We start from the raw sequence: 72,089 nt of genomic DNA, 5'->3' as shown, positions 1-72,089 counted from the left end.
GAAGATATGTCCTTGACCTGTAAGGAGTCCTCATCGGGTGAAACGTGTATGATTTGTTCAGGGTGCAGCTTCGGCTATCACCCGGGGAAATGCTCAGGAATAGGCAAAGCGGTACTGAAGAAAATGGCTGAAGAAACGGGAGAATGTCAAACTGCAAAAAAAAAAAAAAAAAGCTTTCTTTCTTTCTTTCTTTCTTCATTTCTTTCTTTCCGGATTGACCGGGAGGTGGACAGAGACTAAAGGCGTGATGCCTGACGAGGTCTCTGTCCCCTTTACAGTTCTAACACAGCAGTGCGGGGTACATAGATTTTTGAACACGAAAATTAGAGAAAAGAACCTATAAAATTCTATACAACTCAGAAACAATAAAAAACAGGATCGATCAAATATCCCACGATAATTTTTTTTCAGCAAAGAAGGATAAAAACAAATTGGTCAGAAACATGTTTTAACAATTCAAAAGTGAAATATGGACATGAAATATGGACAAAGCCACTGCCTAGTTCAGGAAAAGCTTTACGAAGCGAGAAAGTCCGAGAGACAAATGGCTCAGATGATAATAAAAATAGACACCCTTCTTGCTATGAAGGCAACCGTAGATATGATAGAGCAGTCAAGGCAGCACATGTTAGATAAGTACGATAAAGTACTTGCAGAAATGAAAAAAAAATCAAGATATTAGAGGACTGAAGGAACGCGTGGAAAAGATCGAAACCAGCGGGACACAAAGCGAAATAGAAGAACTGAGGCAACAAGTGAACGAGTAGCTCGTTCACTTGTTGCCTCAGTTCTTCTATTTCGCTTTGTGTCCCGCTGGTTTCGATCTTTTCGATCTAGCAGTACAGTCGGAGGCAGAACCTTGAAGTGCATGGTATCCCATGCCTGTCAATTGAAAACCTGTTGGACAGAGTAGATGAGGTAGAAAAGCTGCCAGACGCTGCTGAGCTCACAGAGAGAGACAATGATTTTATCCATAGACTCCCCGGGAAACCAGATAAGGTGTCCCCAGTTCTTATCCGTTTTTCATCTAGAATGACTCGAGACCGCTGGTTCGAAAATAGGGTGTTGCTTAAGTAGAACAAATCTGATGCTTGGTCGATGGAGAAAGTAACCGCTCGAACCAAAAGACTACTCTGGCTTGCAAGAACCAAAGACACCGAAATGCGTTATCAGTTTACATGGCAAAGCGGTGGAAAGGTTTTTGTTAGAAAGAAGTCAGGTGGCCGACCTACCAGCATCAAAAATGAGAGCGATCTCACCAAAATTATTTAAGGGTATTATGCTCGTCTAAAAGTGTCTGGAATGTAAAATTAGCCATGCCGTTTCAGGGCATGAAGATTGCTCACTATGACGTGATGTCTCTCCGAAGCTGTATAAAAAAAACTTCCCGAATTGTAACATCCTTAAACTGCTTCACCTAAATGCACGTAGTCCGCGTAATAAATTTGATGATGTGTATCTACATCTGGAATCGCTTTGTTGTACTTTCGGTATCCTAGCTTTCACTGAGACATGGTTTTCTGGCGAAAAAGATAGTGTTCAATTTCATGTTACAAGTGTAAGAGACTTGTCGCAATTTTCGTCGCAGGGGCGAAGTTTCCTTGTATTTCCAGAGTAAAATGACGTATCGTGTACTATCTCAATATACTTGTCTAAACGAGGATTTCGAATCTTTGGTTGCAGTGTGTGGAAGTGTCATAAGTGCTGTAATTCATCGTCCATCACCTGGCTTGTTAAATGTTTTTTAAAACATTTTTAGAAGAGTTACTAGAATATGTTACCTCAACAAATATGCAAATATAATTACCAGGTGACCTAAATATTGATCTGCTAGGGAACGAAATATTAACAAATTAAATTTTTAGAATTTGTTCAATTAAATGAATACGAGAATATGATCAATCTCCCAACTCGTATAACCGAATGTACGGAGACCTTGATCAATATCTGCATTACAAACTGTCAAAGCTCCGATGATTTCGCTGGAGTACTAACTACAGATGTGAGTGACCATTTGCCCATCTTTTGTTCTCTTCCAAGAAAACAATTCAGAAGATAATTGCTCCACCACCAATAATATAGTATTTTGTAGGAATATAAATCAAAATACTTTAGAAAGCTTCTACAGCCTCGTCTCCTTAGAAACATATGGAATGACATATCGAATGATCTAAATCCAGGGAGAGCATACGATTCTTTCATAACAAAATTACAAGAGTACTACGAAAAAGCCTTTCCATTACTTGAAGTAAGAACCCACAAAAAATCAAGAGGGCCTTAGGTTATACGCGAACTCTACAAACGAATAGCCGCGCGCGATAAATTGTTTGCCAAATTCATCAAAACTAAGGATAAGAATTTACTAAGCGAGTATAAAAAATATATGAACAAACTTGCACTGGATATTAAAAAAACAAAAATAACATTTTATCAAATAAATTTTCATAAATTTGTAGGACCTTACTAAAATTTGGAACGCTATTAAAAAATCAATGTCAATAAATTATGTTGCTATACCAGAAGAGTAAGAAGTTGACGTTTATACATGCGCTGGAAGCTTGTTGGCGAACAAGTTTAATGAATATTTTTTGTCGTCTGGTGCCAACAAATTGCCGGAAGAATTTTCGAATTATCATTGCACCGACCAGCCGCATGTGACAAACTCCTTTTTTCTTCATCCCACTGATGAATTAGAAATACGTAGCATAACAATGTCGTTTAAGAATAGTTGTGCGTGCGGTAATGACGGTATTCAGGTTATCCCAAATAAGGTTATAATAGACTTTGTGTACCCCCTTTAGTTTATATCTGTAATCAGATTATTGTTTCGGATATTTTTCCAGATAAAATGAGAATTGGAAAAGTGCATTATACACAAAGGTAGTACATATGAAACTCTCAATAGCTACAGACCTAAATCTGTATTGCCTCTCTTTTCAAAAGTTGCGGAAAAAGTTATTAGCTCAACTACTGTGCAAGCAATAAACTGATAACTGATCACCAGTTTGATATTCAGAAGAAAAAATCAACTGAATCTGCCCTGATACAGATTAAAGACAAAATAATTTCAAATATAGAAAACAATGATTACCAATTCTATTACGAAAATCGCAGTCATTTGGAATCAGAGGGAATGCGCTGGAAATAATTCGTAGTTATTTATCTTCCCGATTTCAATATACAACACTACATGGTTTTAAGTCAGAGTTGGAACCCATTAGATTAGGTGTTCCACTTGGGCCTTTATTATTTGTTTCATATAGAAACGACATTGTGACTATATCAAATACGCGATATTATTTTATATGCTGATGATGCGAACGTCTTTTTTTCAAGTAGAGACCTGCTTCACATCGAACAAGTCTCCAATAACTGGCTACAAAATTTATCTGTGTGGTTAAAATATAATCAATTGCTTCTAAACGCTAGTAAAACAGAATATATTATTTTAGATCAAAAAATAAACCAGTTTCATACGACTTAAGTATTTGGTTTGAAGGATTAAAAATTGAGCGCGTAAAAACACACAAATGTTTCGGTGTCTTGTTTGAAGAAACCGTCAGTTGGACTCTCCATATTGAGAAAATGAGAATCTATATCAAGAGCAATAGGATCAATAAATGAACTCCGGAAATATTTACCTAAGTGGTTAAAGTTACAACTGTATTGTACACTTATTTAATCACTACTGCAATATTGTATATTAGTACGGGTACAGCTACAAAAACAAATATAAGCAAATTACTGATATTGCAAAAAAAAGACCGCTCGATTTATTGAAAACCTTCAGAAATATGATCTCTCGATCCCTCTTTTTTCGGGAGTATAAGATAATGACTGAAGAGCAAATTATGATCCTAAAGATATCAATCAATATTTTTAATGAGATCAGACAGAATCAATTACTGTTTTTAACCCATACCCCCCAAACAAAAATGGAAACTGCAGTCTATGATGTAGCCATTATGTAAAAGCAAAGCTTGTACAAATTATGGCTTCCAGCAACTTTCATATATGATTCCACACACATATTGAATACACACCCTACCATAGCTCAAATGGTGCAAAACAATGGTTCCTTTCGGACATTCAAAGATAACATTGTAGCAGATATTTTAAGTCTCCCATGATCTGCAGTTCGTATCCCGGCTTTTGAGCTGCATTCATTATTTTCTACATAGGCCCCTAGCAATATAATTGATGTCAGTGTTTCCTTTTATTTTCTGCTGAGTGTTGTAGAAGAATAAGGGGCTGGGGTTCCGTCAGAAGATAAGTTTGTCTTCTTTTATTCCAGCCCCCCAGATTTCTCTGTCGCCTGAAATAAAGACTACATACATACATACATGTCCTACTTGATACCGAACAATAATATAAATATTCAGATTAAGTTACAAGGTATTCACATCTTATTTCAACCATTAAGTCAAACAAATATCGTTCTCCTTCCGACGAGATGGTATTCCTTGCGACATCCGAGCGTGAAAGAAAGCATATAATTTTTCTTTCCTTCCCGATTCCCTCTTGCCAGACCTCGCTGAATTCGGCAATGGAGTGAAGAATGCGAAGGTACACTTTTGCATCTCATCGCGTGACCACAGCTCAGTCGTTTCTGGGTTAAACTTTGAAATGAGCAAATATCCAAATTTAACGAAAGTATGCAAGTGAGCTTCTGTTGCGAGCTCTTGTCCTTGTCGACCGGTGAATGGTCGGAGGGGGCGGCGGAAGTGCGTTTTTCTTATTGGTTCACGTAGCCTTGACGGGGTATTCAATTATCTTGTCGGGTAGCTTGGTGGTGTGGTGTCTGGGTGCAGGTCAGTCAGTCTGGCTCGGTTTCGCCAACTTTGCGGTGGTATGTCTTTTTGTTTTCCTCGTTTATCTTTGTCAGGGTGGCAATAAATTTTTGTTTCCTTGTGAATAAACTCAGCTGCGTTATGAATGTGTGTCGTCTTTGCCGTTATTTTATTTCTCCTTTTATCAAGGTTTGCGATTTAAACTATTTAAGGTGGCTCAAGGCACTTTCCAAACATCTACTCAAAAATAAGAATGCTGTGATTTGCAGAGTTAAGGTACGAAACGCACGTAAACATAACTTATTGCACACAAGCATGTTTCTCCTGGCCTGCCTGTCTATTTCCCCGCGCACGGCGCCTCCTTTGCAAGAGCGCAGTGAACTATGCAAACTGAACTGTAGAAGAAATTTAGTTTCATAAATATATCCAAATATTTATACATTACCGTGGAAACTTTGTGTGGCGAAATATGCGTCTAGTGCTAGAAAAGAGGTACTTCAAATTTGTTATGAAAGGGGATGACGATTTCTCTTTTTTTACTAATTGAGACGCTTCGTTGCTGATTGTCTGCGTATAAAAAAGCGAACGCCTTTGTGATTTCGATACTCCCTCCCTCCCTTCTGACAAGTATATGCCTCCTTCGCCCCCACAGCGGAATACGTGTACAGTTACCTTTTTCCCCAGAAGTGTGAAACTTGATTAAATCCCGATACTCCAGCGACACGCCAACGACAGTGCGCTTGCTCTAGTCTTGTTTTAGGAAGAAATGCAAGCCGGCTAGCGGTGCGGTCTCACCCTAAATGTTGTTATCACCTCAGGAGTGAGCCTAACATAGTTTCTTAAAATCGTCCGAGTGCAGTAGCTCAGGTAAGAAGGAAAGGGAAGAAGGTGAAACATGTGATCTCAAAACGCAATGAATGAGACAGTTTCTGCTGTTGGCGCTCTTACAAAATACGGTGGTGTTTTTTTTTTTTCAAATTCTGTTTAAAAAAGTTACCAGAGGTTCTGAAGTGTTATCAGGTTTTCACCTAATATTTTTTAGCTTTTTTCGTGATTTTCTTTTGAATATTGTCTCAGTTTTCAAAAGAAAGTCAACAGAAATTGTTTCGCCACCAAGATACTTTTTCTCTAGCTTTTCAATTGCAGCTACAGCTTTTCAGTTGAAAAGTAATTCCCGTTTAAAAAGTGAAAGACGTTTACAAATTCCTGTAATGCGAAACTAGACAACACCATCTAGATCTTAAGGCCATAACTCTTCCCTCTCTTCCTTCAAGAAGCATCTCTATGAGTGAGCTGAACTGGTAGTGCGCTTCTTTGCAAGGCTCCCCTTGACAGTTGGCTTTTTTGAAATGTACGTTCTATTTTACTGTCCCTCTCCCTCTACAGCGGAAACGGCACGAAACAAAAAAAAAAAAAAAAAAAAAAAAAAAAAAGGTACCGCCACGGTGTTGCGTTTTTTTTTTTTCTTTTTTTCTTTTTAACGGTCATCAGTCGCGTGCGCTTCTTCGGGGGCTTTCTTGAGCTACTCCTGCGGGTTGGGTGACGTGACAATGAGGCCAGCTGTAGTTTGAACTGTAGTATGGAGTGCACGCAAGCCGGAATATGGTTCATTGACCAGTTTACATATACAAATAAAAGAGGCATATACTAAATATTTAGCTAAAGCCCCATCATGCTCCCCAGGTAATCCCACCACACGCTACGTAGCTTTATAGAATATATTATTATTATTATTATTTTGTCGCATGTAAATGTGTTTTTTCCTCCAGAAAAGGTAATAATTTCGAAAGTGCGTGTCGTTTAGAGCGGGTTAACTTCAACACTTTTGATCGACTAATTAAAGAATACGATTGGAATGAATTCCTATCCTCGATTAACAGCATGAAGCTGTACTCAATGTTTGTAGACATCATTAGAAATTTCCGGGAGTTATTGATGACCGTTGTATATGTTAAAAAACGCAAACTCTCACTGCCCTGGCTCACCCCAGAAATTCTTGAAGCTATAAGTCATAAGTCACAAAGAAAAACTGTGGAAGAAGTTTAGGAGGTTTCCCAACAATGTATCTCACGAACTAGAATGTAAGATGCAAAGAAATTAAGCCAATGCCCTCATTCGGTCAACGAAGCGAACCTATTTCGCTAAAAAAAATCGGACGCTCGTTCGGACTCCAGGAAAACTTGGACTGTCGTCAATGAGCTTCGTGGCCATCTAAAAAAGACCGTAACTGAGACATTACGCAAACATTTTGGGACTGATATGGCGACTACTGTCAACGCGTTTAATATTTTTTTCGCTAACTCTATTACTGTGCCAATTGATAGCCCGGTGGATTCGACACCCGGAACTCCGTTTCACTCTGAGTCTGCTTTCCTTCCTTCTCTGTCAGAAGCTGAGTTGCGGTCCTACCTGTCTGGATTTAAGCGATTGAGGTCGGCGGGTGTAGACGGCCTTACAGTAAGAGACTTGTGTCGGAACTTTGACTCTTTAAAAAGCGTGCTCCTCGTTCTTGTAAATAATGTTATAGAAACTGGTAATGTGCCTGATGACTGAAAACAAGCCATAGTTGTTCTTTTTTTCAAAGGTGTCGCACAAAACCAAGTGTCATCCTACAGGCCAATCTCAATACTCCCTTGCATTTCACAGATATTAGAAAAACATATTTTTATTGTTCTGTCCGGTTTTCTAGACAAAAACAATTTAATCTCGCCAAGTCAATACGGGTTTGTTGCTGGTCGTAGTACAACTAATCTCCTTGAGAAATTCTCAGATATCCTGCACTCTTCCTTCGGCGATAACATGTGTGTGTGTGCCCTCTTCGTTGATGTAGCCAAAGCGTACCGTAAACCACAACATCCTCTTAGACAAACTCTATAGAATCTGCTTTCGGGGACCATTTCATACATTGCTCAAGAGTTTCTTTTTTTCAAATCGTACACAGGTTGTTTCAATAGACAATGTCCGCAGCTCTCAAGTTTTCCTTACTTCTGGAGTTCCCCAGGGCTCCATTCTTTCTCCTTTACTATTCAACCTCTACGTAAATTATATTTCTGTGGTAACGACAAATTCAACGATTTTTCAATATGCGGACGACACTTTTGTTTTCTGGGCACCTATTCTACCAGCGTGCTATGGAAATGCTTCAGGCAGACGCAACTAAAATTATTGACTGGTTTTCGCCAAACAAGCTACGTGTAAATGCTTCGAAAACAAAACTGATCTGCTTCCGTAATCTTTTAAAAAATGTCAGTTTGACTTTTCCACTATTCCTTCACAACTCCAGTTGTCCATGTTGTAAGTGCAGACCTGTCGAATATGTTAGTTCAGTAAAGTACTTAGGTCTTCACTTTGATTGTGATCTTACATGGGACACTCACATGTCTTACCTATGTCAACCGTTGAGGAGCGTGTCGTGCATGATGTACCAAATTAAAGGTTTTATACCATTGTCAGTTAGAAGGAACATAAAGCACGCCTTAGCTTACAGCGTACCAAGATACGACATAACTTTCTTTTTTCAGTTGTTCACTTTCCTGGCATTTAAGAATTGACCGAGTTTTGAGGAATTCTAACAGCGACTTCTCATCCAATGCTAACCTCTTCGCTTCACTTGAGTTGCCGTCTTTTTACTCGGTTTTCCTTCGAACTATCGTTTGGCGGCATTTCTGGGAAAGAGATTTCAAACTCGCGTCTACCTCATCTCGTGAACTCAGATCTGTTCCACGTTTCGTCACTCCTAGGATGAGAACTCACTATGGTGAAAGTCTGCGCACATTTTATGTCCCGAAAGTTTTTAATGGTCTTCCAGAATCACTGCTTTCCATTAACTCAAACAAAACGTTGAAAAAACGCCTGAGAAGCATGTTCTCGGATGTTCTGAAACAGTGCATCCATCTTCTTTTTTCAACCTTAGTTTTATAAGGTAATCTTTTCAGTTCACTTTTTTTTTTACCCGTTTTGAGCTATCATTGGAAGCGTGATTGGTAGAAATATTTTGTACATTACTAGGAATATATTTTTATCTCGATGAAAATTAAAACAAAAATTGTTTTTTTATGAAAGTAATCGTGTAAGTAATTTTAGGAGTAACTGTGACTGCGCATATCTTTCATTCTTTTCTTTTTTTAAAGTATAAGAAGCTTCTTTTTCCTTAAGAAAAGGAAATGTACAAAAATGCGCGCGCGTCTTTTTTTTTTTTGAGGAAGTAAGTTGACCTTGGCAGTTCGCTCCTGCTTCCGATACGACTACGGTCTTAATTTTAATCTCGGGCTACTGCACGTGCGTATGTGTGCGTTTCTTTTTCTGATGAGACTACGTGTTTTTCTGATCTTTTTCAAGACCAACAGAAATGTGAACCTGCGCCCTGAGCAAAAGATATCATCGGTGTGTGATTTGTGTTTGTTCGTGTGTGTATGTCAGTGTGTGTACGTGACAATGTAAACATTTTCAATAAGCTTGCTGCAACTGCTGGGTCTAGTCCCACAAGCCCTTATTGAGCATTCGGCCCATCAAATTTCAATATAATTTTGATGTTCCTGATCCAAAATGGCAGATCAAAACAATGCCAATGTTTTCTCTGAAATAAGAACCCACTGCAGCTGCCCTTTGAAGAACAGCATTCGCCTTTTTATATAACCATTTTCGGTTACATTACCTTTCTTTGGATTAAATATATTTTCCCCCTTATTCGTTTTCTTTCCTGCAGAAGCGGTCAGATACACATCCCAGATAGGCTGCTTTGATGAACTCCATCTACTGTACGGCCTCCATGGGCAAGCTGAAAACTGACAGCTCAGAAGATCGTTTACGATTGTATAGCAACTGGCTGGCTTCTAACATTACATGTCTACAAGGAACATTTACGAAGGTGAAAGCAAAATACTGCTGAGGAGCACGCTGTCAACGACCACTAGCAAGAATGGAAGCTGGCAAGATCTTCACTAGCGAGCGGATACTTGACGCCTTACCTGCGACGCGATACACCTGCAATGTGGCGCTGGGCTGTAAAAAATAAGACACACACTGTCGGCCCTGGGCTATGTGGCCGGCCGTGCAGTCAACACCACTTTGAAGAACCTGAGGGGCGAAAACTGCAAGGCCGCATCGACAACACGAAATAAGTTGGCTACAGTTTGCACGCACAGGAAGACTATGCGCTTGCAGTGAAACTCGTTATAGGAGGGCTTTTTTTGTGTAAATGCTGTAGAAGCGAACTATGTTGTTCACGAATCGGTGACGCCCAGCTAGCGCCTACTTGCTACATATCTCATAAGAGAACTACTCGCCAAAAAGGAGACTTCTGATTTCGACGCCTGTGAAAATGAACATACGAGGGAGCTCATTTTTAAATACGTGTTGTCACAAGAAAACACACAAGCGTTTTTTGTAACATGCTTTCAGCAAGATGACTGTTTCGACTAATGACAAGACAAGAATGCCAAACAAAAGAAACGGAAAGCTGAAACTCTGCAATCAAAGACAATCGCTGCCAATCGTCACTGATGTCAAGCAGCGAACTCAAACCAAGGGGCATAATGACGCCTGCGATGATGACACCATTGTGAGTTCGAGCTGAAGCAAGTGTTGGACTGAAGTGAACAAATACAACCGAGAAACCAGTGTTACAAAATGACAGCTATATTGTGCGTGCCAGTGCAACATCTAAAAAAAAGAAGCTAAAGGATCAAGGCTAAGTGACTTACATCCATTACGGCCAGCAAGGGGCTTGCGCTTGGTCCTCATTCAAAGGCAACTGCTCTATTCATATTAAATAATTCCAGCACGATTGAACCATTTCGGTGCCGTACTAACACTTTCTCCTTTTCTTCCCTAGTACTTTGCCTCATTGACTGGAGCAAATTACCCAACCATATTGTAACTGAGCTTAATCCCATTAATTTAAAGCACGTCCATCAATTTGTGTAACTGTACACCTTGGTTTGTAAAACTCAATCATAACAATACCATGCTAATAAATGTCTATTTTTGTGTGTGATTTTTACTTCTTGGTGTTTATTTCTTATGTCCAATTAATTTGGTCCTTTATTTTTGAATCCCCCCTCATGTAATGCGTCTTCGGATGCCTTTGAGGTGAATAAAACGTAATGAAATGAATGCCTCTACATCAGTTACCCGATTGTTACTGTGGTTCATATGAAGCGGTCCCACTACTTCGATTATTGACATTTCATAGGGATTCTCTTTTATATACAACTCACAGATCGTTCAGAGATAATTACACCACCCAGTTTATCGCTTTAAATTAACACATCTGTCTCAATATATCATTTTCTTGTATTTCACCACAATCATTGTAGGTTATAATAATTCTCGTGAGTTCTAAAATTTGTCCTTTAGATCACTTGGCGGTCGCAGCTCTCATGTTAGGTGAGAAAAAATAAATAGCGCGAAAATCCGAGTTTTTCCGAAGTAAAAGCTATGCGCGAAGCCTTCGGCTCAGTGCAATAGAACGGCGCACGTCAGCCTGCTGCCGTGACGTCACTGGAGGCGTGTTCTCGCCTTCTCTTCTAGGAGGTTTTGAACTAGAGCGCAGCTCTTGAGGAGGGGTAGGGGAGGTATACGGAAAGGAGGGTATGCCTTCCTCCTCCTTCGTACCTTCCACTCCTCCTCTTCTCATTTCCTCCTTCTCTCCCCTGCTTCTCTCCTCCTCATCTTCCCCCCTCATCTTCCCCTCCTCCTCCCTCTTCTTCCCTCCGCCTCCTCCTTTCCTGCTCCTCTCCTCCGGCTGCTGAATTCGTACACGGATGACGTGACAGGAAGACGTGGCGTCAGTTTCCCCACTAAATTTAGCGGGAAAACTGAATTGGTGTTGAGGGCACGTGACGTCAATTGCCCTGCTAAATTTAACGGGGAAATTCCCCACTAAATATAGTGGAAAGTTTCCCGCTAAATTTAGTGGAAATATTTTCCCGCTCAATTGATCGACAATGTTTCCCCGCTAAATTTAGCGGAAAAATGTCAAAGCTAACTTTAGCAGGCGAACGTCCCATAATGCAACGCGTGGTTACGCATGCGCCGACACTTACGCCGTTCAACCCGGAAACAAGCGCCTAAGAGCTTCGCTCTAAAGGAAAAAAAATGCTTTACAATTTAGCTGGTGATTCAAGAAAGTTTTGGAGGCTTCCCTTACAGAAATGTCATATATGACCCAGATATATTTGATATAGGGCCGTATATGGGCATATAAGTAGACATATACGGTCATATATTGCCATACAAGGGCTGAAATCAGGGCAGATATGGTAAGGTGACACCATATATGACGACATATATTGCCAGATAAAGCCATATATGGTGCCAGTGGCTGCCATATATAACAGTATAGGATGCCTGATACTCCTGTATATGGCACTATATGGTGCCAGTCAACATGTAGATGCAGGTAGCACTCCGCGTCGGCCGGCATCGGGTGTTTGCTGTCTTTGCTGAGTAGTCTTTCCATGGAGGTTCCAGTAACTGGCCGGCATCGGTATTTTGCTGTTTTTTATGGGCTGTATTTATATGGAAGTTCAGTGACTGGCCGGCATCGGCGCTTTGCTGTTCGCAGGCTGGCGAGCCCCGGGAACTTCCGTTTACTAACCGGCATCGTTCTAATTTTTTTTTGCCTTCTTTAGAAAACTATGCAGTCACGTCATTGAGATTCTGACGAACTGCGGCGATTCATATGTAGCGAGTGGAAATGTTTGCGTTGATCAATCTTTCGGAAATGACTGCAGACGCTGGCGTATTTGAAAAGGCTGACGTGTTTTATCGCGAAAACGCGAAAAAAACAACGAAAAAACAATGCCGTGAGGAATATTTCCAGTTCAGGATCTGAGAATCTGACCCCTTACGCCACGAAAATTAAATTTTACAACGCCGAACGATACTTTTTTCAGGAAGTTAGTTTAATATGATGTACTATACTTAAGGTCTGGCGTTATACGCACGTGTTTGGCTCTGATAAAAAAATAAAAGCGGTATAGCGGAGCCTCGAATGAAAAAAGAAAAAAAAGACGTGGCATGATTGAGCACGCGCTTTGAGCTACAAAAACAATAATAAACATTACTTTCCAGAAACTAGAAAAGTAAGAGATCTGCTTATTGCTTATGACGCTACGAGAGGTACATAAATCTCCTGAGAGATAATTTTATTGGTGATTTTAATCTAGTGTGAAAATATGCTATTTCAGGCAGGAATCGACTGTTTTCTGTGGTAGTTACGATCATCTAAGAGAAATATTTTAAATGTTCACATAGCCAAACGATATCTGTCTCTTTAATAGCTTATGTTATACGACGTACCGTACCAGAGGAACGCGAATATAAAAACTTCTTTTCTTTACTCAAAAAAGCGAGAAACACCAATGCGTTGTGGATGTACACACTGCTGCGTTTGTGAATGACACTACGAAAAATAAATGTCACAATGCCGAACGATAGGATTTCTGAAAGCTAGTTTATATATCCGCGCTGTACTTGAATTTCAGGAATAAAAAAGTGTTTAGGCCTATACAATAAGTAATACTGCGGAGCGCAACCTGTATAAGTAAGACCTGGCGGCACGCGAGGGATAGCGCTGATCTACCAGGAAAAAATTAAATACTACTTTCCGCAAGTCAGAAATTAAGAGATGTGGTTATGAGCTATGAGCTCAACTAAATTACTGCCTTAAAATGGCGGTATTTTTCTTTCAATAGTGGGTGAAGATGACCGCTTCCATGACAAACTTAGGCTTCATCACTGCGGCAGTTTTACCACTTACATTTTCGCATTTTGCTCTAAATGTACCCATTCTTATTAATTTTATTTCTTCGTTGAAAGGACTTGCGCTGTTTGCCTACTACACTGACCCACCTATTAGCACAGAGGGAGCGAATCATCCCGGAAAAAAAGAGGGCCAGGGTTTCTGAATTGCATCAATTCAAATGTGGGCTCGCACTTTTTATTTTCACCTTCTGCGTGATTGTTACCCTGAAGAACGGTGCCGACGACAGCATAAACATAGAAAATATTTAAAATAATACAAACTAATACACGAAGTGAGAAAACTTTTAAAATAATAAAAACGAATTCAAAAAGGTGAGAGAAAAATATTTAAAATAATAAAAAGTAATACAAAAAGATGACAAAAATATTTAAAATAAAAACTAATACAAAGAGGTGAGAAAACATATTTAAAATAATACGAAATAATACGAAATAATACAAAAAATACAAAATAAAACAAAATAAAACAAAATAATACAAAATAATACAAAATAATACAAAATAAAACAAAATAAAACAAAATAAAACAGAAAGGTGATAAAAAAAATTAAATAAAAACGAATACAAAAAAAAAAGTGGGAAAAAATATTTAAAGGAATAAAAACGAATACATAAAGGTGAAAAAAAAAACATTCAAAATAAAAAAGTAGGAAAACAAATACCGCCTACCGCGATTCGAACCAACGACCACAAGCTCAACAAACCAGAGCGTTAACACATTGGGCGCGTTAAGTTAACGCGCTCGAGCGCGCTCCAGCGGTCAGAGTGCACTCGAGCTAAACTAAACGACATCACCTCACTTCCGGTGCACGGTGGCGGAGCGCGCTCCGCGAGCTCCGTCGTCGGAGGTGGTGCGCGAGAGCTCGAACAGGTTGGTTTCCGGTGTGATGACGACGTTTCCGCTCTCGCGGCCAGTCTCGCGTCTACTCGAGGTGGTTTCACGCGGTGGTCTCGCACGAGACGGAAGAAACATCAAAACCCCAAGCGTTTTGGGCTCCGGGCCGGGCCGCCGGGACACTCTGGACCAGAGGCGTCGGGTGTGTGCAATCCCCGGCGAGCGACTTTGCTCCCGAACGCTCCGAGGATGCCACCGCGCTCGCCTCGTCAAACCTCGCCGACCGCGACCGCGCCAACTGAACCCCGCGGCCGAAAGGCTCCGGCCTAGCCAGGAACGGCACCGAGGTAGGCCTGGTCGTGGGTAGGAGCTGCTCGTTCTGCGCTACCATGCAGTGCTCGGAGCTCTCGGCGTCGTTCGTGCTTGCGCCGAAGCCTTTAAGGACTCCCTCGAACGTGCAAGTCGCGACTGCTTGGATGCGTGGATACTTCGACGGCGATCGCTTGGCAGCTCGTGCAAACGTTCCGTCATCGTGGACAATACAAAAATAAAAAAAAAAACATGTTGCTGGTGTAGAAAGGTATGCGTACATCCTTCAAATGCTTGTCGAAGTACTTCATGTACACCTTACCGCAATTTCAGGATCAAGCGAGCCAATGAATTCGGCCATTCAGCCGTCATTCTTTAAGGCTTTTGGGAATTCAGGGGGCGTTCGGCGTACCTTTAATCACCGCACCAACAGCGTGCAGCACAAATACAAGCACTTGCTGTTGCCGCCGTCTCTGCGCACTTATTTCATCGAACTCGTCGTCGAAGAAACACTTTTTCGATGTTTCGATATACTGCAGTTTCGACGAGACGGGAGCCATGTTTACGCGCGCCAGAAAACCGGAACCGGAAACGTGAAAAAATGGGCGTCAGATGGCGCCTCGGTACTAAAGTGCGCCGTTAAGCTACGCTCCGAACCGGCGCGCTCGAGCGCAGATGTCCGGAGTCTGGAGCTCACTAACTTAACGCGCCCATTGCGCTACCGCCGCATGGATGTCCTTCGCTCTCTTTGTAGAAGGTTAAATGTCGGCTAAATTGTTGTTCATGGTTTTCACCATTGCAGGCTTAGTTTCGTATTTATTATTTTGCAACATGTTCAGGACTTATTCATAATATTTTAGCGAAATTGATGTGCGCAATAATTTATTATTGGTGTGTATTTAATGAGTTTTATAATGCGGTTTGCTGATCGTTTTATTTCAAACGTATTGAAGATACGAATACAGTCTTATCGAAGCAACGGCCAATGTTTCGCACGTTTTGCCCGCCGTGTGCGTTTGAATGCCTGTGTTGACGGCCGGCTAACGGTCCAATTACCCGATTAGTGGTGATGCGTGGAGTTTGCCTTAGTTTCAAACGTGTCCGACAAAGACGGAAGCGACTGTGGGACGTGGAACTACGTCAAATCTGCTCAACAGCCAAGATCATGGAACGGGATCGAAGTAAGTTCGTGTTTTGTTCGTTTGGGGCTAGATTATTTCCTGCGTTCAAAAGGCTTGTTATTGTCTGCAGATCGCTTGCTTTTACCAGTACTACTAATTGTGCGCGAATGGTGTTATGCGAGGCTGTTTTTCTTTTTTCCCCGATGCAGAGGCCGTCTACTCGCTTAAGGTCGATCAGTTGCGGCGGAACTCTTTGGGAGACGGACTGAATGGTGTGTGTGAGGGGGGGCGGCAAAGGCGGACGCCTTTGCCGCCCCTGGTCCCTGTCCCTGCCCGTTTCGATCTGGATGAACATCGTACCGGCGTGCGGTTGTGTATCACTACTGCGTGGTGCGCGTTAAAGACCCCAGGCTAGCAGTTGTACCGCGCTGGCTAAATTACTCTACAGCTGAGACAGCAGACGCCCACTGAGGCAAGCTAACTTCCGACTGTATAAACATACACACAAATTTTTTTTTTTTCAGAAGGAGTGGGATTATGTAGAGAAGCTAGTGGGTTTTTCTATGGGTACGAAGCTGTCGGAAGTAAGGTCAGAATGGAAAAAGCACCACGAAGTTCCGCCTGGTCCCAAACAGCCACAATAATGAAAACGGAATTCAGAAGAATAGTAATACGAAGGACTTACGCAGGCAGCCACACTTTCTGAGTTCGCAATGACATTTGATTATGATCACAAATATTCCTGCTTTGCTCAAGGTGGCCTAGTTTACACACCATATTGGTGATCTTTAGTGCAGCAACAATATTTTTTCTCAGAATTAAACGTCGTTGTTAACTGAACAAATGTAGCTGTTTGTGTAAGTCCTTCGTGTTTTTATTCTTTTTACTTCTGTGTTCATTATTTCATTTCTTTTTCATGATTTAGTCCTTTTGTTTTTGTTTCTTATGTGTTCATTATTTTATTTTTTATTTTTATGAGATTTTAGTTAAAAATATGCCCTCGTCATTTCCTAGTCCGGGAAACAGTGGTGACCTCGTCGTGTTCAAGGAGCAGTAACGACCTTTTCATCTTGTATAGCTTCCGCGGCAAACAACGGTGTCTGTGTGCGTGTGTGATGTGTTAATCACACGGGAATATTTCACGACCGAACGGAAAAACAAGGCCAGCGAGGAGCGACTGGGGGCTTTGAACATCACACGGTGCAAGGAAGGACTTCAACGACGAGGCTAGCAAGCAAGCCCTTGTCAAAACTGCTGTGCTCGACCGGAGAGTTGAATCAGGACTGTGACTCTGTGAGTAAGAATCAACGACTTTGGAACTTCCTATAGTTTACAGCTTAATTGTTGCCTTCTGTTTGTTTTATTTTAATAGGTGTCTGTGTGCTGATACATTTTTAGTTTATTTTAATGGTTGTCTGTGTGATATTACAGTTTTGTTCCTTATAATTTTTTTCTTGAACAGGGAAGTGCTTGTTTGGAGTTTTCACGCATTCATGTATAAAACTTCTTTTGCAAACCATACTCTCGGTCTGCTCTCTCGACAACCAATCCCGCCAAAGGGCTGTGACTTTCCGACGTCGAATGATATGTTACAATGTTTTCTAACTAGCGATCGCCTACATTCTATCTTTGTAGCATACATATTTGTTGAATGACAAATTCCGAACCAGGCCAATAAAGATTGGTCAGTGGACTATTATGTAGATATATCTACGTGAACACACGTTTGGGGCAGTGTGGGGTAGCAGTACGATGTATATTTTGTGGATACTCATAGAAATGCGTTACATGATCCCATGTCTGGACCTGGAAAGTATGGTAACTGTCCCTTGGCAATAATTTTCATGTGATGCCAGAAGGAGCATCACATGAAAATTGCTTTATATGGGGTGGGTACCCTATCTACCAGACCCGAACACGGGATCATATAAAGCAGTCTATATATGGTATATAAGGAATTGGGCAGATATGGGTATATAAGGAATTGGGCAGATATGGCTATATCCATCCAGATATGGCCTGATTGTGCATATCTGGCCATATCTGCCCAATTCCTTATATATCCATATCTGTATTTTTAAATATAAGTCCAGATATGACATTTTTGTATTACGGATATTCACTCTGCTACGAATAAGCTGCCGCAAGATCACGCGATAAAACACGCAATTTTTTAATTTATTTTATTTTGAATTTTGTGAGGGTATTCTGTGCCTGTGCAATTTGAACGCACTACATACATATCACAAAAGCACTCAAGAAACGAACGCAAACACAAGCACCATGCAGCACTCAACACATTAATCAAACTCCCATAGACTGCTCCAGAGCCTTACGATAGCCTACTTATTAAAGGTAATCATTTGGTCCGTGACCGCCGCAGCATTCATTAAGGTTCGAAGTAACCGAACTCCTTCTCAATATTCTGTCCAAAAGAAAACAAAGTTTCGAAGTCCGTGGACTTCATCTCTTTAAAAAAAAAACTTTGCTACAAATAAAATTATTTCGGCACAGTCGCCAAAACATATTCCGCAAAACGGCGCCTAAAATGAATATTATTGCTTGTCTGCGTATCACCAGTTTGGGTGACGCGAGTCAAGGCTGCTGCTATCCTTTAAAATCGTTATTTTGATTTTCTTTACATGCAATCGAAATTAGTATTATTATTATTATTTACTAGTTTACTATAGTCGGTTGAAAGTCAAGAATGAAGGAGAAGCTCCTCCCACAAGCGTGATGCGCCCGTTTGAAATCCCTCCACAGTCGAAAGAAGAGTTACGGGAAGCGCTCCTTTTTCCGCCTCAATAGATAGATATTGGCCACGGAGTGATGCCAACTTGTGTCCGATCCCACATTTTAAGAAAGCGACCTTTGTATTCATCCGAGGGGCAACCGAGCCCCTGAAAGCAGCCTTTGTATTCATGGGAGGGAGAACCTAATCCCCGAAAGGTCGTATTTGTTTCCATCGGAGGGGGGAAAACTCTAATCTCATCCCCTGGCTTCCACAATGCTAAGTCCAGTGATAGGCAAAATACATGCAAATATGTATCGAAATACAAATACAAAATACTTCGTCAAAAATGTATTTAATTACAAATCTAAATTCATTGCCAAAAAAGCATTTAAGTACAAGATACAAATACAACCAAATGTATTTGGTTTCCTCCAAATACGTTTCCAAATACATTCCTCAAAATTTGCGCCAGCGACCTCAGGGCACCTGCAACGGGTTTCTGGGTATCTCATTTTAATTTTTCAAAGCACACTCGGGAGTTAGTATGCGAGGCTCTAGTAACGTAATAGAAATATAATCAAAAAAATGTAATCAGCTTGGACGTAATAGGTGAAAAAAGTACAGAGCTGCAAGCAGCTTTTTTTGTCAATTACATTTTGGTATAGACCAACAAAGAACCGAGCCGACCAAGACGCTCAGCACTAGCCAGAGAATTGTTTATTGTTGCAACTCGCACCAGTTACGAAAATCTGGACGACCCGCGCAGCATCCGTCTTTTAGGACTCCACATCCAGCGTGATGGCGGTGGCTCAACCACGGTTAATCATCTCCTCAAACAAGGCGAGCAGGTTCTGAACCTGCTCCGCCGCGTCTCCACTTCCTCTCGCGGACTTAAAGAAAGGAGTATGGTGAGGCTCTGTGACGCTTTACTGATATCCCGCCTCCGGTACCACCTCCCGTACACTAAACTCACACAAAGACAAAAAATAAAACTGGATGCTCTCATTCGTAAAGGCATCAAGCTCGCCATGGGCCTACCCATCACCACTAGCACCCACCGCCTCCTCGATATGGGCTATCACAATACCGTAGATGAGCTCGTTGCTATTCACAAACGCCGTCAGGAAATCCGACTCCTTCTCACCCCTCAGGGAAGACACATACTCACTAACTGGGCCATAATGTCCCATCCTCACGAATTCCTCCGAAAGAAGCAGCTCTCTCCACCACCACCCGTTCACATCTTATCATAGCACCACTCCCTCGACACATGCACCCGATGCTGAATTTAGCACGACGCGCTCAACGTATTGCCTTTTTCACACGTTACACCGCCCACACTCCTCATCGCACATACCTCTACACAGATGCCAGTACGACTGATACTCGCACGGCAATAGCGGTCACATATCATCATTTCACTACAATACACACCGCCGTTCTTTCTCCCATGGACCCATGCTTGGCGGAACTACACGCCATTGCAGCGGCTATCACATATACCTCCTCAGGCTCTTTTACCTCGTCTATTCCCATCATCTTCACCGACTCTATGGCCGCCTGACGGCGACTCATACACAACTCGCTTCCACTTGCCATCGCAGAACAATTAGAACGCGACCTACTACCACCCGTTGAGGTTGTTTGGATACCAGGTCATGGGGGCATGCCGGGCAACGAGAAAGCACACTTGCTCGCCCGCGAAACACTTCACCGGGCACCCGACATCCCCAGATTTGCCCAAACGTTTCCCGTGGTCTTACCTTCCCTCGAGTCATATAGACGAGCCCGTCGAGCTTTCCCCCCCTTCACACTCACCTCACACGCTACCAAGGCACCATCCTGCGCAACGTCCAAAGTAACACTCTTCCCACCCCAACCCGCATCCACCTTCTACGAGGTCTACTTCCTGAGGATCCTCCCCCCTGCATCCACTGTGGCGACCGCCCAAATACAGATCACATCTTATGGATCTGCCATCCCCTGCCTCCACCCCTCCCTAACCCCACCTCCCTGTCCTCTCCCCCCCCCCCCCCTAACCCCGAGTGGCTGACTACGGCCACCACATTATCGGACCAAATTTACCTGGCTGCGTACATCCAGTCCTCTCTGGAGTACGCCACCAGAGGGGGCCTGGACTGAGGCCCCCTGCTCATATTCTTTGGGCATAATAAAGTTTCATCTCTCTCTCTCTCTTCCTGCTCTGGACAGTAACAATAAAATTGAGGGATGTATTTTCACCCAAAAAACTGTATTCAATTACAATTGTATTTCAAATACCCAGGCTTTAGTATTTAAATACACACGTCAAATACATTACCCAATCTGCGATTAAATACAAATGCAAAATACACAAAGTATATGAAATACGTATTTCAAATACTTGTATTTGAAATACTGCCTATCCCTGGCTAAGTCAAAGTCGAAAGATAAAGCAAACATGTACAGGAAGGCAAGGCCCTCCTCGCGCGTTGGCTGCGACGTCCCGGAAACCACCGGGCGCTATTCGATGCGGAGGTGGCGGAAGAACATCTGATTTCCTTTGAGGGCAATTCGCCGCTACCTTCTTGACTTGTAACTTACTATAGTTTAACTGCGCCAATAAAGGCACTGTAATCACCAATTGCGAACGGCAGGGCTTGCCTCTCGAATGCCTGAACTTCAGCACGCGCTGCATGCTTTCCGCCGTGCTTTCACTCTGACTGCGCGCTGGAGGTGCGCGAACTGCCGAAGCATTTTCAAGAGCAGGAGGCTCGAGGCGGGACAACTGAAGCACCTCCCTACCGTTCTCACCTTGTCAGAGACTAATTAAAAGTTAGTGACTTTTAACACGGATTGAATGTGTATTATATTCAATAAAAAGACAACAGAAAGTTTGTAGCTTTTCTACTTTACTGGCTAGAGTAAGTCAACTTAATGTTCCCAACACGAAGTAAACAAAATGTTTGCACCCTTTTCGGTGACACTGTCAGTGGGAAGTCAGCAGTTCAAGTAAACGTATAGTTAATGGAAAGTCAACAGATTTTTTTTTCCCAGGCTGAAGAAAATCACCACAAATATTTCAACACAAAATCAGAAACGTTTTGTTGACCATGTCAACAGGAAGTAAAATAAAAAAAAGTACTCAAAGTCCACGAGTCAACACATTTTCAATAAAAATTTTAAAATATTTTTATAGGGGCGCTAAAATGGTCCAAACATCAAAATATTGAATGTGGCTCTGAAAGATTTTGCTACTTCTCGACGCAAAAAAAAACAAAAAAACAGTTTGTTTGTTTTGCTTTTTGTGTTTAAACTGGTGAGCAAATGTGATTGTCATAATGAAGAAAAACCAAATAGGCAGGAAACGTTACGTTCAAACATCAATATTGCATGATTTGAAGTATTCAAAAAGGCAAGGTTAAGATTATACTAAACAGTCGTATCAGAAAGTGATGAAGATATACTTCATCATTTTAGAGGGGAAACTGACTCGCTGGTCACGTCATGGGACAAGAGTTTCCCCGCCATATTTACCACGGAAACTTGAGTTGTGTATATATCCGTGACGTCAATTTCCCTACATTTCTTAGCGAGGAAACTGACTTCATGAATAGGTCACGTGACATCATTTGTTTTGCTGCATTTAGCGGGCAAACTGGATTGGTGTAAAGAGCTCGTGACAGGTCACGTGACATGAAAAGTGACGTGATTGGTCGGAGTCATTTTGGAGCACCTCTTGGAGCAGCTGAAAGTTCATTTTGAATCAGCAAAGATAAATTTTTGGAGCAGAAGCACACAGTTTATTTTAAATATAACGGCTGTAAAATATTGTGTTAAAATTCATGTATTCTTTTGTGAAGAAACAAAAAAGTCTATTTCGCTTTTTTTTAGTTTTGTAAAACCTTTTTTTTGCATCGGTTGCCGGACAGGACATAGGACAAGCTACTTAGTTGTGCGTAGGAGCACCGAACACTGCCACAAGATGCTGACTGATGAAAGACAGAATGAACTGCAGTGCATAGTTTTTTTTCGGTAGAAAATTACAAGTAAAGCAAATAGTGAATTCCACTGAAATTTTGTTAAAATAGAGCAATTTAAATTTCTTAATTGGTGTTTCCTTCAAAACTCAGAAGGGTCTCATAAAATTGCAATTCTTAAATCAGGTATAAAACGTTTTTTTTTATCATGAACCTCAATAATATTTTATACGTATAATCATAAATATGCCGTACTTAAACAATTCCATTGAACTCACTAAGGTTGTTTCAAAGTATCCATCCACTCTTCCACCTAATTTAGTTTTAATGTACGTAGTGTCTAGAGTACAGTCCGACGGCACTCTTGCAGAGCTTTAGAGTGCCGTCGAACGGTACTCCATTCAAACGTTAAAGTGCCGTTCGAAAGTCTCGTATAAAACGCATTGACAAAAGAAGGTTTTCGAAGCGGTAGCGTAGCTTAGTGGTAAAGATGTCTGCCTCGTGCTCAAGTCGTCCCGGATTCAGTCGTAAGTGCGGGCTTACTTCCTTTTCGAACGCTTCTGTTTTCTCGAGGCATCTGGCAATACTTGCGACATTTCTTTATTACGATTAACACTGAAAAAAAAAAAAGGACACTTATGTTATTGTTTTTTGGTATGGGGACTTCCTTTCCGGATGTGCATGGGGGACAGCAGGGCTTGGGTTTCCGGCTAGACGCCGCGAAGCGTCGTGTACGACGGGGCCACATGGATTAAGTTTTGTAATTAGCAGCCGCATACTGTCGCCGCGAAGCGTCGTGAACGCAGGCGGGGGTGTGTTTTAACGAGCTCCCCAGTAATACACGCGTCATTCGACTCTCTTTCGGACGGCACTTGTAGGCGCGAGTGGAGTGCCGTCGGATGGAACTGTAGTCACAGCCTTTAATATAATATATTGACCGTGCGTTCGAACTGATATGAAGCCGTATAAAGGTAATCCCAAAACAAAGTGTTCCGATAAAGAAAAACAAACCTAGAGCAGTCCATACAAATATTTTAGGTCGTAGTCAATTATTCTACTTAAACCTAGAAATTAAAAAAAAAAATTATAATCAAAATATTTCTGCCTATTATATATATACGTAAAGAGTCACGGCTTTATTAAGAAATCGTGTGTAACATCCCACTCTGAAAGGCTGCTTTCCCATTAGCTCAGCAGTGGTCTGCGGGAAAACAACAGAAGATGTTCATTTTGTTGTACCGAGCCGGAAACTCTTTGTGGTTCAGCTCAGGTTACGGTTCAAATATTTCGGTTGGGTTCAAGTTCAGCCCCAAGTGCCACAACTGCCGCACCACGACTGCCATAGAGTGGATTACTACGGTGTGAAATCAGCGATCACTTATTGTTTTTTATGTGTTCTTGTTCACCAAACACAAAATTAAAGATATCTAATGCAAGAATGAACGAGTGCCTCTGCAAAACTGTTAAACGCACAGCCTTTCAACACGCGAACGCCCTTGCCAAAGATACGGCAAATACTTTGCCGGAAAGCATAGGCGTAGATTACGGGGAGGGCATTCCACGTTGCCTTTATTGACAAATACATGAAAAATTTAATCCCAGCATGATTCCGGAAGGCGGGAAGGGGGGGGGGGGGGGCGGTACTTTTCCGCTTGCGCGGAAAACCACCCCCCCTCCTCGCCCGCGGAGAACATCTCAACCTGCCCCCCCCCCCCCCCCCCCCCTCCCCGGGGAAAATGGTAATTGTACGCCGCTGCCGAGAAATGAACATCTGAATAAGGCATAATTGCATAATTGCCGCGATTGTCTTGCTCTTCGCCATACCCTGCCATTACCTTTTAGAGTTTTAGCGCTTAGCAAATCACCCGCGAGCGAGCTCCGAAACCAGCGTGCAGACGACAAACAGGTTTGTATAAGACATAAATATTGCCACGCTCGTCGGTGAGCGACCGCTTGCGTGGCCGAATGGTTACCATGCTTGACTGTCGCGCGGAAAGTCTGGCTTCGATTCCAGTCAGTGGAATGCTCCTTTATTTGTTCTTTCAACATTGCGTTCTCGTGTGTTCGAGAACATTCTCGTATGATCGAGTTTCGAATGTTCCAGTCGCCGAACAATCTAGGCCGATTGTTCCAGAACCCAACGCGCGTACATGTGGGACTCCGCGTGCTAATCTGCAGTCAGTTTCGCCCCAGCGTTCTTCTCTACTGCTACGCCGACTGCGACGCCCGCGACGCTCTGTTATTATCTTTTGTACCGATTTATTTTTGGCACAAGTTCGCCACATTTAACGTTTATTTCTTCCTCTTTATTAATTGTTTTTTTGGTCACCACCCGTAACATTTTGGTGGAGGTGCGGGGTACGGCATGCCCGTGCAGCGTTCCCGTCCCAGGGCCCGCAGAGCAAGTCCGATTCCCGGCTCGGTGAAAAGACCACTCAGCGCAGAACCTGAAACTTGGACAGCCGCCGCACCAAGGGAGAGGATCCTGAGTAATGTTTGCTGCTGGACAAGCCCAAGCCGAAGAAGATGACGATGGCCAGCCAGTCGCAGACCCCCGCCGCTCCTGCCGTCGTCTACCTACCCGCCGCTCCTCGGACACCGGCTCCCTTCCACGGCGAAAGCCACGAAGACATCGACAACTGGGCCCAACAGTATGAACGAGTGGCCCGTCATAACAGGCGGACACCGGAACAGTGTCCGCAGAACGCTTACTTCGCTTTGGAAGCAACCGCCCGGAACCGGTTCGAGAACCACGAAGCATCGATCACTTCCTGGGAGCAACTCAAGGCTGAGTTGCGAAGAACATTCACGAACCAACAACGAAAAGAACGCGCGGGAGAGCTTCTTCAAGCGAGGATCCAAGGCCCTAACGAGAGCGTCGTTAGGTTCGTGGAAAATGTCCTACGACTGAGCAACCGCGCCGATCCTGAAGCATCCGAAGCGAAGAAGCTCAGAGTCTTGATGCGCGGCGTGAAGGAAAACATTTTCGATGGTCTTGTGCGGAGCCCGCCTACCACAGTCGAAGGCTTCATAGCGGAGGCCACCAACATCGAACGTGCCCTTCAAGCACGAGCCGCCCACTATCGCCGAGTTCCCGTCGTCGGTTCCTTTTCGCCTTCCGGCTGCAACACCACGGACATCCGCGAGATATTCCGGGACGTCGTCTGGGAGGAGATCAAAAAGCTTCTACCTGCCGCCGCAAGCCCAGCTTCGCGCTCAATTGCCGAGATTGTCAGGGAAGAAGTGCAGCAAGCGCTGCAGCCTGAGGTTCTCGTCAGCACCGCTCCGGAACCACCGACGTTGAGTTACGCCGCAGTGGCCCGACGGCCACCGCCTCCTCGTCGCACCTATGCCGCGCCGCCCCGACGTCAGTCTCCGGCGCCGCAGCACGACCGACGCCACGACGACCAGGTCCAGTACGCCTGCCCGGAGCCTCGCGCACCCCGCAAGACCGACGTGCGGCGAACGCCCGACCGACGCCCTCTGTCCTTCCATTGCAGGGAAGCGGACCATACCTACCGCCGATGCCCATACCGACGACTCGGGCTACGCGGGTTTCACCCGAACGACCCGCGCCCCCGTCATGGTAAACGCCCTACTGAGATCGACGGGTACCTGCGACGACCTTTGTCCCCCGAGCCTGCGTCCCGCCGAGATTTCCGGTCGCCGTCACCGCAAAATCCAGCTTCGGCGATGCACCGACCACGACGTGAAATCCTGTTCCCCCTCGCTCCTCGAACGGGGAAACTAGGCGCGGCAACCCCTGGAGGTGGAGTTGCCGAAGATGACCGACGCCAAGATCCTCCGCGAACGTCGGGGGGCCCCCTCTCGAACGCTACCAGAGACCAAAACAACGGCCCTGCAGTGGTGTCCAATACCCTAAACGTCGTCATCGACGGCCACGACGCATCAGCACTCGTGGACACCGGAGCAGACTACTCAGTCTTCAGTGGGAGGCTCTCCCGCCGCCTTCGAAAAGTCACGACGCCGTCGGATGGACCACGAATAAGAACCGCTGGCGGACACCTAATCAAACCAATCGGGAGATGCACTGCTCGCGTCGAGATCCGCGGTGTGACGCGCCCTGTGAAGTTCGTCGTTCTGGAAGACTGTTCGAGGGACGTTATTCTCGGAATGAATTTTCTGTGTGAATACGGCGCCGTCATCGACCTTGGTGAGAACAGATTGACGCTGCGCAAGCCTGTTTCGTCTTTAGAGAAACCTCAAACAGCGTCAGCCCTCGTCCGAGTCGCTGGCGACCACGTGAACCTGCCGCCGCGAACAAGTGTTGTCGTACCCGTAGTGGCGGATGCAGCTACCTGCGGCGAAGTTATTCTTGAAGGCAACCTTCATTTACTCCTAGGAAGAGGAATAGGCGTCACAAGAGAAGTGGCTGAACTTCAGGATGGGCGCACCGTGGTCTTCGTGACGAACTTTCGATAAGAAGCGCAACACCTCACGAAAGGTGCCGCTGTAGGCCACGTCGAGGAAATTCGGAACTCCGCCGAAATCGAGGCGATTGCTGAAGAATCATTCCCACCTCAGCAACACATCATGCCACCAGCGCAGCTCGACATTGACCCCAAGCTTCCAGGCCCGAAACGACGGCAGCTAAGTGATCTCCTCGCCGAATACAGTGACTGCTTCGCGACGTCGCCGAGGGTGCGCCAAACCGCCGTTGCGAAACACCGCATCGTTACCGAGGACGACGCGCGCCCTGTGCATCGATCGCCGTACAGAGTCTCCGTTAAAGAAAGGGAGGTGATCCAGGAGCAAGTGCAAGAGATGCTGAACTACGACATAATCCAACCTTCAAGCAGTCCGTGGGCCTCCCCAGTTGTACTGGTTAAGACGAAGGACGGAACGCTTAGGTTCTGCGTGGACTACCGGCAGCTGAACGCAGTGACAAAGAAAGACGTCTATCCACTCCCCCGCATCGACGACACGTTAGACCGGCTGAGCCACTCCCGATACTTTTCATCCATGGACCTGAAGAGCGGCTACTGGCAGATCGAAGTCGACGAACGGGACTGAGAGAAGACAGCTTTCGTCACGCCAGATGGGCTGTACGAGTTCAAGGTGATGCCCTTCGGACTGTGCACGGCTTCAGCAACTTTCCAGCGTATCATGGACACCGTACTGGCAGGACTGAAGTGGCAGAGCTGTCTCGTCTACCTCGATGACGTCGTAGTGTATCTGGGTAATTACCGAAATCCTGGGTAATCCTGGGTAATTACCGAAAATTCATCTATAATACTGCAGTGCAGGGTATTTTTTACGTACACAGAAACTCCCCCTCCTCTTTTGGAATTTCGACATAAACTATAGTTTTCATAGTTACTTAAAATTTCAACACTATCATCTGGAGTATACCATGTTTCCGTTTTTTCATGCTTTTTTTTTTGTTTTTGTTTTGAGTGCCTCTTCTGCTGCTGCTGTTGGGGGAGGAGAGGGCACTGTCAAGCAGTTTTGTACTGCTTTTTTCCCTCCTCCCTCTCTTCTTGTATGAAGAGGAATAAAGAAACTTGAAACTTGAAACTTGCGACGACTCCGAGCAGTTCTCCAAGCCATACGGACCGCCGGACTCACCCTGAAGCCGTCAAAGTGTCGGTTCGCCTATGACGAACTGAAATTCCTAGGTCACGTGGTTAGTAACAAAGGCGTTCTCCCCGACCCAGAGAAGACTCGCGCCGTCGCAGTATTTCCAGCACCGACAGACAAGAAGGCCGTGCGAAGGTTTCTTAGGGTATATGCCTACTATCGGCGCTTCATCCGGGTTTTTGCAGGGATTTACGCACCGCTCACAAACCTCACAAAGGACGCCGAGAAGTTCGGATGGGCCGAAGAGCAGCAGCAAGCATTCGACGAGCTGAAGCGACGACTGCAGACTCCTCCTGTTCTAGGACATTTCGATCAAGATGCGGAAACCGAAATTCACACGGACGCAAGTAACGCTGGACTTGGCGCGGTACTGGTTCAAGTGCAAGAAGGCACAGAGCGAGATATCGCCTCCGCAAGTCGGACACTGTCCAAGGCGGAGAAAAATTACTCCAGGACTGAGAAAGAATGCCTTGCGGTCGTCTTGGCAATCTCGAAGTTTCGTCCGTATTTGTACGGGAGCCCGTTCCGTGTAGTCACGGACCACCTCTCGCTCTGCTGGCTTGCGAATCTCAAGGACCCGTCAGAACGCCTCGCTCGATGGAGTCTACGACTACCAGAGTTCAACATGACTGTGGGCTACAAGTCAGGCCGCAAGCACAGCGACGCCGACTGCCTGTCCAGAGCCCCCGTCGAAACACCTTCCGGCAGCAGCAACGACGATGACGACGAGTGCTTCCTAGGCGCAGTGAACACCGACGACATGGCACGACGTCAAAGAGACGATCCTGAGTTGCGCGCGTTAATCAAGCACCTCGAAGGACGAGGGGGTACTGTCCCCCGTGTCTTCTCGAGAGCCCTGCCGACTTTCGTCCTCCGACAAGGTGTACTTTACAAGGAGAACTTCGGAGACAACAGCACACCATCGCTGCTGGTAATTCCTACCGACCTTAGAGCGGAGATCTGCCAAGCCTGCCACGACGACCCGACGTCCAGACACATTGGTTACAACCGAACGCTGGCCCGAATTCGTGAAAGGTATTACTGGCCCAAGCTGCCGAAGACCGTTCACTTCTACACATGGTCCTGCTACGAGTGCCAGCGACGAAAGAAACCGCCGACGAAGCCGGAGGGTCTCCTGCATCCGACCGCTCCCCCGACCGTGCCGTTCCAGCAGATCGGAATGGATCTATTTGGTCCTTTTCCACCATCGACGCAAGGAAACAGATGAATTATTGTTGCCACAGATTATCTCACACGGTACGCCGAAACGAAAGCCCTTCCTGCAGGGACTGCTGTGGAAGTCGCCAAGTTCTTTATCGAGTCCATCGCCCTCCGGCACGGCGCTCCCGAAGTTTTGATCTCAGACCGTGGATCATCGTTCATAGCCCAGCTGACGCAAGAAATCCCTCGTCTCAGCCACACCGGCCAACGGCGCACAACGGCGTACCACCCGCAGACCAATGGGATGACGGAGAGACTCAGCAAGACCATCGCCGACATGATCTCCATGTACGTCGACGTAGAGCACAAGACATGGGACGAGGTGTTGCCGTACGTCACATTTGCCTACAAGACGGCCTTGCAAGAGACCACCGGGGTGACACCATTCCCACTGGTTCATGGTCGCAAAGTATCGACACTGTTGGACGCGATGTTACCCCACGAACCAGATGTCGCCGGAAGCGACGACGCTCAGGTGGTTGCCCAACAGGCAGAATAACTCCGCCAGCTCGCCAGACACCGTAATATAGCCCAACAACGTGCCGACACTGGCCGCTACAACCTTCGTCGTCGGGACGTCCACTTCCAGCCCGGAAACAGGGTGTGGGTGTGGACACCGATCCGCCGCCGTGGTCTCAGTAAGAAACTCCTAAAGCGCTACTTCGGGCCCTACAAAGTACTTCGTTGACTCGGGGATCTGAACTAAGAGGTGATGCCCGACGGAACACGGAACTTCATCGCGCCACGCTCCACGACTGGAAGTCGTCCACGTCGTGCGCCTCAAGCCGTACTACGCGCGATAAGACTGCGAGCTGTGATCTTGTGCACCGCTTGATTGGATTATGTTTCGCGAGCCTCCGTATGTTCCCATTCTTCTGTTTGTTTCGCTCTGTTTTGTTGCCTTTTACGTGGCATCGAGACGATGCCTTTTTAAAGGTGGAAATAATGCCATGCTCGTCGGCGAGCGACCGCGTGCGTGGCCATGTGGTTACTGTGCTTGACTGTCGCGCGGAAAGTCCGGGTTCGATTCCCGTCAGTGGAGTGCTCTTTTATTCGTTCTTTCAACATCGCGTTCTCGTGTGTTCGAGGACATTCTCGTTTGATCGAGTTCCGAATGTTCCAGTCGCCGAACAATCTAGGCCGATTGTTCCAGAACCCAACGCGGGTACATATGGGACTCCGCGTGCTGATCTGCAGTCACTTTCGCCCAAGCGTTCGACTCTGCTGCTACGCCGACTTCGACGCCCGCGACGCTCTGTTATTATCTTTTGTACCCTTTTATTTTTGGCACAAGTTCGCCACATTAAACGTTTATTTCTTCCTGTTTATTTATTGTTTTTTTATCACCACCCGTGACAATATTCACGGCCTCCGATTTCGCTTTATTTTGAATACTTCTATACCTAAAGATTGCGTACTAAAAATATTTACAAAAATTTTTTTGTGAACAGGTATGTACGTTTGGAATTCGACTCTTGCAAGGCGTGTTTAATATCTTTGTCCGTACGCCCCACCCGTCATATTGTAAAATGTATTTGGTAAATTATATTTCATGATATAAATAACCACGAGCCTATTTCGTGATTTTATGCGCATCATTTAATTTCTTATTTTAAGAGCACCACTACAATTTGGCTTTCATACTGAGATGCAAAGTTTTTCCAATCACGGTATTTTAGGTGAGATACCGGAGAACCTTTCGATTCTGATGTATTTGGCTAATAGACGATATTCCATGTTTAGTCGTATAAACACAACTATTTGCACGTAAAGCAAGATTATTTTACTGTTTCGTCGAAGTTAAACAACGCTGTTTCTTATTTTTTATACCTGAAACTAAAAGCGGGTTGTTTTAGCGATGAAAAACTATACTCCCTTCACCCCTAAGATGAGACTGTGATGGAAGCTACGTCCTCGTTAGACCAGTCATACGCCTGTTTTCCGAAACACGACTTAACGAAGTCTTGCCTGCATAAAATAGAAGACAACTTTAGTTTGCAGGTATTGAAGCTAGAGGAAGGAGGCTTTCCACCTACGCCTCTTGTGGGGGTGGCAGAGGTCCTGATAAAACTTCGGGGAGGATGTGGTGATGTAGGAGAGAAGCCAAGGCGTGGGCCAGTTGTAATACATTATGTTGATAAATTGAGCCACACTATAAAGAAAGTGGGGCACAAACATGGGGTTCCCGTATTACTCTCAGAAGCTGGGCAGATTGTGTGGAAAAGTGGCACGAGGGGAGACACACGTCGGTGTCTGTCAGAAGAAACATAAGACCAGGTGTGTGGAGTGTAGCGAGGCCGTGGTTTACAAGATTCATTTATCATGTGGCAAGGTATATATAGGCCAATCGGGACGTTGTATAAATGATAGGCTCAGGGAGCATGCACTGTCAGTTCGATCGTCACCCTCGGGAGATCAGGCCGTGCACTGTGACGGTTGTGGGTGAGTCCCTGTTATCTATATTGTCAGTTAGCAAGTCACTAGCGCAACCTAGCGCCAGCTACAAAGTCTCCAAGCCAGGGCCAAGCCTAGTCAAGGGTTGGACTACGCCCGATCATGTAACCGACCGGACATAAAACGTGTGCTCTCAGTAATCCCAGCAATCTGATGTCATCCTGTTAATCCGTCCCAGCATAAACATAATGTGGTGTCAGAAGACGGCTAGCGAAACCATGGCCGCATTCCTACAACAGATTGCTCCATTTTCGGCGACGACCAACCCGGCGGAGGCATGGGCACATTGGCGACGAGGTTTCACCATATTTGAACGAGCGTGCAAGTATCACACCGAGGATGAAGAAACGAGAACGTCGTTGTTCTTGCACGTCGGGGGAACTGAGATCAACGAGATTTACCGCACCCTGACGTTCCCGCCACTGGCAGATGGCTGCGAAAGGACAGTTGCAGATGTCCTAGAGGCGTTCGACGAGCATTTCCGGCCGTGCAAGAATCTCACGCACGCATCGCACATGTTGAACAACCTCCAACAGAAGGCAGGTCAGTCGTTTGACCAATTCGGCGCGGAAGTGAAGCTCAGGGTGCAGGAATGTGCGTTTGGGACAGCCCAAGACCGCATTGTAAAGGACCGGTTGATCCAGGGAATTCGGGACAACGTTCTCCGGGAACGTCTTCTGCGGGAGGGAGACATTTCCCTCAAGGCAGTCATCGACCGGTGCAAGGCGGCTGAATTTTCAAAAACCCACTCAGAGGCCATGAAACAGAACGAAGAGGTAGTTCACGCCATGCGACACGACCGAACCAACACCGCCAAGACCAGTTTCATGAAGTCGGCACAGCGCTCACGTGACGGACATGAACACACTACTCAGCCGGCATGCTCGAGATGCGGATCGCGTCATCGTGCTCAGAACTGTCCAGCCTATGGAAAACCATGCTTCACAGCAAGAAGAAGAACCACTTCGCAACAGTGTGCAACCAGCCAAAGAGGCAGCCGCAAAGGAGACAAGTGCAAGCACTGCTTGAGGCTGACGACGAAACCATCAACCTGGATGTACTCTCCATGGACAACCTAGACGACGACAGTGACGCATGGACAGAGAAAGTCTACTTGGATGGTCACAAGACTTTTGTAAAGTTCGACACAGGAGCACAAGTGAATGTCATCTCGAAAGGTGAACTTCGCCAGTGAGAACCACGAATAATTGTGCGTCGGACGAGGAGAAGAGTTTCTACCTACTCTGGAGAACAACTGCCTGTCATTGGAGAATGTGAGTTGGGTTGCACTGCTAACGTTACCAACGTACAGGAAGCCTGAAGTTCATTGTTGTCGACCTTGATAGAGATGTGCCCATTCTGGGGCTCGGAGCGTGCGAACAGTGCAACTTAGTTCAGCGAGTGCCTCGCGTCAACACAGTGATGGTACGAGGCTCAAGGGACAGCAATAATCATGCAACAGTAAGCCTGCCAGAAGTATCACAAAGCATCATTGACCAGTACTTTGATGCGTTCACAGGCACCGGCAGACTCCCTGGTCTTGACAAGATTGTACTGCGCGAAAACGCTCAGCCAAGTGTCTCAGCACGCAGGAAAATACCCAAAGCATTGGAGGATAATGTGAAAGCAGAACTGAAGAGAATGGAAAATGAAAAGGTGATCATAAAAGTGACTGAGCCCACAAGTTACGTCAGTTCCATCGTCATTGTCACAAAGCAAGACGGCTCGATCCGACTATGTCTGGACTCACGGAAGCTGAATGAAGACATCATGCGTTCGCACTACCAGATCCCTACACAGAAGACCCTCCTTGCCAGGCTATAGATTGCCAAGGTCTTCACCCCGCTCGACGTTTCGCATGCTTTCCACCACCTGCATCTAGACGAAGAGAGCTCGAAATTGTGCACCTTTGCAACACCGTATGGCAGATGCCGTTTCTTGGTTATGCCGTTGGTCTCAACTGTGCACCGGAGGAGTTTCAACGCACAATGGACGAGCTGTTCGAAAATGAAGAGGACATTAATCCCTACTTCGATGATCTTCTCCTCGCAGCAAGCAGCGCGGAGGACCATTGTAACCAGCTCAGACGAGTGCTCGAAATAGCCCGCAAAGTGAACCTCAAGCTCAACAGGCAAAAGTTACCGCTTGCGGTTCCCAAAGTGCTCTATGTGAGACAGGAACTGTCGGAGAAAGGTATTGCTCCAGAGCTTCGCAAGCTGGATGCAATCGCTGCATTCCCCACTCCCACCAATAAGCAAGAGTTGCTACGGTTCTTGGATATGGTCACGTACCTTACAAAGTTTGTACCCAACTTGGCGCATGAACCTAACCACTACGACAACTTCTGAAGCAAGACACTGCTTGGACCTGGGATGCGAACATGCAAGAGTGCTACAAGGTGAAGGGCTTGCTGGTATCGGCACCAGTTCTGCGTTTCTTCGATGCAAAAGAGACAACGGTGTTGACCGTAGATGCGAGCTCGTACGGATTGGAAGCGGTCCTTCTGCAAAACGAACATCCAGTCTCGGATGCATCAGCCACATTGTCTGAGTCGCAGCTACGATATGCACAAATTGAGAAGGAGCTTTTGGCAGTAGTTTTCGCCTTGGAACACTTCCACTACTATGTGTATGGACGCCAGGCCATTGTGCAGACCGATCATAAACCACAAATCGGACTTTCAACGAAGTAGTACGATAGAATATCCCCAAGACTGCTGCGCCTGCTCCTGAGGCTCCAGCATTATGATGTACATCTAACGTACGTTCCGGGCAAGCAGCTGCTCGTAGCAGACGCCCTTTCCAGAGCACCGCTTATGACAGAAAGGGTGGACATGGCTGAAATTGAGACGTCGGCAGCTTCAGCTTGCCTAGTTGTTCAAGCGTCTCCTTGCAAACTTTAACAAATAAAGAAGGCGACTGCCATGGACACTGCACTTCAGCGTGTGCTTCAGTACATCAAAGATGGATGGCCCGAGCGCTCCAGTGGCATGAGTCCAGAGACACGGGGGTTCTGGCACTGCAAAGAGGAGCTACACTTCACAGACGGTCTACTGTGCAGAGGCAACCGCCTAGTCCTGCCGGCTGCATGCAGAGCAGATGCACTGACGAAGCTTCATCTTGGTCATCGAGGGATAATAACCTGCACTGGCCTAACATGCATGCAGGGATTGAAGCGTTGGTGAAAAACTGCACCACATGCCAAGAGCATCAAAAAACCAACCCTCATGAACCCCTTCTTGACCGAGAGCTGCCAAATCTACGTTGGCAGAAGCTGGGAATAGACGTTTTCCATCTTGGAGGAACCAACTACTTGTTGGTCATTGACTACTATTCGAAGTACACTCAACTCAAGAAGACGGTCTCGACCACAGCAGCAGCCCTGGTGAACACCCTGAAGGAGACCTATGCTCGGTTTGGGATACCTGAAGATATCATCACTGATCAGGGTCCACCATTGGACTCTATGGAATTCACGACCTTCAACAAGGAATGGGACGTCCGCCACAACCCAGAGCCGTAAATGTAGAGAGTTTGGCCATTCGTTGGGAAGTATAGGAGACAAATGAAGCGGCGCCATTGGCCGAAAGCGGGCTGGGCGTGTTCCAGGGCGTCTTCAGAAATTCGAATGTGACCAACCAGAAGCCGGAAATAATACCCTGGCGGTGGTCGCGAAAAACAAACCTGATAACTGCATTGGAGTAACTCTCGATGGCTGAAAATATGGTACACGTGATGTTTTAATCACGCTCATCAGACATGATGGTGGAAGAGTGCGACTAGCGGAACGATCGACATAATCTGTACGCCAAACGCCGAGGGCCGGGAATCTGCCGTCCGAGCGGTCACACTCTGTCCGCGCAAAACAGAGTTGAGCGGCGCATTCGTTTCTCACATCTTTCTGCATGATCATGATGAAACAACACGTGAACCCTATTTTCAACCACAAAGAGTTACTACACTTCACTCTTACGCACTTATTTAAATCATATACGAACATAGACCTTCGATGATCGATCGGCTCAGAACTGTTTCTCGCTACCACCGCTAGGGGATTCTTTTCGGCTTCTGGTTGGTCAAGAGAGCATGCCAAGCCCTCTTTCCGAGTCTGCCGCACGCCCTGGCTCTGCCCGCGCCTCCCATTGACCAAACTCTCTACATATACGGCTCTGCCACATACCATCGTCGCCACTTTACCCCCGCTCCAATGGGCAAGTGGAGAGATGTGTAGACAATCAAAGCATCCCTTCGTAAGGCTGCACAAGACGGTCAGGTTCTCTTTGGAGTGCTTCTAGACTACCGCTCATCCCCCATGAATGGCCTTGCATCGCCAGCGGAGATGCTGATGGACCGTAGGGTGAGAAAACTTCTGCCAGTTCACCCGCGACTGCTACGACCGCGGTACCCACACAACCAGTACCAAAAGCAGCTACAGAGGCGCCAGAACCAGCAGCATCGTCATGGAGACCAGCACACAGCTCTGCTACAACGACTCAAGACTGGTGACGCAGTTTGGTTTTGGCTGAATGGAAGATGGGCTTCAGCAACAGTTCTGAATACGGGACCTCATCGATCATACACTGTCAAGTCATCGAGTGGTGTAGTCTACATGCGCAACAGGTACCATCTGAGACCACAGTTCAAGAAGTGCACCGCAGAGCCACCTCCGCAGGCATCATCTGGGTGTGTTCAGTCCCGTGTACCAGCATCCCAGCCACCTTCAGCTGGGGACCACCAAACTCGTTCGGGACGTGCTGTGAAGCTCCCAAGCCGTTTTAGAGAACGACTTTATTTCTTTAATTGTTGCTGATTTCAGAAGCTAAAAAAAGGACGTGTTATGTATATTATCAGTTAGCACGTCACTAGCGCCACCTAGCGCCAGCTACAGTGTCTCCAAACAAGGCCCAAGCCTAGTCAAGGGTTGGACTACGCCCGATCATGTAACCGACCGGATATAAAACATGTGCTTTCAGTAATTCCAGCAATCCGATGTCATCCTGTTAATCCGTCCCAGCATAAACATAACAGTCCCGAAGTTTGACAACAACATAATTTTGCCCCGAAACCAAAACAATATGACAAGGGAGATATCCAAAACTTTTTTCATATCCGAGTGCGTCGAAGGAACGTGTGCCAGAGCGGTCCTTCAACTGTTTGGCTCTGAGGTGGCGTTTTTAAAATCTTTCGTAAAGTAGATAGCGGAAAGACGAACACTGAATGGGTGATATCGTATTTCTATAGTACATGTCACCATTTCACGGTGTATATATATGTCTGTTTCCTCAGAATAAACTTCAGTTGCAAGTAGCGCTCTGTGTTGTTCGTTTCTCTTACTTGTCTGTTGTTTTTAGCGCTTTTACCCCCACAAACCGCCGTCTATTGGGCCCTGACTTGCCCGCGGCCCACTATCTATTTCCGGTAGCCGGGCGCGCCCGGCCCGAAGCTAATTTTCACGAGCCAGGTGCGCCTTATTTTAGCCCAGTATGAATAGCTCACAAATTGCGCGGGATGGTAGCTCGCTTGCAACTGCTATACATAATTTGGTTACGATACCCAATAGTAAATATTGTAAGCATTTTTTGTTGCTATTATTAGTGGACCAATCAGCAGGCCTAGGCGGCTTCTTAAGAAACATCACCCGATCTTCCTTTTCTGCGACCAAACACGCGCGGAAAGGACGGAAAAAGAAAAAGGGCAAGCAAAACCGCGTGTCACAGTTGGAAAGGAAGGGAAACATCGCGACGAGTATGGACAAAAGACGGGCAAAGTTCTAAATTGCCACTCTCGCTGCGCACGACCATAAAAAAAACAAAAACAATGTCGTCGTCTTTTGCGGTGGTTTGCGAGAAATTGTTCAGGAAAGTACCCCTCAGGAGAACTTCTTCAGCCCTATTGGGTATGCAAGCGCTTGTGCGTACAGATGGTTAACGCCGGCGAGGCTACGCATTGCATAGGCGCGTGCATGTGCGGGTTTGTGGTGAGAAGCGATTGTATGATGGCGGCGCCGCCGGGGACGAAAAGGAACGCCGCGCCGCCAATCCTTTGGAAGAGTTTTCGCTGCACACACCGAACCCTACCAAAACATACAACCACAGACACAGGCTTCAGCATCTGTTTATCCCCCATTGTGGTTCCTCTCGAATAGTACGCAGCAGACGAAACAAGGGAGTGAACGAGCGGTTTGCCTGCGTTCGTACTCACAACTCATAAGAGGTGCTTAGGTGTATATCGAGCTCTTTTTTTCTCTCCACCAGGAAATACTAGAAATAAGCGTAGTTTTTTTACTCATAACGGGTATTATGTAGCTCTATTCAGATGATTAAAGTGTAATATATTTAGTTCATAGTGTTTTAATGCGAAAGCCTGAACTGGTCTCATAAAGTGAAAGAGCCAAACGGCTCTTCTACACCGCTTCGATCCCGTTGGCTAGGGCGCGTCCACAGTTAACGGCAGCTTTTACATCGCTGCGATCCCATTGGCTAGCCCGCGCCGACCAGGCGCCCATTCGCCGGACACGCAGTGCCATGAGGTGGCCGGTCGTTGAAACTGAAGAAACTGACGCTGGGCGTCAGTGTCAATGACCGGCCACCTCACGACGCTGTGTGTCCGTCAGCACTAGGGTTCCTCAATGCGCGCGCGCTCCGCTGGAGGGTGAGGACAACTGCGTCGTCTGCTACGACGGCCGCCATTACGGCGCCCGCCCCGACGGGCGGCTTGCGTAGAGCGTGTCGCCGCTTGCGGCGGGGGCACTATTCACAAAGAAGCGCACATTCACAAGCTTGTTTGAAGGATTTCAAACCAAAAAGTAAAGTTGTTGCTGCTGAAATGTTTATTACAAATGCAAAAACAAAACCGAAAGGTTGCGAAAAGTTATGCACAGCGTCGCTTGTAAAGGAACTTCGATATACTTTAACTACTCGCAAGTTCGCACTGTAACTTGTGCTCAAGTTGCACTTCAGTTTTTTTTTGAGCTACACGCTATGATAAAAAATATTTTAATATGCAACATGACAGGCCTTAGCCTTCAAACATTAGGCTAGAAAGGTCATGTTGACGAAGACAACGAATCGCTGTGTTGGCTAAGGACACAAGTTATATGCGTCCTCGTATTGCCAGCGTAAGGCTGCTGGGACTGATATACGCGGCCGCTGACGCAACCACAAATAGCATCTAAACGATGCGTTCAACCCATTCAGTGCTCAAGGTACCATTTGTACCTTGATGCGGATCTGTGAATTAGCAACATCTTTTTTTTATTTTTTATTGTGAAAGGTTGGTGTATGTATTCGCGCAGATGTATTTGCGCACATTCTCAGCAAAAATGCTCATGCAGGGCATTTTGCCCGCAGATTGGTTTGTGCAGTTTGCTTCTGGAATAAAAAATACTGCCGTGCACAGCTGTCCGATGAGTGCTTGGTGTCAGGCTCAAACCCCAAAGGAAATATTTTGTATGCCTGTCTATGCCAGGATTCCAAGATTAAATTAGGTAGGCATACAGGAATTAGTGATTATTTTGTTATTGATTATTTCTAATCCTTTGAAGATTTTAAACAATGACTCAAATGAACTATACTGTATATGTATAATTGAGCCCGTGTGACTGTTTCAGTGAAACGTAAAGCTGTTACGAGATGTGCTTTTAAGCAGTGTGAGAATATGGGTACACTCGCTACAGGCAAAAGCAAAGCACAATGCTTGGAATAGATTTTATTGAAGCAATGCGATTTGTTGCTTGGAATCACGTGGAACAGATTTTATTTAAACAACGCGATATGTTGCGAGCGAAAAACACACCAATTCTATCGCCAACTTTGCGGTTAAAATAAACTTAAAATTAGATATCTACATGTGAGGTTTCAGCGGGAACGGGCGCAAGCAACAGCGAGTTAAGTTAAGAGAGAAGAAAACGCAGTGCTAGCAAGCAGACAAGATGATTGGCAGAATTCGGAACTATAACCCTGGCTTAGTGTTGATCTTTTACGAAAGATTGACGCCGGCGCAAGTTTTGCTTCCATAACTGTTGAAACCACCTGCTGGAAACTGTCGGAGGTGGATTCGTAACCTCAACCTCGCATACCTTTCGGTAAGCATGCAGTATATAGCCTCCTTGTGATCTGTGCAGACTTCCAGGCGTGATCTGTGTACTTTGCTTAGGTAAGCCGTAAGTGAACGAACTGGCGACTTCATTGCAATTATCTTGTCTGTGCACCACGAGTTGATGGCCGTGAAGTGCTCCTCGTAGTCTTTCAGAGTTTTTATAACTCCGGCGCTTGGATAGATGAGATTCCCTCCATCGCAAACATACTCCTTCAGTGCAGTCAATGAAGCATACTCACTAGTGGCAGTTCCGAGGAGACCCTCCTTGCATTCTGCGCACTTCACGGATTTCAGCCTTCCTTTCAAGATAAATCCCCCAAGATAAAAGAGAATCTGGCAATCTGTTGATGACAGCTCTTCAAGAAACAAAATCTCCGAATCATCGATTTCTTCAATTTCATTCTCGACACAGTGCTTCTTGCCATGGGAAAGAAGGTGGTCTACAAGATATTCACGGTCATCAAGTTCGTAACTGGTATTTGAGGAGTTTGCAAAAATTGGCTGACACTTACGAGTCTTAGAGCTAACTTCAGGTCATACGCGTTCGGAACCGGCTTCATAAGCCGCACAACTGAGAAAAGGTTCTCTAAGCAGTCTTGCAGCAGCCTGCTTGTGAGAAGAAAATCATATCCCTCATTTTAAAAAAGCACTTTTTGGAGGCGGAGAACAGTTGTCGTTGATATAAGGAGGCCAGCTTAGGACGGCTTCTAATGTGATGTGACGCCCATCTTCATCGTTCGCACAGTTTCCATTGCCAAGTTCAGTCTGTCAAGCGCTTCAGAGTACTTGACCATATTTCTGCGGCTTAAAGGGGCACTGACACCCCAAAGGTCGTATTTTTTTTTATTGTCTAAAACGATTCTCCCGCCTTCGCCTCCTCGCTTCTTTTGATTCGTGACGTCAAGAATCATGAAATTTAGAAGCTTTGAAGGCGGCATCTCTATAACATTTAATAACGGCAATCCTAAAACATGTTTTCTTAACGCAATTGCGAACGCGCTACGGCCCTTGTTTTTGAAATACCAAAAATCGGAAGTTCGTTGTGGTGCCGTCTCCTGGATTTGTATCCTCCCACAGAAAACAGGCGACACCGCTCAAAACCGGTCCGCCGGGCGCTCGCTCCTTTCCTCCTCGCTTTGGGTCGCCATGGCAACACCAGGCAGTCGTGAAAGAAAAGGGACTCTCAGGACTCCCCAATATTTGACGTCAACGCACCGGCGCGGATAGCGCGGGAACTTCGAATTCGGCATTTGGAAATTGTTTTTTTCTTCACAAATACTGAATTCTCAAATATCAAATTTCGAGGTTAATGTCCCGGCATCGTTTTCAATCGCTTCGGATAATAAAAAAATATGATTTTGATGTGTCAGTGCCCCTTTAAGGCCATGGTTGGATGGCGAGACACATCAGTGCATACCACCTAGAAACCAGTTCCATATACCATGCTGTAGTTTCAGCCTCTGGTTCGACCAGCCCTTCTTTTACGAGAAATCGGATAGCTGGTGGTGCTTCACGGAAAAGTTGAACAGCAACTCCAACCTTCATTTCGGTGAAGTGGCCCGTGCTTGTGTGCACTTCTGACAAGTTTGACGCTACTTTCAGCTCTCTCTCCGAGTCATAATCTAGGACTGCTTGAACGTGCTCCAATTTTACCTGTGATGAAGGCAGGTTGTGTTCAGCAACTGTGACGTCATTCAGGGTGAATACCGTGGAGCTCAGCAGCTGACCTCTGAGGTTTTTCAAGATGTGAGCTGGGTCGGCATGCAAAAAAGCCCCTCGCCGTCAATACATGGATGCGGTATGGAACACACAGTTAAAGAATGTCTGTGACTTGAAAACCCAAATGGCCGCCCCATAGCTTGATTAGCAGGGCCCATGTCAGATGTAACTACACGCACTCGAAGAGTAATTTGGCTACACAGCTGAACCAGCTTGAGCACGTGGCTTTTGAGCAAGGAACCATCGACGTTTCTTCCAGTGAATTCATACACTACCACCTGCTTCCATCTTTGGTTCAGCCCGCCTACCATAAATACCAAGGCTTTATTAGCAAGCTCCTTGGGCTTCAGGGGAAGGGTTATTCCCCCGTGAAGCGTGTCTTCGGCACGATCTAGCTCCACACCGGTCGCTATTTCCATTTCGTCTAAAAACAGCACGCAATCCTTTTCTACATCTTCCATGGTCTCTGCTTTGCATTTAATAATATTGACAACTTCGTGGAGAATGCCAGGCAGGAACTTCAAATTTTGAAGCCTACGTGCAAGTGTCCTGCTAGATGGGAAAGGATATCCCAACTTTCTTAGAGTTTCATATCCACTGGTTCCACAAGCAAATTTAATTTTAAGGGCTCGCTTGACTGTTTCAGGAGATCAGGAGTTTCCCAAGTTGTTGCTCCTGGAAAGAGCCCGTACTTGATATTCATTAGGAAATTTCAGACTTTGTAAAACATTACTCGCTTCACTCTCAAGTTTCTGAACTTTCTTTTTAAGACTTTGAATTGTGTTCTTTGCCGTGGCATGATGTTGTTGGAGTTCGGTGTACTTACTTTGCATGCCAGCAAGCCGCTTCTTCAATTCCACAATCTCTTCTGTTAAATCTGCACTGCTAACATTTGGCGAGACTGGCACAACGTCGTCGTCATGGTATGTGTAGTTCTGCCTACAACATGACGTTTCATTTGGAGAAGACACGAGAACCGGAACATCCTGTGTGGCCTCAAGAGGTGTTTCCTCTGCAGCTGTGGAAGGGTCCAAACCCAGGGTGGACTTGTCGGTCTCTTTGAAGGATGACGGCACAGGGACTGCTCTCTCCTTTGGTGGTTTTCTCCCTTTGGACAAGCTGAAAGTAGAAACGTAGATGTGCATATTATCATGCAAATCAACAACAAGGTATATAGTACCTTTAGATGGTGCCCCGAGTTTCAAAACTATAACAAAAGCAAAGTGTTGAAAACAAAAATGTGGTGCTTGGAAAATGGCTTAGGATTAAATAATTCCGATTTACAAAACACGGAAGAAGTTATGACGAAGTACAATTTGGCCCTTTTGGTTATAATTCCTAATCAGTTGCAACTGAAGTATCTTTCCTGACAAACACGTTTTTATAATGATAGAAATATCAGAGATAAGTACTTACGCCTGAATACAAATACAGTTGGGACTGCATTTGGTTTCAGCTTTCTCCAACCATCCACTCGGTTTCGCTCGAAGGCGTGGGCGTCGAAGTGAGCCTGTAAACATGAATAAACATTTCTAGATTTGTTTCATCAAAATAAAATTCTAAAACAAAAATAGGCAGCGCTATTTCTTCAAAGGCTAGTCGGTTCGTGATATTCAGAACATGCAACAGCGCAAGCAATACACGGTTAAAATAAAAACGACAAAAAAGGTCTTCTTTGACGAAAACGCAGAACATCTGCCAAGAACTTGGACTCCTGTTTCAATGCCGAAGATTTTAATTAGCTACAGTTTGCAGGTGCGCCAACTTCAAAGCAATCTGTTTACAGCGAGCGAGGTCAGGTGTGAACCGCAGTTATAGCAGTACTTATGTGTTTTTTTTCTTCTTTTTTGGGACTGAAAATATAGGTTACTAAAAAGTTTACCTACTGCACCGATTATCACACGGTCTACGAAGTCTGTTAAGGTGGGTGCTGAATAAGCATCGTTTCATCAAAACAAGTATTCCAGCCATACCGCAACCTTTCGCAAAGGATTTTATATAAAGTTTCAGGCCGCAGTAACAACAATTGGCCACATTAAAGTGCCTAGCTGCGTTAAAAACAATACCCGGCGGCGCCCCAAAACAAAGAAGAAAATGGCCAGGAATTGCCACAGAAAGTTTAATTGTTTTGCGGGCTAACATATAAAGTTCTGTTCCCAAATTTATTGTTAATACACTGCAGCGACGAGCCTAGATTCCATCAAGTAATGAGGCACCCACATATAAAGAGAGCCCAAACGATTTCCGTACTTACGCTGCAAATGGATGATGTGTTGGTTGGCTGCCACTTGTCGCACTTGATTTTCACTGTCCATTGGAGCCTTTTCTTCGGGTCTCTTGGAAAGTGAAAGAGTCTCCAGCCGTTTCTCGAATGGTTTGTGCAATGTGGGACGCAGCACCCGGGCATGGTGGTGGATGTGCCCAACAAAAAGTGAAGAAACGACGAGCCACCACACGCACGCAGCCCGATCCTGGGTGACGTAATGGCCGCCGCGGCCGCGCCGCCGCTCCGGAGGCGGCACTTGCCACTTCAAAGGCTGACATCACCCTGCAAGAGGGCGCGCGCATGGAGGAACCCTAGTCAGCACCAGTCAGCGCTATATTACTGAGCCATGTTTAAGTTTGTAAAAATTGAGGCCCAGTTCTATGTTGTCAATACAAGCTATCAGTTCATCCAAAAAGAACAATTGTATTTAGTTCAGTGCAACAACACTGTTACTCTTTCTTTTGATTATTCATGCATATTTTTTTTCCTAATTCCCCCAGTACCTTCCTCGTTCCACAACTCCATGCTTCGTTCTTATCGTCTGTTTTGATTGTTTGATTAGGCATATACTAGTATCTTTTTGGTGTTTTGTCGAGCTGAATCACACTGTGTGTTTCATAGCATTGTCTATATGCGTCATTACGTGCCCTATAATAGCAGTCTGCAACGTGAACACTATTATACGTTGTATTGGGCTATTTTTAGCGCAGTTCTCGGCTCCATGAATTCTAAAGAAACACGATATAACTGACACATACTTTTGTACATTCGATTGTAAAACGTCCCAAACTGTTTATTCTCTGACAAAACTAAGCAATATTTGCTTTTTGAACCGAGCTCAAAGAGGAAACACATTTGCGTTTTCCTATAGGAATGCATTGTTGGAACTTACATTTAAACTGGTTGTTGTCTGCTTCAAAACTCAGGAGCACAATAGCGCCACCTGAGTCTCTAGCGTGTATTGTAATAACATTATAACACCTACGTGGGGACAGCCGGATCAGGTGATCAGACGGAAACGGCTGACTGGTCCGGCGGACACGTAGCTTCCACCGTAGTCTTACCTTAAAGGTGAACGTAGTGTACAGGGTGTTTCAATGCGTATGTATTAGAACGCACGTCTTGACGAAAACCCACCGGTGACTTTTTCTTTTTCAGCGCCGCAGAAAGAGAGAGGGGGGGGGGGGGGCAGGCTGACGCGAGAGCCGTTCCCATTGGTCCGTAGTGCTGACGTCTGCACGCATCACCTTTTCCCTCTCTCCCGACTTTGGGAAACTGACAGACGCTGCCGGGTTTTCGCCAAATCGAGCCCTTCCATTTCGTCAAAGTCACGCGCACCGCTGGCGCTGAGACACAGAAGAGGAGGCGCAGCACAACACCTCCTAGATAACAAATGTGTAGTGCTGAGTGAGATGGTGTCATCAGAGAAGGCCAGCCCGGGACACAGATTGGAAACGAGACCTGCGCCAGCGCTCGACTTCGAGTTATGTTTGAGCGAACCTAGACGCAATGATGGTTTCCAATCTCTGTCCAGCGTTGGCCTTCTCTTATGACGCCAACTCATTGGGCACTACGCCCTTGTTATCTAATAGGTGTTGCGGCGCGCCACGGATGCGCCGCGCCGCAACAACCATTGATGCGATTTCCTCCACGAGTGCAGACTTGTGAACGTTACTGAAAAATAGCAAGGAATTACATTTACAATTACTTGATGCAAAGTTGTAATTTATTACAATTACAATTACCCTCCCATAAAAGTAAGTGACCGTTACCCCAAAAAGTAATCCGTTACTTTCGCGGCGTTACTTTCAGCATTACTGTCAATTAAGAAACAAAGGGAAAAGGGTTATTCAAGTTCTTATTGTTGCAATCTGTTCCATTCAATGAACTTGAGTGCTTTAAGTAACAGCTGACTCTCGAAAGTCTCGTCCGACATTTTGCGTTAATGTTACTGAAGATGTCGACTGCTACGCTGAACATCCTCTGAACTAAGGCACTGAATGGGAGTGCCATATTGTATAGTCTCCGGAAATATGAAAGACCCACTGGGAGCGCGTGGCCGAGGCGGTGGCTGGCGGGGGCGCTGCGAGCGCTCCGGGCAATTTCATTCTGCTTCGAAGGGAGGACGCTTACTCGGGGCTCAGCACAATCTGATAAGGGCGTTTCGCTTTAGCTGGGCCCGAGTGAGCGTCCTCCCCTCGAAGCAGGATGTAATTGCCCGGTGCGCTCGCAGCGCCCCCGCCATCCACCCCCTCGGCCACGCGTTCCCAGTGGGTCTTTCATATTGCCGGAGAGTGTACCTCGCGAATGCTTCATGTTCTGCATTGAGCTTCTTCAGCAAAGCAATGGAAGTACTATATTTATCTCGAAGATAGAGGAAAGCTTCGTCGTTGCAGCCGTTGCCTGATATTCAAGAGTTTTAGTAGATCCTTTCGATACTTCCGATGCCCCCGATAACGATATGACGAATGCGCAAAAGCGGCGGCGGAGTATCGGGTATCGTTATCGGAGTCATTGGACAGATCGACTAAAATTGTCCTATGTCGAAATCGTGAAGCTGCAGAAGTCATTATTTATCAAGCCAAAACTAGAATAAAAATTGATTTATGTCCACTTTACTATAGCGGCGTATACTGCCAGAAAATAGCAAAGCATAGTTGTAACAGTAAGGTGATAATTAAATAATAGATAAGGTTTGCCTCGATATTATTCTTCCTTTGGTTCTGACCAGGTCGAGCCTCGATTGAGACGATGGTGAAGTGACATAGCAGAAAAGTTTCTATTATGTAAATATAAGTAATCGAAAAAAACACATTTATAACAACAATTAAATAGATCGTTGGTTAAATCAAGGAAATGTAAACGCACGTTGGTCATGTGTCTTGGGTCGTTCAAAAACGCAGAGAGCACGAACTGACTGCAGTTTACTCCGGTGTTCTCCAAATACACGTCCGTTGGACTACGGGCAGCGAAGGGCAGAAAGTGAGCCGCGCTATCGCCCCACTCACGAATTTCACTCTCCGCTCAAGCCCAGAATATCAAGTCTACGTCAGCCACCATTATATTTTATATTAAAAAAATATCTGCTTTAGATAAGATGCGTCCTGCAGGGGGAAAAACAGGAAGAAGAAAGGAAGACTATAACCATTTTCAAAGTGCTCGCAAAAAGCTGACTCACAAAAAGGGTGACTGAGATGTAGATAACCTGGCTGGAATCCACAAATAAAGTGGGCCAACTCTAGAAGTTGGACTACAAAAAAGTAAGTAGCGTTTAAAAGAGGGTCAAATAAGGTGAAAGACGCAGAATAAAATACATCCTGTTTTCTAAGAGAAGATGATAAGTGTGCAGCATCGAACGAGGATGCTTATGGCAATAACACCTTCGCATATTATCAAATATCTCTTGGTGGATTTTAGGGTAGACGGATCGTTGTCTCGTGTTGTGACATTATGAAAATGGTCCTAGTCACTATAACCGAGGACTTTGTTAATTCTTGTCTGTACACTTACCGCCTCGAGCTTCTCGAAGAGGCACACAATCACTGGGTGTCCTCCTCTCCCCGTCTTCCATCGCAAACAAAAAGAAAGGAACTAAAAAAAAAAACGAATATAACTTGCCCGACCCCCCACCCCCTTTTTTTTTAAATGCTTATTTGGATTTTTTACAGTGTTGTTAGTGTCAAAACAAAAAAACAAAAAAAAATAGATTCAGGGGCTTGGTGTTGCAAAAAAGGGCTTTTGCGGAACTGAAGAGTGCCAAGACTCCCTTTGCGCCGGTCGATTCGCGTGAGAGTGTCACCGCGCTCGACTTTACCAAAATAAAAAAAAACAACTTTCCTTTGAGGTTGGGGGAAAGGAGGGGGAGGGTCTGGTATTGAAAAAAAATGTAACGGATTGCAAGGAATCCGTTACGTAAAAAATATAAGGAAATTACTTTAAAATTACCCTAAAGGATATATAATTATTCTGTTACTAAATTACTGATAAATGTAAGGGATTACAAGTAGTTTCGTTACTTGTAATGGATTATGTACAAGTCTGCACGAGTGATATGAATAGGGTTCCTTACAAGAGTGAATGAATGTGGCACTTTCCACGAATGATATAGATGACCGCGTCCAAATGAATCGACATACTCTGACAAGCAGAGGACAGCACAAGTGAGAAAAATGCAGGATCATTCAATAGCGGATTTTTAAAGAATCCATTAGCATTGATCTTGGGAAACGTCATGCCCATCCCTATTTAGGACACGCTAACAATGACCCATTGACGAGGCCGAAAAGAGGAAGCAAAAGCTAGAGGGAGCAAAAGAGAAAAGTGAAGGGGTCAGTGTTAGCGTTTCCCAAAGGGCGACCTGTGTGGAGTTTCAAAGGGTCACGCTAAAGCATTCACTAAGAGTCTATGCAACAATAGATCTTCGCGTAGCTTTTTCAAAGCTTTATAGATTTGTTTAAAAAAGCCGTGAATGCTACACTTATGCCTTTTATGCAGGTGAGTTATACGGCTAGGGGACATAGTATATGGGACTCCTCATAACGATCAGTCGGCTAATTAAGTAAAATTTGATCGTTAACTTTTCATTTAGTGAAAATCGACATATGGCTCCAAGAAGTAACTTGCTGAGCTTCATCGCAAACCACTAAATCAATCATTTTTAGAAATACTTTGTTCGCGTTTGAACCGAAGTACTGCCCTAAAAATGCAACTCGTGCAGCAGGTACAAGGCCGGGTTCTGAGATTAGACGGCAAACTCGCACGGGCGCCTTGTCTTACCGGTAGCCTTGTTTCTGCTGCACGTGGTGTAAGTTTATCGCAATACTGCGCTTCTCAAGCGCTCAAACTCTTTCTGAAACGGAGTGATTTTGTAGTTTTCGATGACGCTGAGTGAGTTTCCATCTACCATACGTTTAGTTTCACTAATTGAAAAGTTAATTAACAAATGCTATCTAATTAGCTAACGGATTGTTAAAATAAGCCTCCCATCTTATGTCCCCTTGGCCATATAACTCACCTGCGCAAACCGCGTGAGTGTAGCTTTCACGTTGTATTTTTTTAACAAATCTGTGAAGCTTAAAAAAAGAACTGTATATAGTTACTCGTTACACGGTGGATATAGTGTCCATTACCAAAACAACGTGGAAAACTTATTCTAAGTTTAGCAGTGGAAATCGGTTTAAACCGTTAGTTTTGCTCTCTGGAGCTGAACCGGAACTGAACTGAAAGCCGTGAACCCGAACCGTAACAGAACCGAAAACAATTTTGGATCGACACTCTGGCAGGCAATACAATTGGCAGGTGCATAATAGGCTTTCGGACAACACTGAATAATAAATGTGTTAACAGAGCCACAATTCGTGGTGTACGTGTAACAAAATTCCTTCTAATATACTTTTTAGTATGAAGGAGGTCACCCAAGTTGGAATGTGATGCTGTTATTACAATATTGACGGCGTTTACCAATAGAGGTTAAACAAACTTAACCACATACTGAATGCCTTGTGACTTTGAGACGTCCAGGGATCATTTTTCGCGTTTTTGTGAAATTATGTTAGAACTGGACACAAAAACTCCGATTCCTGAATGGCTCGTAGGAAAGTATAGTTCGCCGATTTCTGCTTAATTGCCTGTTAACTAGTGTTATTTTAAGTGTTCGACTTCCGGGTGAAAAAAAAAAAAAAAAACTTTTAAAACTTTCGCTATTGGCTCTATGGATTCCTAAAGTGTAATAACAAAATCATAGCAACAAATCTACAAATTGTAATTAAAAACTTTGCAACTTCTAACACTCACGACCTTTTTTGCCATTACTTGTATCTTGATTGTTCTCATTGGACCAGTCTGTTACAGATGCTGCAAAATTTGAAGTCATGCATTTTCATTTTCTCTTCGGGCGGCTGTGTTTCTCAAGACGATTGTAAGGTTTGTGTGTAACGTACCGTTCAGTAGAAGCAACATGGAGAGTACAGAAGCACCCATGATGGATCAGGAAGTGCATTAATCTGACTGCAATTGAAAAGAAAAAGACGAGTTGATTTTGGATATCTCTAAACAAAGGTCGCTGACTTTTAAATTCCTAACGATGGGGGGGGGGGGGGGGGGGGGGTGGACGCGATTATTTAAGTACTCAGTAATATTTACTTACTCCAGATTACCCCGCCGCGCAAGACCTATTATTGCCGGCGATAGGGTGAATACAGTCGCGTAAAATAGCGACCTAATTCTTATATTCATAGAATGAACCAGCAAATAACTAAAACACATTGCACTATCCAAGCAAATTCACAGCATGGTAAAATAAAAATAAAAAACGCAAGTTGTTTATCGGATTTGCTTCCAAAAATGTATCCTTTCCCTTCCTTTTATCATCCGCCCCCTGCGCGTGGGTAGAAAGCCTAGATTGAGGAGGTTGTGCACCTTAACCCATGGACTGCAATTTAAAGGAGGACGCCTCCTGCAAAGGTTGTTCTTGTAAGCGTTGTAGGGGGGTTGGGGGAAACTGAGAGCCAATCGTGTACGCTTTCACTTTCTCACCCTTCCCTCCTACAAGGCTTACAAAAACAACCTCCGCAGGAGGCGTCCTCCTTGGTCGCAATTGCGCATGCGCTGCCTTGTCGCGTAGCCAATAGAAAAGGCCGCTTGCAGACGACTAACGCTTCAGGATTAAAAGCGGTTAAAGTCGAGGACGAGTAAAAGAAGACACACACAGAGTAGAGCGCACTTGCAACTGAGGTTTAATCTGATTTAAACCAAAGGAACATATATGCCTTGTCAACAACTATCCACGTCATGAAAACAGATAAAAATCTGCCTAGCTTGAGTTAACAAAGGACAGAAGATACGCCACCTCCGAATCGCACACTGCTATTGATTACGCGCTAAAGCACGTGTCGCCGTCGCACGTCCTTATGAAAAACGCCCACGAAATTTCCCTAGTCATTTTGTTACGATTTCTGCTCAGGATAACAGTTTCCTGAAGCTTTGGGCCACAATCGCATCGGTTGCAGTGTATCGCAAGATTACCCGAGTGCGAAGATTTTACTGCCAGTCCGTGCTCCCTTAGTCTGCCGTTGATGCACTTTCCGGTTTGTCCTATGTAAACCCTCCCACACGTTAAAGGTATTCTATACACCACCCCTTCCTTGCACTCCACATATTTATTTCCATGCTTCTTTTTACGTATACCCACCCTCAAATCTCCCCTTTCTATTCTTGAACACAGTTTACCGCATTTTTGAGGAGCTGAGAGTAGTCCTTTGTTAATTCAAGCTATCAAGATTATGTGTTTACATGACGTGGATGATATTGACAAGGCATATATGTTTCTTCTTTGGTTTAAATCAGATTAAACCTCAGTAGCAAGTGCGCTCTACTGTGTGTGTGTCTTCTTTTACTCGACCTCGTCTTTTAGCGCTTTTAATCCTGAAATGTACCACCAACTACCCGAAATGAATACCCTTTTGACGACCAACGCGTTCGTCACCTCCTCGCAGCTCGTATTGCAAACGCGTCCCACAGACCACGCGACCCTCGCTGAGCAGTTGGACACTCTCTGTGCTCTCTACGCGTCGGTATGGGCGTCACCACGTGTATCGACAGCCTAGTGGTCAAACGAGCACGTATAGTATATTTTCCACTGTCCTGTCCGTTTAGGGATGAACCACTATAGAATAAAGTTAATTTTTTATTCGAAGCAGTCACAGCGACCTTTACTTTCTGTTCTATAGACCAATCTAACTCTGTGACGTCACACCACTACGGTGGCGCTGTTGTCTGTACTGACCATGCACAAATGCTTTACCTCGCGCGAATCTGGTCTATGCGCACGTGCGTTTCCCACACCTGGCGTAGGCAAACGCGGGCTTTTTTTTTTTGGTAAACAGTGTGTTGGTCGATAGCGAATGAAATGCAGATTTTAGGAGCGATTGTTCCGGGAGTCAAGAGCTGATGTCGCAGAAAATTCGGCATCGGCGTCGGCGTCGGTGGGACCGGAAAATCCAGATTGGGCGATACAGCCACGACGTCATAATCAAGTGTGATGTCACACGTGATTGTGATGTCATGACCCTATCCACCCACTAAATTTGGCACCATATCACGTGACACGCGTGAAGCTACCGACTGGACCACGCACACACGGTTGCACGGCTTAGGCACAAGTGCGGGTTTCTTCGAAACGGCTCTACCAACGGGGCCCGATAACGCTATCGCATTCCACGCTTAAAGGGGCGCTGACACCCCAAATATCGTTCTTGTTTTTGTTGTCAAAAACAATACAAGTTGTAGTAATAAACACTCAAAAAATACCAACACGCAAAAATATTGTCTTACGCGCGCGCGCGCCCTTTATTTTTGATGGTTTTCTCACCTGCTCCTTAACACCTCCTCGCCTCTTTTTATTTTTGACGTAATTGAATATAAAATCTAGAAAGAAGCCCGATGACGTCTCAGACTTTGAAAAGCAAATCTTCAAACTATCAAGACAACTGGGTTTGGTGTCCGTGTACCGGAGTTTCGATTGTGACTCCGCCGGGGGCAGCATGTCACGCAGATCCTGCGTGATGTGGCCCCTCACGCCGCTCAAAAATATTAAACTGCGAGTTTTCTTCGGCCTTACAACATTTCAAATAATTTAAAGTCGCAGAAAGAGCCTTAAAATAACTTCCAACTCGAAAGTGAAGCGTCGTCTGCTCACAGCGGTAAGCGGCCGCACGGAGCGGTTCAATGCGGGGCCGCGGACGAACACGAAAGCGGGCATGGAGAAGCTTGAATTGCAGGACGACTCAATCTTCGACGTCACAGCACTGGCGCGGATTGCGCGGGAACTTCAAAGTCGGTTTTTGGAAATTGTTTTATAGGGCGCAGCTCTTAGGCGCCCGTTCCTGCGTTTGACGGCGTCGCCGTTAGCGTCACCGTCGCCGTAACCGCCCCGCTAAATTTGGCGGGAAATTGAATGCGATATGAGGTCAAGTGACCTCAATGTTCCCGCTAAATTTAGAGGAGAAATAGAGTTTGTTTTTAGGTGACGTGACACAAAGTCATGTGGCGTCATATTTTCCGCTAAATTTAGTGGGGAAAGAGAATTAGTGTTGAGGACGCGTGGCGTTAATTTTCTAGCTACATTTAGCGGGGAAACTGTGGGAAGAGGTGATTGCATCGAGAAGGAAAAGAGGATGGTACGCAGGAGGGGGAGGGAGGGTGCGCAGGAGGAGCAGGGGAACAGGAGGGGGAAGAGGAGGAGGGGAGGGGGAAGGTGAGGGGATACGAGAAGGAGGAGATGTGGAGGGGAGGGGACGGAGGAAGAGGAGGGGAATACCCTTCCCTCCGTACCTTTCTGTTCTCCTCAAGAGTTGCGCTGTAATTTCGAATTACAGATATTGCTATACTTTCATTTTTTACTTCACAAGTACTGAGTGCCCAAGTTTCGAGATTTGAGGGTAATTTCCAGGCATCGTTTTCAATTGTTTCGGAAAAAAAAAAATAGTTTTACCTGTGAGTGCCTTTTAAAGGCTAAGCCTAACCATATTCAAGACTTTTTCATAAATTTAGAGAAACTGAATTTGTTTGTCACACGAGCAGGAAGGGGGAGACGGAAGGGAGGAAGTGCAATGTAGGAGCGGGAAGGGGAGGGGAAAGAGGAAGGGAGGGAGGGGACGTAAGGCAGATGGGGAGGAGGAGAGGCACTGTAGGAAGTTGAGGAGTGGGATTGCGAGGGAGAGAAAAGGGGAGAGAGAAATGGGAAGAGAGAATGGGTGAGTCACGTGACTTTCCATTTCCCCTTTATATTTAGCTGGGAAACTGATATAATGTGTCACACGACCAATGAGGGGGAGGAGGAAAGAACGAGGGGTACGAAGGTATTGCCGGAAAATAGGGGAGGGATTTATTTATAATACCTTGAAGGTCCATTTCTGGACATTTCACAAGGGGGCGATTTGGTCAAATTACAGTATAATCAACACTTAAAAGAAAAAAGAAAGAACAGTACCAACAAGATAGCGATATCACAACTGAAAAACCACTTTAACAAAATTATGTATTATACAAATTGCAGGGTCCAAGCACATATAACACTTCATTATGTGGGCAAGAACATCACTGTAAACGAAAACTAAATAGTACTTAAAAACTCTAAAATAGCTACTCGGAATGCTGTAGGGTCGGAAAGTGCTGTTATGTGATCAGGAAGAGAATTCCGATGCATGATTGCGCGTGCTAGTGAGGAATTATTAAACGCAGATGTGTGACCAAAAAATGCGCTTATAACTTCGGCTGTTAGTTAAACGACGAAATGTTCGGTCAGGAGGCTCAAGCAAGGGGGGCGGCAACGTTAAGGTTAGAAGAGCGTGATTTCTGAATGATGCATGAAAGGGCAGCGCTGCAACGTATTTCAAGTGGTTGTAAGAGGATTGAGTTTTTAAGAAAGGAGACACTTGCTTGGCGAGAGTACGTCGATGTCATAAAACGAACAGCGCGATTTTGGATGCTTTCGAGCTGAATAATAAGGTATTTCTGGTGGGGGTTCCATACAGCGGAAGCAAATTCAAGTATGGGGCGAACGTATGTCTCGTACAACTTGCGTAGATTGGGGGGGGAGGGGGGGGATGCATAGAAAAGATTGCGTCACAAGTATCCCAGTGTTTTGGATGCAGAGCTTGTAATGGCGTCAATTTGGTTAGACCAGGATAGGTTCTCAGAGAGATGAACACCAAGGTATATGTAAGAGGATGAGACTGAAAGGGGTGATTTGTATAAAAGATATAAATGAAGCGATAGCGATTGTTTGCGACTGAAAGTTACAACATTACATTTTGAACCATTAAGAGACATAAGCCAATTGTCGCACCAAGCACTGCTGGAGTTCAGGTCTTGCTGGAGAATTAGTGATTTGCCTGTAAATAACACAGTCATCCGCAAAGTGGCGTGTTTTGGACGAGACAGAATCGGTTAAGTCGTTCACGTATATTTAAAAAAGAAGAGGCCCGAGCACGGTTCGCTGTGGCACAGCAGAAATTACATCAGACATGTTAGATTGGTAATTACCGCACACTGTGTATTGGCGTTGTAGTGTTAAGAAGTTACGTATTCAGGAATGTGTAAGAGGGTCAATATGAAGTGAAGAGAGTTTAGCTAGTGCATGGTCGGCAATGAGGAACACGATAAAATGCTTTGGAAAAATCTAAGAAAATGGCACCAGCTTGAGTGTACAGGTTCATGTTTATGTGAATGTCGTGAGTGAATATTAGTTGTGATTCGCACGAAAACCCTTTACGAAAACCATGCTGCTTCTCATAAAAAGTTTTGTTTTTTTCTAGGTGAGATACTCTGTGGGGGAATGTGATGTGGTCGAGCAATTTGGATGCCACGTTTGTCAAGGATATAGGGCGGTAGTTTGAAACTGGGCTACGGTCACCATTTTTGTGGATCGGGATAATCTTGCCAATCTTGCAATCGATGGGAATTTGGCCTCTGGGTAGGGATTGTTCGAAGAGTAGACAAAGGATTTTACTAGAGATTTCTTTGGTGTTCTTTAAAATTTTTGAATTTATGGGGATAAAAGGAAGAGGGAGCGGCAAAGTGTTAATTGAAGGCAGATGGGGAGCAAGGGGAAAGGAGGCAGATATTGAGGACACCCTAGAGGGGAGGTATAGGAAAAGGAAGTGAGGAGGAAGTTAGGGAAGGAATGGGGAGAGACAATCGGAAGGTATGTTGCGATTGGTAGGTATGCTTAGGTCACGTGACGTCGATTTCTAAGCTAAATCTAGGAGGGAAACTCAATTTGTGTTTAAGTTAGAAGACGTACAAGTTTCCGCTACATTTATAAGGAAGGAAAACAGGATTTCTTTATCTTCTTTATTCAGAGATTACCCCGCAGTGTCCGAGGGCGTTACAGCAGGGGGTTACAATGCTGAAAAGGACACAACTTCGTTTTCACTGCACACTTTCAGCTCCGACAGCCCATTCCACTCTCGTATCGTTTTAACAAAAAAAGAGTTGGCGTACATGCGCGTCCTCTCTAATTTTGAAAGCATGATCGTACCATTTTTAGAAATATAATATGGTTCTTTTAAGTCAGTTTCACCGTTAATTCCTGTTTTATTTTTAAATATCAAAAACAGAAACTTTAAACACAATTTTTTACGGCGGGCTGAGAGAGGTTCCCAATTCAGTTCAGTCTTCATTTGAGTACAGCTGTCTCTCCGCCCGTACCGTCCCAGAACAAACCTAGCAGCTCTATTTTGTAGTTTTTCAAGTTTGTCTATTAATGTTTTTTGTTCCGGGTCCGAGACCCGGAACAAAATTTCCGGACGTCCGGGTCACGTGACGGGAATCCTCACGCAAAATTTAGCGGATAATGCACGGACAAACCTAAGGACAGAAAAACAAAATGTTGGCATTTGAGGGTTCCGTTCAGAGCATTTCATGCTTTCAAAGAAATTCCTCCTGAAATCACGAACAACGCACTTGAGCTTGATAATATTCGTAATATATTCTTGAACGACTGACTCCTTTTATATGCCAGAAAATCAAAAAAGAACACGCGACGAACGCTTCGCTGAGAGAATGGGGTCCTTACTGACTCCGGCGGTCTGGTCTGTGAAACGTCAAGGATGACGCTGCCGCTCTCATAGTGCGCGCAGCCACCGAAAGATCGCGCTAATAAGGAATAATGTCTATTGAAATCGTAGTGCCGGTGATCACCTCAGCACTTATTGCCACAACAAATACATTTTCTTTTTCTCGTTGATATGTCATGACACACGACTCCGTAGAATGCGCCAGGTGTTGTAGGCGTTTAAAAAAAAAGTAATAAAATAAGTTACCCATTACTCGCAAATAAAAGTAACGTGTTACCGTCCTACGTTACCTGAAAATAAAAGGACCACATTACCGATAAAAGGTAACGCACGACGTATTTGCATTACTTTGTTAAATAATAATTACCACATTTTAATGTTCACGTTACAAGTATTATTAGCGCCGTATTTCAAGAAACATTATATCCATGCAGAAATTGACCACACATGCTTTTTAGTTTTACGCCTTCACCTAAATACTCACAACAAAAAAAAAAGCAAAAAAAAAGTTAAAAAATTCACATGGCTCGACACGACGACAAAAATGAAAGTGTAACTTTTTTTATGTTTTGGGAAGAAAAAAAAATCAAAGACGTTTGCGAATCTTTGTAATGCCGAATTAAAGCGCAGCTCTTGATGAGGAGGAAGAGAGGGCAAGCTGGGAAGGGTCACGTGTGACGCCACATGTGACGTCATATGTGATGTCACGTTCGACGGCAGGAGGGTAAACTTTTCATCTAAATTTGTCGGAAAAATTTTCCCGCTAAAATAAGTGGGAAAATTGTTCCGCTAAATTAAGCAAAAAAAATTAGCAGAAAAAAATTCACGCTAAATTTAGAGAAAAAATTTCCCGTCAAAATAAGCGGGAAAAGTTTACCCTCATGACGTCACACGTAACGTCACGTGTGGCTTTGTTATGGGAAATATCTCATAACGAAACGCGCGGTTACACCGACGGCGACGCCGCTCAACCCCGAAACGGGCGCCTTAGAGCTGGGCTCTAAAATAACGAGTAACGTAACCCCGTTATTGCAAATAAGTAACGCAAGTAGTTTACTGTGGGGGAAAAAGTAAAGTTAGCGAAAAGAAGTAACGAATTACCGGTAACGCCAGTTACCGCCAACACTCATTAAAGTAACATTCATTCACATAAATACCCGATTTCTCCGTTCCACGTTAAATCCGACCTCGGTCGTCGCAACCTTCCCATGGAGCCAGTGGAAAGTTCTAGTAGATCGTTTTGATACTTTCCCCGATAACGATACGATGCCTGCCAAAAGGCCGACTATAGGGTATCGTCATCGGAGTTAACGGCAAAAGGGGTTCTTCTCTGTGTGATTGGTTGAACCGGCAAAAGCAAGTCCTCGACGCTTTCGATTGGCTCATTGGCTGCGCTCAGAGTGAAACACCTTAAGGACGATTCACACAGTGACATCGAGTCCTTCCCGAGTGCAACGGTATGCCACGTACTCGTTGCTATTGCAACAGCTGCGTTAGCTCCAACTATGCCGCGTTTTACCACTCTTTTGTAGTAGCCTGTATCAGGAGCCCATCGGTGGCACCACCGGCGGCCTATTTTTGACACTAGGCAATACACGCCAGTCTTTGGGAAAAACATAGAAAAGTAGAAATATTGAAGCTCCTAAACTGTGCTGAAAGGCGCGTATTTTTTCTCATATGCCACGATGATTATATAGGGCGTTCGGAGATGGAATCAGTATTTTTCAAGCTTTCGAAAGCTGATTAAAATAATCAAACGTGCCGGAGCACCCACCCCTGAGCTGGCAAGCTTGCTCTAGTAGTAATGTAAACAGAAGAATTTGCCGTCATTAAGACTGCCCTCGAGAAGCCTACAAGTTGATATATGTTGAAAAATGTTCCATCTTGACATCAGCTTTGCGGGAATCAGCCACTTCCACGTAACAAAGCCTTCAAGCTTGTCGCCTGCTGAACCCAACTCGTCGAAACCGATTCCGCGGCTACTAGGTACCTCGTGTCCCCTTGAGGCACACTCAATTTTTAGGCCAACGCAGTTACTCTTGACCAGAAAACATTTATTTTTAAGAACTGTGATGGCTGTCAATTTTAATGTTTGTGCACCAGCTGTTTGACAGACTTCCCGAAAAGCAGGTAAATGTTTCAGTGTTGACAACATCACAGAAATTGGTAAACTCCGCCTTTTCTCGTTTTTCCAATAGAGTCCCATACATTAGCTCGTGTCAAGTGATGGCTGCCGGTGGTACCACTTGACTTCAACAAGACATGCCTCGATTTGCTATCCAGCTTACGAGAATAAAGATACGTGTTTTTTACCCCGTTTTGTTGCAGCCGACGCAGTTGTTGTCATAACAACCCCTACTTCTCAAGCCGCTGCAGTTGCCCTCGGCGAGAATAACTCAAGTTTGAGAATCAACCTTAAGACAAAAGCTCGTAGTACATACTAAACTTATTAACTGCTTTTAACATATGTAACTAACATTGTTATTTTATTAACTGATGTGATTAACAGGAGTGTTGTTAATGGTTGCTAACCAAGCCAGTTAGTAACCGCTCTTTTTCTCTTCTTGAGGAAGGGCCACCCAGCTCGAGAGCGTATACATATGAGGCCGTAGCTTCCGAGAAAATCAAAGACTGCGAAATATTTTTTTTGCTCACACGGTTTTAGGGTTTTAGGCATTGCATCCCTTACACTTAATCTTACACACAAATTGTACTCGTTATTTATTTTTCCTGAATATCTCATAGATGGAACACATTCGCGGCCCATGCCCATTAATGACACAATAGGCGTTAATGCCCGCCGTTTTTTTAGGTGTGCCTCTCCTCATGAATAACATAAGTAATTTATAATTTTGCAGCAATGTTTCTTTGTTTTCACTAATGTCGTACCTCAAAACTGATTTTTGTTTTCATGCTCGAACCCTCAAAGGAATGAACATCTTACTCAAGAGGAAATGTGCCAGCGGTGACTATTAACGTCACTCAATATAACAACCTGCACATCTGCGGCTCTTTGTGGCCATTTGTTTACTTTTCCTCACATCTACGCATCAACAGTATTAATGATCACCTGCTCGACAGTTTTGGATTGCAATAATAATTATTTCAATTTTCTTAACTGGTAGCAACCACAGTTACAACCCGAGGCGTCAGTGATGTGCCAAAGAGCTAGTAGAGTGTTACTAATTGCCACATAGGTGTAGCAACTGCTGCATTTGCTCACATTTTACTTAAACTTTTATTCCAGAGTGGTTCAGTGTGAATTCTTCAGAATGCACACTGCAATACCCTAGAGACGGAATAAATGAGACGTAGTTCCCTTCCCTTCACCAAATATAAAAATACATGCCTGAAACATGGAGAACAAAGAAGACTACTGTCCCCCCCTCCCACCCCCCTTGCAATAACACGGTGTATATGCTTAAATTTTTCTCTCTTTGAAAAAAATGTTTATATTAGAACTGTCGACCTTAGGTATATGTTTTTTTTTTCTATCCCGATATTTTCTCACATAAGCTAAGTATGGTTCCGACACGACAGTTCTAGATGGCTCACCTTTCCCTGCTGGATCTAGAATGAAATCAATAAGACAGTAACAGCATGGTGATACCGATATATTTGTAGCAACGAAGTGTGCATTGTCTATAGCGCAGAGAAAGTCTACGCCTTGGTTCAATTCTATGAGTTGCGCCCTTACTATCTCGAGAAAATTTTCCAATTCTAATTAATGCTTATTTCGTGCTGGTCGTGCCGAGATGAATGAAACAATGGTGTTGGCTTCAGCACGATTTGCGTATTTCAAAAGGCAACAAAGGACCTCGATCAATTTCGTTCCACGATTACGCGTCTGGAGTGATTGAGACAGTTCACAAAAAAAACGTTTCATTATACCCCGGTCGGACTAACGCCTAAAGTTCCAAGTAATTTTTGGAAATTAAGACACTCTTCCACACTTAGGTTGCACGCTTCTTCGTGATGAACTTCCGTTTCTTTTGAATATGTCTTGGATCGCGTGATAATCAGGACACCTTTGGCAACTCTCCTATTGTCGGCGAGTCTCCGTGGTATCGCTGACGTGAAGCCGGGTGCCTTCTTGCTCCACGTCATCTTCGTGTCATCCCAGTGCTTTATTTAGCTTTTTACCTTCGTTAAAATAAAGCGTTACAATTGGAAGTTGATTAATAAATAATTGTGGAAGTATGAAATGATGTGCAATTTGTTGAACGTCCTATTCTTTATTCTCATATTCAAGATTACACTTTGTGCGAAGATTTAATTATTTTATTGCTATAGCATTATTAAGCTACTCACCACAGATTTCTATCTAGAATCTGTCCTAGAATAAGTTTCCCGCTAAAGTTTGCAGAAAAGTGTTGCTGCCGAAGTTACCAGATAATTTTCCTCCCAAACTCGCAGGAAAATTGACGTCACGTGTTCTCTGAACAAGTACAGTTTCCGGCAAAATTTACCAAAAGCAAAAATGTGACATCTCGTGGCTTATGCACCAGTTCAATTTTCCCGCTACATTTATCGGCAAAACTGACGTTAACTAAATTGTCAAAAATTCAGTTTTCTTGCTCCACTCATATTCCTCGAGACTAAACACCTGCACTTGTGCGCAACTATAAATGCTATCGCACTTAAAAATAATCAGCGTTTACAGCCGCATGTTTGAAGAAGGTACTCCTCATTCCCATTATACTACACTGCGCCTCACCCTACAATGATCTAAAGGCAAACGCTACGTACCGCCAGTTCCAATCACGAGCCACTCATAAATTGTGTGCCCTTTCGCTTCGATACACGTATTTGTGCCCGGGTCTCGGATCACTGATGGGCGAGGGCTTCGGATCGAATAGCAGTGAGTGACTCAAGAACTTTACATTGCCAAAAGAGCCCCGACGTACAGGCTGTTTGCAGTGTCGAAGCTAATAAAATGATGAGCCGCTTTTGCGGGCCGGTATCTTTGCCGACGCGATTGTCAGAATACAACGAACAAAACAGTACGCCAAGGATATATTAAACGAAACAAAAAAAAGCACTCCCGGGCCATCGCTGCACCCTTCCCTTCTTTCCGCAGACGGAGTGACAGCTGCGACGCCGACGCAAAGCAAACGCGCGGAGGAAAATGTTTTTTTTTTCGGGCGCTTTAAAGTAGAAGCTCGACCCCACCCCCTCACACACATGCACACACACTATGACTTTTTGCTCACCTAATGATCTCTACAATATAACGTTGCGGTGTAAATTGCTGTAATGAATTCTACGGGCAAAATTGCCAACAGTGTTTCCATCAATCAACGCTTTTGGGTGGTCAGCCGCAAGCATTTAGAGTACGCAAAATCGCCAACAATGTTTCCGTCCATCAACGCCCTCGGGCGGTCAACCTCAAGCATTTACAGTACACACCAAGAAAGAAATCGGCGAGCGAAGCTTACGAACACTAACTTCCCGAGCTATAGGTGCCTTTATGCATAAAGTTATTATAATGTACGCTAGAGGTTCAACTGGCGCTAGTGTCTATGCGACTTCCGTGACGCAAATTGAATCAGACAGCTACCAGTCTACTTTTGCGGTGCTCCTGTGCATTCCTATGGGAAAATGCGCGTGCATTTTGCCTCTTCGGCGAAAAATAACACGGAACCCTTTGGTTATTTGGGTCGTACCGAATAGTATACACCCTGATTAACACTGTAAAAGTGTAATTGCTTTAGTTAGCGCATTTTTCTTCATGAGTGAACGATGCTTAACTTCGCTACATTTCAGTCCAAAACGTGTGTTCCGCAGCAGGTGTGTAAAAACAAGCGACGATTCAAAGCAAAATTGGAATCGAATGGAATATAGAGTGTGTTCAAGGTTCACCAGCATTCCGGTGACGCTTATATATTGATAATATGCCAGTCCTGTCACCATATGAAAATGACCCCGTCGTGCATTAGCGGATAAAAACATTAAAACCGTAGAGAATAAAGTCCGTGGGCTATAAAAGGTGTCTCTTCGTATTGTTTTCTCTGCCGGGCAGCTTTTATCGGGCACTTGGGCTCAAAGATTTCGAGCGTGCGGGTGATATTTTGAACTTAGAACAAACATGTCTTCGCTCAGAGGAGAAAGGATAAAGGGTACTTACTTATATAAATCGGAATAGATTACGTGGCGTTCAATTTATTTTGATCGTACATGCACAAGCAGTTACTGATCCAGTGTTACTGAGTAGTTCTTGCCGTCTCCCTTAATTTCCAGATGTCCTTCGTTCGTTTGGCACGTGTATCCCTCATGCTGAAAAGCGCCGACGTCGTGTTCGCGCTAAGAGTGTCCGACAGTGCACATAAATGCACGTACGAAGCCGTTTTAGCACCGTTTTAGAGCGCAGCTCTTAAGGCGGAAACACATTTGCGAAAAAAAGCCGAATTTTGTGCGAAAACCGCACACGAAAATCGCACGGCAGCTAGGCTCCTCCCCTTTTCCGAAAACCGGGAGCGGTTCGAGACATCTGCTGCGCCAGATATTTTCGCACGGCGCCTCCGAATTCCGGCCGGAGGAGCTCGGTGAGCGAAATCCCGGAACAGGACGGAACGAAAAGATACGTTCGGCTCGCAACATGGCGGCTCAGCAGGCGTTCTTGTGTCAACCTTCGGAGGAAACCCCTTATGTCTCTGCCTCAAAGGGTGGTGGTTCAAAGGCTCGCGTGGCATTCAACGAGCTTTTAATAGCTGAAGTTTTTAAGAGGCGCGAAATATGGGACGCCAGTTCGCCAGACTACCGGAACAGCCTCGTGAGGTCGGAACACTGGAAGGCTATAGCAACGGTGCTGGGATCAAAAGGTGAGGTTTTACGCGATTCATGCAGTTGTGCAAGTTTCTACAAACACGTAGAGACAAGCCGATTCTTCTTTTCGTCTGTTCATGCTTGGCAGCGACCGGCGTTTCTCGTCGGAGTTATCATTTATTTGACACGCACTACGTATACGTGGTTGCTCTTCAACATCCTTCGCGGGCATTATGCCGCTAAAGATCTTACTTCGAAATGCACGCTCTCGAGTCTCGAACCAACTTGATGCGCTCGTGCAACTTAAAGGTCTAAAGCAACCGCATGTGAAGCGGAGTTCCGACCACTCTTGTTAAAAACAGGAGCCTAATTGTTTGTTGCTGAACTTTGCTCGCCGCTGGTTAAAGGAGGTGTAGCGACTAGTTGTATCTCAGTGCAGCAGTAACTGAGCAATATCATACCGTAGTGAAATTATAAAGTCCGAGCCAGAAAAACACAGCTCTTGTTGGCAGTATAAATAAATTATTAAAAGTGTGTATTTCTTATTACAGTCCAGGACGTAGAAAGCAGATGGCGTAATCTCAAAGACACCTACGCCAAAAAACTCCGCGACATATCGAAGCTGGAAAGAAGTGGAGCGGCTGCACCACGAAAGGAGGTCCGCTGGATGTACTTCGAGCAGCTGAAATTTCTAAAAGATACCCTGCAGATGCGACCGTAAGAAACGATTTCGGCTATTTTGTTTTATTTAAAGGCCCCATATACTCCACCTCCGGAGTTCTGGGTAATGGTGAGGGAAGCGCAGATGGTTTACAAAGTACTTTTGAAAGAGCAGGCTTCCACAATTGTGCCTTCTCAAAGGTGGATATATGAGTCACAGTAGGCTGTATATAACCTACAAAAACAGTAGTAAGCAAATAAAGCAGCTCATACATATTAAATGTACTCCTCATTAATACTGCCCTGGAGCGACGTCCACCGACGTGACAGGCAGCGGTTTCCCCAGGAATTGATATTAGCGGGGTGTATAAATTTTTAGGGGGGTGGGGCATTGACAAGGGGAGTCGTTGCGAATTAAGAGGGTGCCTTCAGAAAAACAATGGGAGGGGGGGGGGTACACCCCCCTTAGGGGTGTGTAGGGAAATCACTGGTGACAGGTTAAAAACGATAAGGGAAAGGAAGCACGGGGAGAAGAAAGCAGACAAATCGATTGTGCCTTTTCCTTTCATATTCGCAGCACATCAAGCAGCATATCACTAGATGCTCAAGAAGACTGCACACAAGGCAGTGCCGCTGAAGAGGACACGCCACTAGTTCTGCAGTGGAACATCATTGACGAAACCGGCTCCCCATCCACTCCTGGCGATCTGGTGCTTTCAACGACTTCCGCAGCTCTTTCCGACCCATCACATGTTGTTGAGGAAGTGCCATTGGAAGTGCTGCATGTGCCATTGCAAGCAAGTACAGCTTCACACCCTACGCCGTCACAAAGGTTGCCTCGGCAGCCCGTTCAGCAGGGAGCAAGGCCCCCCAAAAAGAAGTCCCGAACGGACCAGCAATGGACGCAGGTTGTCAGAGACATTGACCAGGAGCTCGAGAGCAAACCTGATGAGTGGGATTTTTTTTTTAAAGGACTCAAAATGCATACCAAAGCTATTCCTTGCCACAACGTGGTCGATTGTCAAGTTCATATCTTACAGGTCATGAAGGCCTACTCTCGGGGCGTCGTGCCTAAGGTCCTCTGGGACCTCCAGATTAACTCATGTGGAGGTCGAACCGTCGAGCCCACCTTAAGTGAAGACTAAGAAGAGAAATTTTGAGTTGCATTCCACGAGTGTGTGAATCCCAATTTTCGGTAATGCTGTGATATTTAGCTTTTTTTATTACTTGGTCTGTGATATCTTTTCTTTAACCTTGATGCTCGGTCAGCAATGCTTTTTTAAACTTTGATACTCGGTCAGTGTCATATTTGTTTTTAGTTTCCATACTCTGTCAGTGATATTGTTGAACCGTCGAGCCCACCTTAATTAAAGACAAAGAAGAGAAATTTTGAGTTGCATTCCACGAGTGTGTGAATCCCAATTTTTGGTAATGCTGTGATATTTAGCTTTTTTTATTGCTTGGTCTGTGATATCTTTTTTTTTTTTTTAACCTTGATGCTCGGTCAGCAATACTTTTTTAAACTTTGATACTCGGTCAGTGTCATATTTGTTTTAGTTTCCATACTCTGTCAGTGATATTGTTGAAATAATATTTTATGTATTGCTGTAAGTTTAGGAAGGAAGCTTTCAATTGCCTTATATCAGCTGTTGAAATTAGTGTTTTGTTTATTTCTCAATTTTCAAAAACACATTCGGGCAGCCTTATGATGACATCAGTGCTTTGTTTTGTCACTCAGTTCGTGATGCATTGCTTTTTTAGGAGAAAATATCTTGAATGCGACAGTTAAAAAATGTTTATTTGGTGCAATTTTTAATTACAGCGTTTTAATTTCTCTCTTGGAGTCTTTCTGTTACGGTTGTGTCTTCTTCCATGGGAGCTGGCCCGGTGCACTCAAAAAGTAAGTCGTAAACAGCTCCCTTACAGCCTTTGCACTCTCAGCAGGGTTTCTGGCATGAGTACAACCTAAGGACGTTAGGCCGCTGTCTTCTTGCTCAGTGCGCCAAGCACCGTCGATCATAGTTCCAGTTGGAGTAACATGGTCACCATACCCATGTGGGCAGTAGAAACTGTCTTCTTGACCTGCTTTGGACGTCAGGTAGTTTATGTGGCACACAAGCTGCCAGAACCAGGAGCTCAGCATTTTTGGGAGACTCCGCCAGAGGTCTTCGGAAAATCCGCCAGCGGGACGAGAGAATTCCAAATGCGTTCTCCACGCACCTCCTTATATGAAACATGAAACACAAACAATAGGATAAGAAGCTGCTCTGCAATAGAAAAAACACTTCCAGTGGCGCACTGCTAGATATTTCAGCTTGAATGGCAGCTGGAGACATAACGTTTATGCATAATTCTTGACTATTGCAGGGATATCGCATAAGCTCCCCCTTCAGCTGTAAATTGAACTTGACTAATGAGGATGCTCAACATGGCATTCTGGTAATTAAGGTGCTTTGAATGTTTTAGAGCCAGGAGACCTAGAAAGCATCTGATGTATACCTTGCTCTGCTTAATCTCTGGTTGAAGTTGTCTTTTGCGTTTTCAAGGTTCTGCCCCGGGTAGGGTCTCATGAAATCATCCCGGAGCTGAAACGCCTCGTCACCGATAAATACATGCGGTGCGACCACATTTGAGCCTGGTAGCAACTTCGGGCCCGGCACCTTCAACAAGCCCTTCTCCATGGCAATGCCAAAGTTGGAATTTTTCAGCACTCCGCCGTCACTGTTTCTGCCATATGCCCCCACGTCCACAATAGTGAAGCAATAGTGAGCGTCTGCAGAAGCCATGAGCACGATGGAGTGCGTTTTCTGAAAACAAAACACCAGGAAATATGAAGCTTGGTAATTTTTGCTTTCATCTAACTCAGGATTAGAATCACATAAACAACATGCCATAATTAGTCCTGGAGTGGGGAAAAAGGGGGATGCCACACAAAATGAAAAAAAGGGGAAGTGCACGATACGCGCATAACACACTATGGCCATAAATGCTATTAATGCTTGAAAGGTTCTATTAAATGTAAAGATTATCACACCTTGTAATTGAAATATAGGGAGCCGCTCCTAACAGGTGCCTGCATCTGGACATGCTTTCCGTCGACTGCTCCGACGCAGTTTGGAAATTGCCAGAGTCTCTGAAATTCCATAGCGATGTCCTGCCATACCTGAGTGCTGGGAGTCTGGATTGATTAAAGCAATGTGTCATTATAGGATACCAACATACAAAGAATAGGCACAGACCGGCATGTAGAGGGGCCTCAGCCTTTCCCACAGACTCTTGCATGTGTCGATAATGGCAGCTCTTGCAGTCGATATGCCCACACGGAAGGCCAGTGCGACATCCTTTACAGGATCTCCTGACGATAGGTACCTGGAACGAATGCAGCAGAGGGAGCGTTGCGCAGGCACATAATATTGCAAATCAAAGGATAGATAAGATATAAAACACTCAACCTGGTAAGCTATTGCATGAGAATTTACGTCACCCTTACCTCAGCGTCATGGCCAACCGCTCCGATGCACTAATTGGTTCCCTGCACACATAGGAACGTCGAAGGTCGTCTTCTACAAGTTTGAGCACGTAATCATACTCTTGCGGGGTCATGCGGTAGAATTTCTTAAAATAGTCAAGATCCCCGGCCCGCATAAGCTTCATCTGAAAGAGATAACCACGACATTCTGTTGTAAGAACTAGACTGCTACGTTATCCGAGGTACCCCCTAGGGTTATTAAACCATATTGGGGAATCGAAAGCAGTACATAAATATTGCCAGCTATTTTTTGTGACTTAACCTATTACGTCTGGAGTCCCACAGGTTAATATTCTCGGTTCCCTTAATGTCAACATGTACATAAATGATACTGTTTAATATAAACTCTGTAACAAACTTTAGTATTTCAATAAATGGCATTGTCTTTTTCAGCTGCGAATGAGAATAAATTGATAGACAGGGCAAACTTTCCCTTAATGCAGCTTGAAGCTTGGGTGCTGTGCAATTCCTTGACAAATAATAATAGCAAAACAAAAAACCATACCGTTCCGACTAAAAGGTAAGAAATAAAGGATTAACCAAAAGCATTGTAATAAATTCATGCCTAATAGAAATTATAAGTTCCTCTAAGACCGTAGGGGTTAAGGGCTCGTCAAGCTGTTTCGAAGTTTTTTGTTTTTTCTTTGACCTGCTTTATTGATGCATTATCGAACGATAATAAATTTATCATTATTCTTTTCTTTTTGACGAACGTACGTGCAAAGCGGAATTTGTTTTAGACTTTATTTTTAAACAAATCACTGCCGGAGACGTCAGCACGGCGAGCGCGTGTGCCTACAAATCCAGCAAGCTCCTTGGTGCTTGAATAAATTAGCAAAAGGTCTATTTACATGCCCACATAAAGGTTGTACATACCGCAGTGAAGAATTCGCTTTCTTGCTGTCTTTTCTGCCACAGGGGACGCACCCACCAGCGCCTTTTCATTTTTTGAGGCTTCCTCATCAGTTGAAGCACGATTAGCTTCTTCTTCAACAGTAGAAGTCGGCGACGGCGATCAGGCATTGCGGACTTCACAAGATCGGCGGCCCTTTTGTATTTCGCGTGGGAAAAAGCACGAAAACCGCAGTGCATTGCGATTTCCGCGCTGCGCATTTCACCTCATGTGGCTCGTCTTCCGAAAATCGCAAGCTACGATTTTCGCAGCCTCCGATTTCCGTCCGATTTTCGGTTCGTTTTTTCGCAAATGTGTTCCCGCCTTTAGGGGCCCGTTCCCGGCTTGAGCGGCGTCGCCGTAACCAAGGTCATCCCAAGGTCACTTGACCCCCAAGGTCATCCTCGCCAAGGTCACTTGACACCCAAGATCACGTGACCCTAAGGTCACCCCAAGGTCACGTGACCCCCTCCCCAGGGTCGCGTGACCCCCAAGGTCACGTGACACCCAAAGTCACGTGGCCCCCGGGGGTCACGTGACCCCCGATGACGTCATCAGTGACGTCACTGATGTCGTCACCGGCATCCGCATCGTCAGCGTCATCGTCACTGATGTCGTCACCGGCATCCGCATCGTCATCGTCACTGATGACGTCACCGGCATCCGCATCGTCATTGTCATCATCACTGATGACGTCATCAATGACGTCACTGATGACTTCACCGGCATCCGTATCGTCATCGTCATCATCACTGATGATGTCACTGGCATCCGCATCGTCAGCGTCATCATCGCTGATGACGTCATCAGTGACGTCACTGATGACGTCACCGGCATCCGCATCGTCATCGTCATCAATGACGTCACCGGCATCCGCATCGTCATTGTCATCATCACTGATGACGTCATCAGTGACGTCACTGATGACGTCATCGGTATCCGCATGGTCATCGTTACTGATGACGTCATCGGCATCGGCATCGTCACGTGACCCCCTTAGGTCACGTGACCCCCACCCAAGGTCACTTGACCCCTCCAGTACCCTTCCCTCCTTCTCCTCAAGAGCTGCGCTCTAATTCGGCGTTACAGGGAGTTGTAAACGGCTTTCACTTTTTTAATGCGATGAATTTGAAAGAAAAACGCCGTAACTGACCAATTTTTTCGTCGGCCTGACTGAGAAATGCTCTAAGCTACCTAGTACGTACGAATTATTTGGGATATTTGCTCTTATGCTCGAGCGCAGGGAGAAAATGCACTCACTCTTTCGCATAGGAATGCATTGCCGGAAGTCAGTTTCGGACTGGTTGCTGTCTGTTTCAATTTGCGTCAGCACATTACCGCCACTTGAACCTCTAGGGTACGTTATAATAACTCTATACCTTTATGTTCGCTTTTCTTTAGCGCTCATTCACATTGGAAGCGGATCCGCGCTCCCAAAGCGGTTGCGAACGCGGTTGTATAAAGATCCAGTAGAATTGCACGCGTTCGTCAATTGTACTGGATCTTTATACAACCGCGTTCGCAACCGCTTTGCGAACGTGGATCCGCTTCCAGTGTGAACAAGCGGTTAGGGAGAGTGATGCCATACTTTGTAGTACCCGACGCCGACAGTGCACGCTCACACATAAAATACAAGGAAATTGCCGGTAATAAAATGGCGGCGTAGGAATGCCAAAGTCAGCAGCTCGAGCAAGGAGAAGAACGAACGCGCGTTTTAAATTAAAAAGTAGACAAAAGCATCGGACTGTCTTAGGCTGGTGCGCTATCACCAGCCTAAGACAGACGCGTACACATTGGGACACCCTAGCCCGCTAAAAGTGGTTTTGTGCAAAAGACCGCCCTGTGGCTCGCGGCAGGGAACACGATTAGAAACGCTTTGTCCTACCTGAACGAGCAGATCCAGGAAGCGGCCGCGGACTAATGCAGTCAGCTGAAAACTCTCACTCTACATGCAAAGCTAGTGCATTTCACAGCCAGCGTGAAAATATTGATGGCTCGCTATTCCCACCCGCAATGTAACCAAAACAAAAGCGTCAGAATAACAGGATTATTCACCCGAAGGAAGTCAAACGAGCAGCATGACGCTTGCGACTGTCCGGCCACGACCGTTTCCAGCTCTCCGTGAATTGGCGCGAAGCCTTAGCACCGTCTGAACTTTTTACCATGGATTAGTGCGCCTGCACCTCTCCTCTTGACCGAACTACATTGCTCCAGTTAAGAGACCAGTCTCCTCTTAATATAAAGGGACACGTGTGAATTCTTCCTCTCGGTCTTTCCTACACAGAGGGACCAAGGAAATGGTCTCCTTTGTCTCTCTCGATATGTTGGTGTCGCTCTTCATGTTGCTATTTTATTTTCCCTTTCCCTCTTAAAAAAAACTGCGTGTTTTATGAGAGACCGGTTTTAAAGTGTAACACCGCACATTCCCTAACAAAAAATCCGGTTTAATTTAACATTTAATAGCTTTATTTACCATGTATAAGCATGGTGGGGGCTGAAGAAAAAAGCTGTCCAAGCAGCTTGACTGGTCCTCAGCCCCCCTCAGGTACATACAGTGGCGAGAAAGACATTTAAAAGAACACAAAAAATTATATAATAATACAAGGTACTTTCATCATAACAATGAACAACAGAAAGCTATCAGCAATACATCAAAAAAGAATAGCACTGGCCTATAAAAGAAATCGGGAAGTTGTACACAAGAAAGGGAAAACTATCCAAAGTATTCTAAGATGCTTCAACATAATATATATATATATATATATATACATACATATATATACATATACATACACATACATGCATACATACATATATATAAACACACACATACATATACATGCACATACACATGCACATACGTACAAACACACACATATTATACACACGTACATACACACAGACATACATATGTGTGTTTTTATGCTTCGTATATTGCGCGAAGTTCACTATATCTGCAAGTGTACAGATCAAGATGAACGGGGTGATAGTAGTTTCGAAGGGATGGTAAAAGATAACGGAGACATTCTTTTCCGGAGTTTAGTCGAGTTGTAGGGACTACCCAGCTCTCTTTGTGTCTTGTACAGTAACTAGAGGTTTTTATTTGCAGTTGGGAAAGATTGCGTATATTACTTATATTTCTCTGTGTTTCTAATTTATAGCGAGCACTCAAACGATATCTGTATAGGTTGTGTGCCCTGATAACGCGAGAACGACGAAAGAAAATTGAACTAGGTGTTCCATAAGGAGCGTTATAGATGTGGCGAACGTATTTCTTTTGTAATAAATGAATACACTGTAGGTTTGAAGATGTAGTTGTCCCCCACACTAGTTGACAATAGTTTAAGTGTGAGTAAAACAGTGAATTATAACGAAGCAATTTAACTTGTGTGGGAAGGAGGTATCGAATGCGTCCAATTATGCCAGTAATTTGCGCTATTTTTGTTAGCAAGTAGTTTACATGAGCGTCCCATAGCATGTCGGCGGAAAATATGATACCGAGACACCTGAAGTTATCTACCTCTTCTATACGACGTGAATTAATGAAGATTTCTGGATGTGTAGGAACGGGCTTGTTTTTTGGGTCTGAATATAACCGCCTTTGTTTTGTTTTTTTCATTTACTTGCATAGCATTAGCTGCCGACCAGTTCTCGAGTGTTTTCATTGTATCATTACATTGATCTATAAGTTCATGAATGTCATGGCCAGAGAAAAATATGCTAGTGTCATCCGCATATACTATATATTTGGCTGTGGGGCTAATATCTACAATGTTGTTAAGATAAACGTT

The 72,089-nt window shown here is 44.8% G+C and overlaps 2 protein-coding genes and 2 pseudogenes across 2 annotated transcripts; 1 reads left to right on the top strand and 3 right to left on the bottom strand.

The window, feature by feature from the left end:
* Positions 1–39,769: 39,769 nt before the first annotated feature.
* LOC115322161 lies at positions 39,770–40,533 on the bottom strand (annotated as a pseudogene).
* Positions 40,534–41,628: 1,095 nt separating this feature from the next.
* Positions 41,629–42,753, bottom strand: LOC121047974 (annotated as a pseudogene).
* Positions 42,754–63,016: 20,263 nt separating this feature from the next.
* LOC121047971 (transcription factor Adf-1-like) lies at positions 63,017–65,022 on the top strand. Its single transcript, XM_042293138.1, has 4 exons — positions 63,017–63,273; positions 63,769–63,934; positions 64,455–64,678; positions 64,850–65,022. The coding sequence occupies exons 1-4, from the start codon at positions 63,051–63,053 to the stop codon at positions 65,020–65,022; spliced, it is 786 nt and encodes a 261-aa protein (XP_042149072.1). The 5' UTR covers positions 63,017–63,050.
* Positions 65,023–66,794: 1,772 nt separating this feature from the next.
* On the bottom strand, positions 66,795–67,640 carry LOC121047972 (protein ANTAGONIST OF LIKE HETEROCHROMATIN PROTEIN 1-like). Its single transcript, XM_040503740.2, has 3 exons — positions 67,368–67,640; positions 67,117–67,246; positions 66,795–67,055 (listed from the first exon to the last, which is right to left on the bottom strand). Exons 1-3 carry the CDS (start codon positions 67,529–67,531, stop codon positions 66,906–66,908), a joined length of 444 nt encoding a protein of 147 aa, XP_040359674.1. The 5' UTR covers positions 67,532–67,640; the 3' UTR covers positions 66,795–66,905.
* Between the last annotated feature and the right edge of the window lie 4,449 nt (positions 67,641–72,089).

The sequence above is a fragment of the Ixodes scapularis genome, unplaced genomic scaffold (genome assembly GCF_016920785.2).
Source record: "Ixodes scapularis isolate PalLabHiFi unplaced genomic scaffold, ASM1692078v2 PGA_scaffold46__3_contigs__length_2488377, whole genome shotgun sequence".
NCBI lineage: Eukaryota > Metazoa > Arthropoda > Arachnida > Ixodida > Ixodidae > Ixodes > Ixodes scapularis.
This window is presented reverse-complemented; position numbering and strand designations above follow the sequence as displayed.

Bases quoted from the DNA above. Each gene is read 5' to 3' on its own strand.
- LOC121047971 (XM_042293138.1), top strand. From the start codon at position 63,051: ATGGCGGCTCAGCAGGCGTTCTTGTGTCAACCTTCGGAGGAAACCCCT. The intron at 63,274-63,768 runs GTGAGGTTTTAC...TTCTTATTACAG, and splicing joins AACGGTGCTGGGATCAAAAG to TCCAGGACGTAGAAAGCAGA. The intron at 64,679-64,849 runs GTACAGCTTCAC...TTTTTTTTAAAG, and splicing joins GCATGTGCCATTGCAAGCAA to GACTCAAAATGCATACCAAA.
- LOC121047972 (XM_040503740.2), bottom strand. From the start codon at position 67,531: ATGAAGCTTATGCGGGCCGGGGATCTTGACTATTTTAAGAAATTCTAC. The intron at 67,247-67,367 runs GTAAGGGTGACG...CATTCGTTCCAG, and splicing joins CGGTTGGCCATGACGCTGAG to GTACCTATCGTCAGGAGATC. The intron at 67,056-67,116 runs GTCTGTGCCTAT...TAATCAATCCAG, and splicing joins TGAGGCCCCTCTACATGCCG to ACTCCCAGCACTCAGGTATG.